Below are 72089 nucleotides of genomic sequence, written 5' to 3' on the forward strand. Positions count from 1 at the left end.
GTCCAGAGTCTCACACAAAACTCAACTAATTAAGAATTAATTTTGTGGAAAGAATTATTAATGCCCAGACAGGCCTTTCTGCCAAGTAACATCGCTTTCCTTTCAGGTCGGCTGATCGATATCAGACCTCTGGCAACTCGGTCCGCAGGGACTGTGTCAGCAGAACTGCTGCACTGCTGCTGAGCCCTGGACCGGCGTGAGCAAAGGCACATACACAACACCCACCAGTTCATTCAGCTCTCAATTTCTCCCTGCTAGATAATGCCAAAGAGCATTTTACTTTAAAAACATCCATATAAGCTTTATCGATGTAGTCAAATATGCTAGAATATAGAACATTACTCAGATGAACTTCAGTTTTTATACAGATTATCTGCATCTATCATGTAGAAACAGATGACAAATGGCATCAAGGAAGGTCTATTTTTAAGCATAACCAGTCTTACTTTAAGCTTAAATAGAATTCCTATATATTCGTATAGTTCAGACCTTTTCTTAGCTCTCTATTCAGTTTCATCTCCTTTCTGTTTATATTCCTTTAGTGAAATAGTTTTTAGAAAATCTGAAGCACATCTAAGTAAACTAAATCCATTAATGGTATTTATTCAAAAGCTAAAATTATTTATTTTAAGTAGTTCCAGGTTATTCATAAACAGCAAATGATTCTGCTGGGTAATACAAGCTCATCTCTATATCCTTGAGTCAATCAATCATATAACCAAAAGCTGTTCATGTGCCAAAACCTACCACATATTTTGAGTGGCGCTTCAAGTTCTAGTAGGATAGGCTGACTGAGAAAGATCTCTCGGGACTTTAAGCACAGTCCTCGGATTTCATTCTCCTGTAGCTGGACATTCTTACCAGGCTTGGACCCTCTCACTGCAGAGAAGAAAAACTCCAGTTAGTCAAATGAAGTCAAAATCCAATTTACCAGAAAAATTACAATGATCTGAAAAGGCACAAGTTTTAATGAGGAGTCAAAAACACAGTTTAACTGGCTTTCTGACTTGACTCTATTTTCTCAACACTTATAACGAACATGGTTTTAATGACTAATTACAACTATAAAATCTTAGACAGGATTTCATCATTTAGTTACATCTTCTATACCAAGTTAAGACTTCTTATGCTGTCCTGAACAAGGAGCCACGCTCTGTATGAATACTGTTAGAAAAGGTCTTCCTTGCAGAAATCAGACTCCCTGTGGCACAGCTCGAGGCCTCTGTTTGCATCCAAGCCACACAATTGGCTTGTTCACCTGCAGCCTGCCCACCAGGCCATTGCTTTTTGCCTCCGATCTTGTCTTCTCTTCTCCAGCCTTATAAATGAATCAGTATGTGTACAGCAGGGGGTTTCAGAGATTGTCATGTTACTGAGTTGGTTCTAAGAATTTCTTGTTTTAAAATGTGAGATTGGTAATGCTCAGAAGCCTGCCCCTATCAGTGCTTTTCAAAGGGTGATAGGTAATCTATTTTCTTAAGAGTTCTACGAAAAAATGTAGGTGTTGTTTGCATTTCACTGAAACACACTTTAATGTTCATTGTACATATTTTGCCGTGCAACCTCGGAGCCTGCATCTGTGAATACAATCATGACCTTACAGGGCAAAGGATGTCCATGAATGATGTAAGGAAGGTTTCCTAGTAATCTGAACAAATAAAAAGAAAAGGGAGAAAAGAAAACATGGTATAGTACTAGGTGTTGCCCACATCCAGGCATTCTTGTTGGAGTTCTGTTCACTATCAAAGTTGAGCACTCCAGCTCCATAACAGTTAATTTATCAGCAAGTGGGCAGGAAATGAAATTTTGTTTTGATTTCAGTTGTAACAGATTAGACAGTCACTAACTACAGATTAAAGAATTGCTAATTTTACCTTAACTTTACAGTTATCCAGTGGCCTGGTTAAATACAGGGATTGATTATCCTCAACTTGCAATCAGTCCTAATACTCGTTTTGCATAAAAGACTAATGAAAGCAGGCATTCTATGAACTACAAGCGAAGCAAAAACAAAGAACCAGACTAAATATAGAATGTTACGTCACATCCCTCCACCATTAAACCCAGTATAAAATGATTTAGTTTTAGCAAAACCACAAAACCCATCAGATTACATTATTGTTGCTAATTTAGGGGTGCCTGGGTGGCTCAGTCAGTTAAGTGTCTGACTTCGGATCAGGTCATGATCTCACAGTTTATGTGAGAGATCGAGCCCCATGTCGGGCTTCCCACTGTTGGCTGGAGCCTGCTTCGGAGCCCCTATTTCTGTCTCTCTCTGCCACTGACACCCCCCCTCCGCTTTCTCTCTTAAAATAAACAATTATAAATAAATAAATAAAGGTTGCTAGTTTAAATTTCATCAGTTTTGGAGGCTTTATATTCCAATTACAAAATCATTCAGTCTAATAGCTGAATAAAAACAGTAAGTTTAACTGCTTTGTTCTGTAAATATCTGATGTTACAGAGTGATAAAAATTACAAGTAAAAAACCCGATTGTCTGTTGAGAACTTTTTTCCATTAAAAATGTCTGTGTTAATTGGGTGCTCAGTCGGTTGCATCCAACTTTGGCTCAGGTCATGATCTCATGGTTGGTGAGTTTGAGCCCCGCAATGGGCTCCGCACTGCCAGTGCAGAGCCCACTAGGGATTCTCTCTCTCCCTCTATCAAAAATAAATAAATACACTTAAAAAAACGACTATGTCCAAGTTTGAGAAATACTGTCCTAGGCAAAGCCATTCTTCAAACTGAATAGCCACTGAAACCCTGAGTTCTCTGAAGAAACAAGTTTGAGCAGAAATGGAACACTGTGTGGAGGGGGTTTTATTTTTTTCAATGAACGACAGTAAACAAGAAAAGATGACAAGAGGGAAGGGCCAAGCTCTTGAAGCACACAATGAAGAGAAAATGTTAAGGGTGAGCAATGGACTGGGAGCCGGCCCCAAGTTTCTGTATTAGTTCTAGAGCCTGAGCAAATCACTACTTTGAACCCCAAAATATGTAACTGAAGTAAACAACTGCCAGTCTCCTTCTGATAAAAATATTACGAAATGAGAAGCAACGAAGAGGAAAGCTCAGTAATGATAACGTTTGAGGGAAGATATGGAATAGACACACATATAATACTACAGCAACTGAGCAACAAAAAATGGTTTTTCCAGGACCACAGTAATTTTCTCTCTAGATACACACAGTGAAGAACTCAAGAAACGCTCCTGATGGAAAGACGGTGGGATTCCTGTTTCACTGGCCAGAAAACCCCAATCATTAGCAATTATACCACAAGTCAGCCAGAAGTTTGGGCAGACAGCCCAGCAGGAAACTTTATTTTTGGCTAGGAGGGGACTCCTAGAAGCTTCTGGTTTTCAACCTCAATCTTTTCAGCAGAGCCCTTTAAGTCCTCCAGAAGAGTATGCAATAATAACTTACACCTATATGGAACAAAAGCTATACTTTTTATAGGAGAATGCTATCATAATAAATCAGTGCCATCAGATTAAATCAATCTTGCTAATATAAATTTTACTGGTTTTGAAGGCTTCCCACTACAACCTTCAGACATAGTTTAAGTTTTCTTGTTCTGTTTTCCTGTTTGTCCTATGAGTGGAGTATATAGATAAGTAAAAAGCAATATTGCCAACATTTAAAAATTATCCTCTACGTGAATAAGGATTAACTGCAGTTTTTCCAGAACAGATCAAGAATTTATATCTGAAGGACAGTGCTCATTAAAAATAACATGGCCCTGTGGTGCCTGGGTGGCTCAGCTGGCTAAGCCAACTGAACTCATGGTTGGTGAGTTTGAGCCCCGCATCAGGCTCTGTGCTGACAGCTCAGAGCCTGGAGCCTGCTTCAGATGGTGTCTCCCTCTCTCTCTGCCACCCCCCCCCCCGGCCCCCAACACACTCTGTCTCTCTCAAAAATAAATAAACATTTAAAAAAGATAACCTGGTCCCAAGGCTTCTTGAATTCCCTACAATTAGCTCAAGGAATAACATTATAAAAACGGAAACTCTGCCAAAACCACCATCTACCAATTGGCAAATACCTGTTCATCCTTCAAGGACCGCCCTGGAGAGCCTCTTCTGTCTACCTCCTCTCCCTTCATAAGCCTACTTGCTTTCTGAAATGCTCTCACGACACCTGGACACCACTCAGCACACGTCATACTTAGTACTTTGTACTGTGATTGCCATTTCGCTTTCACCTATTCATCTGAGCCTCCCGGCAGACTAGAAGCCCCAAGACCACACCACTTGCTCAGCAGTGTACATGCCACGGCCAGTATGTGGCAGGTGCTCAAAATTTGTTGTGTGAATGAAACCTGGATAAATCTCTAAGCGCTGATGACTTGTGGTATCAGAATTAAACACGCGTACCAGACTACATACTTTTGATTAGTTAAAAAAAAAAAACCAACAACCCGTGTCTGTTCTTTAAGTTAAAAATCAATAGAGTCATTTTCCTACCAGCCTTTAATAGAGCATTTTTCTAGTTGTAAAAATCCAGGATTACTCTTAAATTTCAAGTTGAAAATGATAACAATTAGAAGATAAAGATTTCAAAATGTGTTTTAGCAAACCAAACGCACACTGGATATTTCTTAAAAATGGCCATATGGCAGGGGGTGGGGGGCGCCCAGGGGGCTTAGTCAGTTGAGCTTCGACTTTGACTCAGGTCATGGTCTCGCATTTTGAGGACTGGTTTTTGAGTTTGAGCCCCGTGTCAGGCTTGCTGCTGTAAGCGCAGAGCCCACTTTGGAGTTTCCCTCTCTCTCTGTCCCCTGCTCTCTCTCGCTCTCTCAAAAATAAAAGATTTTTTTTCAAAAATAAAAAAAAAGATGGCCATATCGACCAATAGCACATAAATCTACTTCATTATTTTCGACGTCCATCAAATAGAATTACTTACTAGTTGTAGATAACATTTACTAAGCACTCACCATGTGCTGGGCACTGCACTAAAGGGCTTTACGCTGCCATTTAATCCTCACAGCAATCCTATGAAGTTAGGCTCTCACTTCTGTTATAGCCTGGGAGAGGTTTAGTGACTTGGTCCAAGGTCACAAGAGCTTTTAAGCACAGCGGGCCCCAAAGAACTCTAGGTCTAGTGGTGCTTCTACCATACTACTTTCCTCCCAACTGAGGATTTGTTCTTCTTTAACTTCCAAACCAAAGGAGCTTTTATAGGACAAACTATCAAAACCCTAATATATGGTCACTGCTCCCTAAGAAAGTTCCAAGATGGGATATAAAATCATAAGGCATCCTTACAAATGAGAAGCATTAAATCAGAACTAAATTAGGCAATCTGTTAAAACTGTCAATACTTATTAACTATGCTTCAAACATTCAAGAGAATAGGTGTAGAGTATCTACTATGTGCCAGACCCTCTGGCGGATGCTGGGGATACCCTGGCAACAGGATGGACAGGAACCTTAGCCTTTCTCTTGTGGAGGACATGAAAAGTAAGACCAACTAGGTAACTGCATCTTGTTATAAATGCTACAATGAGAACTCCCCCCCCCCCCATAAAGATTATAAAACTAAAAGGTTTACCTTAAGGGTGTCTTCAATATCATTAGAAACACAAAGGCTTTTTAAATAAAAATATCTCTATTTTATCACTAGTAGCTACAAAGAGAATTACAATGCAGCTCTACTCAATAAACATCAGTCGATACTTACCTTGAGGTTTAAAGCCCTCACTGTACTCTGTGCATAGTGGGAGAAAGGTTCATAAAAAAAGAGACCCTAGGTGGAAAATTCAAGACTTGTCACCCCATGTCACCTTCTTAAGTAGTAGCCAAGGTAAGCTCAAGTAGTAAATATCAAATTATTTCAACAACTGCCAAAGGAATCCAAAATATTCCAACAAATAAGAATTCCACTTTCCAGATGGAGTGTTTCTCATAAAGACAGATGCTAGGTATTGCATGGAAATCAGTAGGTATTGTGAACATGTATAGGTTAGTGACCAAATACATTAATTTAGACCTTAAACATACAACTTTGTAAACACTTTTCCCTTTACCTGGCTAGAAAAAAAGAATTCTGAAAAATGCATCATGGCTGTTAACAGCAAAGGCTGTTCTGTAAAAACTTATCTATTTATCTGGCAAATCACTAACATGAGCATATGATAAAAACTTCCATGCAATTTTATCAAACTGACAAAAACTTGAAATAATAAAAAGAATGTTTTCGGTGATTATTTGCAACACCAGCTTTTTCTTACAAGTAACACTAACTTTTCTCACAGCTTGCCAACAAGCAAAGTAGAGATGAAAACTATGCAAGGAAATTTAAGACTACTTTGGGATTATTTATGAATAATAAAAAGTATTCTTCTTGCTCTTTAATTAGAAGTCCCTTAATTGTTGAGGGGTGCCTGGGTGGCTCAGTCGGTTAAGCATCCGACTTAGCTCAGGTCATGATCTCACAGTCCGTGAGTTAGAACCCTGCGTCGGGCTCTGTGCTGACAGCTCAGAGCCTGGAGCCTGCTTCAGATTCTGTGTCTCGCTCTCTCTCTCTGCCCCTCCCCTGCTCATGCTCTGTCTCTCTCTGCCTCAAAAATAAATAAAAACATTAAAAAGAAAAGAAGTCCCTTAATTCAAAGTCTTACTGAAGGAATGGCATACACAAAAAAAGCCCCAGATGAATTACAATGAAGTTTTAGAATCTATGAATGACACAACCAGCAGAAAAATAAGCCAACACAGATTTTGCTGTTTTAAGATAATCTTATTAAAGCAGGTGGTAATCATATTCACTGCAGTGCAGAATCAATAACTTCACTAAATAGAAGACAGATTTAGGAAAGGAAGACTTCAAACCAAGACAAACAGGGAATATTTGCAACATTAAAACTTTCCCACAAACAACTGAATTCTTTTCTGCAAAAAATAGAAAAGACAAAAATGTTATCAAGAATCCTTTGGTTTTATTGCAAAGTCACCAGGAGGAAGACTTCCCACTTTCGGGCCATCTTAAAACTGTTTCCTCACTATACCCTCCCCTCATTGACTTTCCTAACTGCTGCCCTTATACTTTGGCCATTTTTAAAAAAAATTATTTTATTGAAGTATAGGTGACACACAATGTTACATTAGTATATACTTTGGGCATTTAGCAGTGATACCAATTTTCTCAAAATAATCAGGATATAGTTGCAAAACACTTATCTACTTGCTCTCAAAATATTTTGAGTTTTCTACACCTAGAGTGAGCCCAGTTTATTGAAAAGCATTTATCTTTTCAGTCTAACAACCCATCTTGATAAAACACTACTAACTGGACTCGAGGTCTGACCCTACATTTTATGAGTGGTTTTCATTTTCATATCAGTGACACCCATTCCACTCTACACAAGGGATGCCTGCAAATCTTAGAGCAGTGGAGAATTTGGGAGATTTCAGGTAAATCAAGACCACTAAGTAAATCATCTGTTCCTACATGCTTTGGATACAGGGGTCTGATCCTAAAACTTAATAATTCATCCCAGAGTTCCATAAAGTCCAAAATTATGAAATCTTTCCTTATTCATCATGAATAAGATTTTTCCACAGTTTTGAAGCAATTCACATCAGAATATGGTCTCCTTCACATATCAATCTTTAAGGTCTCCTAATAGCCCTGATTTGTAAATGAAGTGAATGAAATGGTCAAGTTGGTATAAAATCAGTACCAACCACTGCCTTGCTTCAGGATCGGTAATCCTCACCTACCTCAAGTAAACTGGCATTGGCACACATTTTTGCAGAACAGGTCAAAGATTATTATAGGACTGCAGCGTCAAAGACATAAAACAATCTCACCAACTAAACTCTACTTCGGCAACAGATTACTAATGCGTGGCCCAGCACTGTTTCCACCTCACCAGCTTGGGAGAAGGAAAGCCTGGCCTTTGCTCCCGTGGCTAACATTCCCTCAAACACAACATCATGACGCACACCATCCTGTTAAGATTTCACTGATGCCTCCTGCTACTGACAAACAAGGGGACACTTCAGGCATAAGGAGAGCAATCCTTTCCATGCTGTGGGTTAGGACTGGTGCAAGCTTCAGTTCGTGTCTCCAAGAGATCTTTCCTCTCCTGCCTCACAGGAGAGGGTGAGAGGCTTACTGCAGACACGCAGTAGCGGGGACAGCAGGGAAGAGCAGAGGTCTCACAACACAGACTTCTTGTAAATTAGGGAGTTAGTGACACAAACTTGGGTATCACTGTCTTTATCAACAAAACGCCCTATGGTAACTGCTTCCAAGAAAAACCTGTATCGTTAAAAGCATGACCTATTAAAAAATAATAAATGCAGAGGTCTCATTAGAAAAGATTACTTTTGTTTTCTTTGATCAGAATTTTACTAACTGTATAAACATGTTTCATATTACACCAAAGAGCTAAACACATGGGTCACTGAATTTTAGAGAGTATCTGAACACTCATTATTTTCAGATGAACTCTTACACATCAGAGGATTAAAGTAGTAGGCGCTTTCTGAGGGCTGGGGCAGAAGTCATTATTTAAACACTAAAGTAAGTAGGACAATTATGCAAAGCCTGACAAAGTCTTGCAGTCTGACAATGGCCATCTTCAGAGCCAAGATGCTTTTTGCAAATCAAGATGTGAAATGTTACACTGCCTGCTATGTAAGAAAAGTACCAGCCATCACTGCTCCCTGAACCAGCTCACTTACAAAGTTAAAACTCTGCCCTCTCACTTTTCTCTAACATGGTAGGAATATCAGACCAAATCAACACCTGACTTATTTTCTCTCTAAATCTCCCAAGTTTTAAGGTACAGGCAATTAAATAATTGAACATTAGTTAAACTACGAGTTTCAAGTTTTATCACCAGCAAGGCAAACAGCCTGGATAAAGCTTCCGAGATGGATCACATAAATGATGCCTCAGCTAAGTAAAAACAACTTAAGAGTTTAGAGTAGAAAACAACTGCCAAGCTGTACTCTAAATCAACCTGCTGTTTTTCTTAAATAAGACCTCGCTTTGAGTTGCCTTGTCAGTACTATTACTGAGCCACTTCTCAACTAAGCTTGCACAGTCTTTGACCTTTTTATTTTTTAAGTTTATTTATTTTGAGAAAGAGAGAGAGAACACGCAGGGGAGGGGCAGAGAGAGAAAGAGAGAATCCCACACAGACTCCACACTGCCAGTGCAGAGCCCGACCTGTGGCTCCATCTCAGGAACAGTGACATGAATGCTAGAGTCTAGAGTCGGAGGCCTAACTGAGCCACCCAAGCGCCCCCAATCTTCCACCTTATATGAACATACAAAAAGAGATCACAAAACTCCTATTCCATTGTCAGATATACTTACACCTTAATTAAAATTCTTAGGGGAAAATGTTTTGGGGGCATTACCCCCCAAAATCACAAAATTTATTATCAACTTCTAACATACATACATATATATATATATATATGTATATATATATATATATATATTCACACACATATAATCTCCTCCCTCAATGGATCATCTTCAACCATTTCTCTGCCAAATTAACACTGATGAGAAAAAAGGGAATTTAAGCATATAGTACTGTGCAGGTAGCCCATTCCGAAGGCATTAAGATACAATGTTTTATATTAATTTCAATGAAAAATGAAATAGTAAAAAAAATCCAGTTTTCAAGTGCAACATAACATGTAAAGAGGAACTATTAAGAAATGACTGATCTCATTTTAGATGATCTAAGTTCATCAAGGTAAATTTCTTAGCATGATTTTAAAAATAAGATTGAAATGAGCAAATCTCTTATGTGAATAGAATTACAGGCAACATAGATCTTAAGTTAACAAGACTTAAATGGTTTTAAAGTTCTGATGATTCTAATCAACACAGATTCCAATTTTTGTTTCCTCAGTGAAATAAAGCCCATCTAATCTAGAGACACATAACCCTGCACAGACAGAAGTTAGATTTAAAATGAAAATATTTAATAAAAAGTTCCTTTCTTACTGCAAACAGTTTTAATTGGTTTCTGTGGCCTTATATAAATCAAAGGACTATATTAACTAGCATGAAAATACAGTTCTTATAATAAATGTCAAGTACTTAACGAGTGACAAGTTTTTCACACAATGCACTGACATTTCAGGGATCCTTATACACATTCAGTGAGGTTTTCCTTTAAGAAGGTATAAAAGTAAAAAAACAAAACAAAAAAAAACAAAAAACAAACAAAAAACCCCAGCACGGATTAAGATATTCCCAGGGGTTTCATTTTAAATGACTTATTTAAAAGACCTGCAAATCCCAGAACCAGAGTTACCCCAATTGTTCTTAGTCTGGACTCCATCCCTCAAGCATTTACAGTGCACTATTTTAAGAGGACAGTATAAAGGCAAAAAAGCAGTGAAAACTCAGCCAAACCTACATTATCCAGCGCCCAAATCAAGAAAGAGATTTGAATTCTCCCAAAGCCTCAGAAAAAGACATTAGCATTAGACCTGGAGGAGGTGGGGTGGGGGGATTCACTTCCACGACCCTCTTTGAAATCCAAACTTCATGGGTCTCCCAGGTCAGTATCAATCGACTGTCAGGCACCTCAGGAGTCTCAGGTCAACCAAAATCCAAGCTTTCTTTTAACCTCTGCCTAACCGCTGAGCAGCTCCTTCCTTCAGACACAAGGTGGGTTGAATGTAGCAAGTTCTAACTCCTGGCTGCCTGGGTTTGAAACCCGACTGTCACTAATGTGTGACCTTGGTCAAGTGACTTAATGTCTCTTGTGTTTTAGTTTCTTCTGGAAAACAGGAAAAAAGACCAGCACCCACCTCTCAAGGTTGTTGGGAGAATGAAACTGCTCTATGTCTGACACATAGTAAGCGCTTTAGAAACGCTGACTATTGCCATGAACGTAATTATGAGATGAATGCAAAGCCTCATTAATACAGAGCCTGGCACAACCGGAAAGATAACGAAACTGTCACCATCGCTGGTTTCAGGTTCAGTGGCACGTTCAGAAAAGAGCGCGGAGACCTCTTCAAGATAAGGATAACTTAAGAAGAGTATTTGGGAGGGCAGGAGGGGATGGGTTCCAAGATCCTCCGGAGATATGAACATTCGTCACCAAGTAATAAGAAATGGGCCGCCCGACACCAGCCCCACACAAAAATAAGCAAGACAGGAAAGAAGCCCCCATAGCCGTTGGAACCCACAGCCCCATCAAATTCCCTTCCGAGAGGACGAGTACCAGAAAGTAAGGAACACGCCGTCCTGCAGGTCGGACCGGGTCCCCCAGCCCTCTCGCCTCCAAAGACTGGTCCCGTTTGCGGGGCGCAAGGGGGTACGGACCGGAAACGTGGGGGTGGGGAGCGGAGTTTTCAAATCTCTGGGAAGAAGGCTGCACCTCTGAGCAATGAATGAACGGGGCCGGAAGGGTCTGCGGGGTGGGCCGAGTGCCGGACCCCGGCCGGCCTCCCTCGGGCTGCAAACGCTTGGCGCCACGAGCCAACTCGCGGGGCTCACTCCCCTCGGCGCTGCAAGCCCAACCGGCCTCCCAACTCCCCCTCCCCCGCGAGCCCCCGGGGCGCCCGCCTCCCCTCAGCCCGTCTGCCGACCCCTTCACCTTCCAGCAGCCGTTGGATGATGCTGTCGATGTTGAGTTTATCTATATCCGCCATCGCCTTCCCACCGCCGACCCTCCCGCAGCGGCGCCGCCGCCGGCTCGCGCCCGGGACTCACACCTCCTTTCCCACGCCACGAGCACAGAGGCGGCGGTGGCGGCGGTGGCAGCAGCCGCGGCGGGTCCCCCCCCCAGCCGCCCCGCTCCCTGCTTCCTCCTTCTCTCCCCACTGGAACCACGAGAAGAACAAGATGGCCGCCGACTCCTTAGCCAGTCTCGGTCGGCGCACGGATGCGCGCGGCGGAGTGCAGCGGCCCGGCCGGGACTTCTTTATGGGCCATAGGGCGCGCGGGAGGGGGCGGGACCAGAGCGCGGGAAGGGGGCGGGGCCAGAACGCGGGAATCGGAGAGGACGGTTGAGCGTAACCGCGCTCCCGCGCGGGATCCCTCCGCCAAACGGGCCGAGCAAATAGGCCCCCTGGCGGGAGCGGGAGCTGCAAAGTTGCACGCGGGAGTTGGAGATGAGGCGGTAGACGCAGGTGTGTGCTCCTAGGTTTGCAGTCTCCGCCAGATACTGTTCATTAAGCTAGATGTTTGCAGACTTGGCCATGTGGAAGCCCACCGGGAGAAATCGGGGGTCCTGGGATTTACCTCCTAAGATAAATCTGGGGTGGAGGTGAAGACCGCATTAAAGAGAAGTAGGTTGATTTATTTTGGATTCAAATTTGATGGGATTTGGGGGCAAGGACAGGTTCATTTGGCCACTAATTTAAAAAGTCGTCTCCCAGATAAATCAAGAGGTTAACAGTTTTTCATTCTGAGCGGTGGGATTATGGGTATTTGTATATTTTTGTGTATGTGTGCGCTCTGTAACTTTTACGTTTGGGAGAAAATGTTTTTTATCCACTCAAAAATTTTTCATCTTTCCTATCTTTGGATTATCTTTCTTGAACTCGGGAACTTATATAATCACCGGAACGATTACCCTGATGTAAACCAGAATGAAGGTGAACAAGCGTGTGCGAGCAGATAAAGGGAGAAGTTGCAGAATTCCCGCGTCGGAGCTCGAGGCCGGAAGAGAGGAGGGAGTTTGCAGAGGCCGGCAGTGCAGTCAGTCCTGTCCTCTGCAGACATCCTAGGAAACTTTGGCCCGTTCCCCTCGGCTTCCCAATCTTTCCAAGTGCACCCCTCTCCAGGAAGCCCCCAAAATGTGCCTCCTCCGAGGGCTCCGTGTCGCCTTTAGCTAGCTTTGGAAGTGCAGCCCACACTTAGCAAAACATACGCTCTTTCCTGGCCTTTACATTTGCCTGTTTCCTCCCGCAGCATTTTACAGTTTGCAAAGCTCTTTCCCAACCCCTGAGAAATTAATTTTGTTTCCCAAGGCATTCGGGATGCACATCCCATCCCCAAATGCCACTGAGGTTATTGCACCACCTGGGCATCAATCCTTGCGGGTATGGGTGTCCTCCCTGGGCCGCCTTCTTGCACGTGGACTTGTGGTCCCATTGCTGCTGGCGGGGTGGGGGTGTGGGGGTGGAGTGTTGAAGTTCAGGGTTCCCCCTGCTTGACTCAGCTACCAACTCCACTTTCCCCAGTCTTAAGCTCATTCCCTCGTGCTGTAGCTCTGTCCACCAGAAGATACACAAGTGTCATTTTTCAGCCTAGGGCACAGGGCCCAGTTGGTGACATTCAGAGTCGATGCCCAGCACTGTTGTGAACAGCTGGCTGTTGAGGTCAGGGTGGCTCTTGCTGGATTCTAGGAGACTTTGGGCTCCTCCGGGGCAGGGTGCATCATGGCAATGGCAATTAGCACAAGAATATGAAAGACAGCGATTCATTCATCAGACAAATATTTATGGAGCACCTACTCTGTGCCAGGCATTGTTCTAGGCTGGGAAGCAGGGGTGAGTAAGATAGACAAGGCCCTTCTCATGGAGAGTCATCTAGTAAGCCAGACAGACAATAAACAAAGATGCAAATAATAATGTCAGCTTCTGATAAGTGCAGTAGAGAAAAAAAACTAAACACTGCACTCATCTTCTTAGTATGTGCCAAAAATGATCTCATCAAATCCCCAGGACAATCATCCCCATTTTACAGATGAAGAAAGTGAGACACAGAGAGGCTAGGTTGTCTTCTGAAGGTCACACAGCTAGTAAGTTACAGAGCCAGGGCTGGGACTCAGGACAGCTAAAAACCAAAGCCCTTGTTCATATGGAAAAAATCACCATTGTGAATGCACCACACCAAGCACAATCCTGACACGTCAATGGGGAACCCAGTGAAATGATCTAAACATGTCTCTACCACAACAAGAGTGCCATGATTTTCCACTCACAAAATGGCAGGTATGTTAATATCTGTTGACATCATCAGGGCTGCAGGAGGAGGACTTCAGACTGGACTGGGACATAGGGAGGGCCTCTATCCACGTGCCATTCTTCACTGGGCAACCCCCCTGGAGCCCAGTTTTGCTGGCATGTGTCTATGCAAATTAGCTGGCTTAGAGCCCAAGAGTGGCATCAGCTCACAAAATAGGTCTGAATGACTCCCAGAAACCAGCTCTTGGAGGAAAGAGCTGATGGGCCTTTTTCTGCCATTATCGATACTAATGGTCTCCCAAAGGACTAGCAGACAAGTATTTGCCTGAAAGGCTACTGTCTCATAGGTGGAGTCTCCTCTCTATGCCTCATTTTGCCTATCTAGAAAATGAAGACAGTGGATTAAAATGTGCTTTTCGTGTGTTCTTCCTTGGGTCCACAGAGCTTTTTTTATGGAGCTGCTGGAAATGATGGGGAACTGATGGGGTTCTGGTCCCTCATCCTTTGCATCAGCCAGAGCAGAACCACACTACACGCTAAACGATCAATGTTAAATATCACTACTATTATCTTTTATACATTGAGTTTCCCATGTAAGAGGGGCTGTGGCCAAAATGTTTGAAAACTCCAAGGTATTTCTAGGGATACTTTAGCTTCGAGGAGAATTCAGGCACCATGAAATAATTAAGCCAAGTGGATGGGGACCATGGTGAACTGGAGAGCCCATACCCCATCCACCTAAGGAGCAGCCACTTTGACTTTCAGTCTGTTGAGGCCATGTGGGAAGCATGCCCAGTGTGGCCAGATCCTCTGAGTTTTCAGGAGAATTTAGGCATATGGGTTTTTATGTGAGATGTTCCAATTTTTAAATTGGTTGGTCATAAACTCAAATCCTAAAACACTATATGAGACTGAAAAAACCTATCTGGACTACATTTGGCCCTTGGCCAATAATTTGGAACTCTGTTCTAGGATGTTGGGGGTGAACTCTTTTCCCTCCCTTATCCCAATTTAATGAGCATTAGGATTCTTGTTAAATGATACAAAGAAACAGTGTTGATGAGGTTTGCCAGTACATCTGGACCCCCCGCCTGGATATTCTGGAGGTTTTGTGCAAAGTCAAGAACCATAGGAAAAAATATGGGTGAAAACCTTTGACAAAGTCCACAGTTTTGTCTCAATATCCTGTGGTATTACCAATAGACACTGGTATTCTTTTTGGCAAATGTTCACTGGGGCCTTACTCTGTGTCAGGCACCGTGTGAGAAGCAGGGGGACACAGCAGTAAGCAATCCAACATAGTCTCTGCCCTCATGGAATTCTCAGTCTAATGGAGAAGATAGACGGGAACAGAGAAACCAATCAAAGAAGGTAATTTCAGAGAGTGGTGAATTTTGTGAAATAATTAGAAGAAGTCATGTGACTACATAAGAGAGGGACTCTTGGGATTTGACATTTGAATCAAGATCCGAAGGATAAGAGAGAGAGAGAGTCATGGAAAGAGCTACACAGGGAAAGAGAGCTTTCTCAACAGAGGGAACAGCAAGTACAAAGGTCCTGAGGCAGGAACAATCTTCCAGCTTTGGAAGATTGAAAGATGGTCAAAGGGTCTGGAGGATAGTGTGAGGGGCGAATGTTGGGAGGGAGGTTGAAGAAATGGGCAAAGGCCAGACCACTCAGGGCTTAGAAAGCCATGGAAAGAAACTCAGATTTTATTCCAAGCCTAGTGAGAAATCACTGTAGAGTTTTAGTGAGAGCAGTAACATGATCTAATTCATTTTTAAAAATAAGCTTTTTATTTTGAAATAATTTGGAATTTACTGAGAGTTGCCAAGATGGTACAGAGTTCGTGTATACCTTTCACTCAGTTTCCCCTTAATGTTAACATCTAACCCAACCATGGCATTGCTCTTAATTTTTTAAGACACCTATATCATAAAGACATGTTGGATCAGAAAATACATAACAGGGGTGCCTGGCTGGCTCAGTCGGTAGAGCATGTGACTCTTGATCTTGGGGTTGTAAGTTCAAGCCCCACGTTGGGATGTAGAGATTACTTAAAAATAAAATCCGTAAAAAAAATATTGCATACATTATTACCCAGAGAGCATTTTCTCCTAAATATGATCTGACTTCGTTTGAAAAAGACCCCTGTGGTGTCTGGGAGGATAATGGACTAGCGGGGTAAGGGTGGGCGCTGCAAATCAGGGAGGGGGCTGATGAAAAATATGGAATCACTGCTCTGAGCCTCCTTTTCCTCACCTGCAAGATGGGGACAATATCACACATCTCAGAAGGTTGTTGTGAGAATGTACCTTCAAATGTACTTGGGGAGACAATAGTTACAAGATGGCAATGAAGATGCTGATAATAATAGCATATTTTTTGAGTACTTTGTGCTAGTCCCTGTGCTCGGGGCCTTTCACGCATGATTCGGGAGAGCAGATTCTTTGGGATATTCCCACAAGCCTCCGGTGAGGGGGATTTACATGGGTCTTTCAAAATCTCTCGAACCATCCTTGGCCCTCATGGAGTTTATGCGGACGTTGGGTGATGTACTTCCGTCTGGACTTACTCCACAGGGAAGTTAGGATGATGGGAAATGAGGATGATCATCACCTGGTTAAACATTCCTTAGCTTCACAAAATAGCAACCTATTCCGGTATCTGGAGAGTGGACTGCACCGTCATCTGGAACTAAGTCTGGCAAAAGAAGGCTCACTTGAGAGTAGGGTCTTGCAACCTGGGCACTATTGACATTTTGGGCCAGATCATTCTCTGCTGCGGGGGCTGCCCTGTGCAGCATCCCTGACCTCTACCTGTTAGATGCCAGAAACATGCCCCCCTCCCCAATAGTGACATTCGAGAATGTCTCCGGGTACCACCGTGTGTCCCCTGCAAAGTCAAAATCACTCCCTCTCCCATCCCCCTCATAGGGGACCACTGCTTTCAAGCATTTCGAAGCCTGTGACAAAGTGGCTTTGAAATTGTTTTGTTATTCTGTAACTTTTAACCCTATGTGTCACGTGCCTTGCCAGACGAGCTTCTTTGACTACTAACGGCCATCAGCTATTCAGAATTTACTACGTATTAGGCATTGACCTAACTTTTGCGTTATACGTATCTTCTGGTTTCATTCCCACTTAATCCATAGAATAAGTCATTATTTCCATTTGATACATGGAGAAATCAAGGATCAGAGAGGTTAGATGGCTCACCCAAAGACACGCAGCTAAGAAATGACAGAGCCTGGATTTGAACCCAGACTTGTCCAACTTGAAGGGCCACAATCTCTAACCACTCTGTCACGCTGGGCCTCTGAAGACAGGGTGTTCGAAAATCACGTGGAGAAAAATATTTTTTAAACAATAAAATGTCATGCTAGTATCAAGGCGGAGAAGCAGAATGGAGAGAACTTGTTGGACTCAGGGATTGGAAAAGCCAAGTTCTAGGGCAAAGTGCACATGTGTGCGGCTTTGGGCAAGTCACTAGCTTGACTTCCTTGGTGAGACATGCTCCGTCAGCCCAGTCCCACCTTCCCCCACGTGGCGAGATGGCCCTTTGAGGACCAGGCAGTGCCGGGCCCTTGCATACAAGTTCATGTTTACTTCCAGCCTCGATAATGCTGGGAGCCACAGCCCTCCCTCCTTTTTCAATTGAGATGAAGTTCACATAAAATGAACCATCTTAAAGTGTACAATTCAGTGACCTTTTGTACATTCATTGGGTTGTACAAACATCACATCACCTCTATCTGGTTCCAAAACGTTTCCATCACCCCAAAGAGAAAGCCCGTACCTGTTAGCAGTCATTCCCCATTTCTCCTTCCTCCCAACTCCTGGCCACCATGAGTCTGCTTCCTGTCTCTCTGTTTTTGCCCATCATGGACATTGCATCTAAGTGGAATCCAGTGCTATGTAACCTTTTGTGTCTGGCTTCTTTCACTGAGCATCGTGTTGTTGAGGCTCATTGACATTGTAGCAGATGTCAGTACTGAATAATGTTCCCTTGTACGGATATGCCAACTTTTGTTTATCCACTCCTCCATTGACAGACTTTTGGGTTGTCACAGCCCTCTTTTTTCAGATGAGGGACATGAGGCCCAGGAAAGTTAAATGACTTCACCAAGATCACAGAGTAAACAGAGAAGCTGGCAGGTCTGGATTTTATTTTATATTTTTAAAGTTTTTAATGTTTATTTCTGAGAGAGAGAGAGAGAGAGCACGAGAAGGGGAGGGGCAGTGAGAGATGGAGACACAGAATCTGAAGCAGGCTCCAGGCTCTGAGCTGTCAGCACAGAGCCAGATGCAGGGTTTGAACTCACGAACCACGAGAACATGACCTAACCGACTGAGCCACCCAGGTGCCCCTGACAGGTCTGGATTTTAAACCATGGAGACCAAACTGTCTTTTACCTGTTTTACCTGTATTGTACATTTTCTAACTCTGGTTGATGATGAAATATTTTTAAAGAACTATTTAAAGCTTAGAGAAAGTACAATTTGGTGATAAACTTTTTTTTGTTTTGTTTTGGTTTTTTTTGGTGGGTTTTTTGTTTTTGTTTTCTTTTTGTTTTCGTTTTAGTGAACTATTTAAAGCCTAGAGCAAAGGTTGGGTGACTCTGTTCACACTCTGTAGTTCATGAAAGTTAACATTTGGCCATTTTTGATTTGGACTTGTTTTTAGGTAACAAAAGAAACGAAGCATTACAGTTGAGACTCCTTTGGAACCCCTTCTCCATTCTTCTCAATCCTTCTTCCTCTCCCCAGAAGTAGCTAGCCCAAGATGGTTGTGCATGTAGGTGACTATGTTTTTACCAGTTTACAATGTGCAAACTAACAGTCAACAAGGAAGAAAAACAATAATCTTGACTCCAGGGCAAATGGAATGTATTTTCATAAAGCCAGATTCATTCCATTTAAAAGATTGCCTTTGATTCGGAGTATAGGGCTTTCCAACTTTATTTATATTAGAATGTCCTTCCCAGTATGAAATGTCCTTCCCAGTATGAAATGGTGACGGTGACAGATAGCTATTTTTTAAATGTCCCATTTGGCAAAAGAAAGAAAATCCAATACTGGGAGGGGGGAGAAATAACTTGGGCATGTTTATGCAGTGGTGGAAATGAATGAAAGCAAGCTACATGGATCAACATGGATCTATTTGGAAAGCAATGTCAAGAGAGCAAAAGCCAGTTGGGGTAGGATTAGGCTACTATTTACGCAAAAGTTTAAAATGACAAAACTGGGGCGCCTGGGTGGCCCAGTCGGTTGAGCGTCCTACTTCAGCTCAGGTCATGATCAGACGGTTCGTAAGTTCAAGCCCCGCGTCGGGCTCTGTGCTGACAGCTCACAGCCTGGAGTCTGCTTCGGATTCTGTGTCTCCCCTTCTCTCTGCCCCTCCCCGGCTCGCACTCCGTCTCTCTGTCTCTCCCCCACCCCCACCCCCTTCTCTGCTCAAAAATAAACATTAAAAAAAAAAATGACAAAACGATATTGTACATTTAGGACAGTGTTTTTCAAACTTTTGGGGGGGGGCACATTGTGCTATAAGAAAGGTATTTTATGACCCAATCCAGTACACATACACACAGATGTAAAACTGGAAGAAAAGTTTCACAAGACAATAATACTCGCCTTAGTACATATGATACACTCTTATTATTTTTAATCCTGTCTTATCCTAGCCTATCCTAATTTTTAAAATGCTGAATTGATTTTACAATCTACTAAAGGGTTGCAACCTGCAGTTTGAAAACAGTGGTTTAGGAATTTACAACACGATGTGGTAAAGATACATGAGAAGGATACATATATTCATGAAAGTGTTACCATGTAGTAAAACCATAAAGACCCATTCATGAAACGCATCATATTTAGGAGGAAAGGAGAAAGGAAGGAATTGGGGATGGGCCCACATTGGGTGCAATTTTCTCTCTAATGTTTTCTTTCCTAAATGGGAAGATGGTACATGGGGGCTTGTTATATTACTGTGTTTATTTTATTTTTTTATATATTACTGTTTACAATCAACTTCATTTAGGGACAACTTATGTACAGTAAAATGCACCCATTTTTAAGTGTATAGTTCCATGAATTTTGACCGGTGAATACACCCATGTAACCACCACCCAGTAAGATATAAAATATTTCCATTGCCCCTGAAATTTTCTCCGTGTCCTTTTGTAGTCAATCTGCCTCCACCCCTGAACTCCGGTTCCTGGCAAGGACTGATTTGCTTTCTACCATATAGATTAGATTTATCTTTTCTAGCATTTCAGCTGAATGGGATCACACAGAGTGAGCTCTTTTTGTGGCTGGTTTCTTTCACTCGGCATAATGGTTTTAAGAGTCATACTTGTTGTGTGTGTCAATAGTCCATTTCTTTTTAGTTCTGAGTGGTATCCCTAGTATGAATAGATAAGAATATGTTTATCCATTCACCTGTTGGGAGGCACCTGGGTTGTTTCCAGTCTGGGGACTTAATATCATTTTTTAAATGCCTGAGATGGTTCATTAAAAAATTTATTTATTTATTTATGTATTTATTTATTTATTTATTTATTTATTTATAAGTAGGCTTCATGCCCAGCACGGAGCCCCCCATTAGACTTGGATTCACGACCCTGAGATTAAGACCTGAGCTGAGATCAAGAGTCGGACGCTTTACCAACTAACTCACTCAGGCACCCCAAAAATAAATATACAATTTGAGATACTTTAAAAAAAATTTTTTTTGTAACATTTACTTATTTTTGAGAGACAGAGAGAGATAGAGCACAAGTGGGGGAGGGGCGGAGAGGGAGGGAGACACAGAATCCGAAGCAGGCTCCAGGCTCCAGCTGTCAGCACAGAGCCTGTCGCGGGCCTTGAACCCACAAACCGTGAGATCATGACCTGAGCCGAAGTCAGACACCCAACCGACTGAACTGCAGTTACTTCATAATTCCCTGATCACTAAATCTTTTTTATTTTTTATTTTATTTTTATTTATTTATTTTTTTTCAACGTTTATTTATTTTTGGGACAGAGAGAGACAGAGCACGAACGGGGGAGGGGCAGAGAGAGAGGGAGACACAGAATCGGAAACAGGCTCCAGGCTCCGAGCCATCAGCCCAGAGCCCGACGCGGGGCTCGAACTCACGGACCGCGAGATTGTGACCTGGCTGAAGTCGGACGCTCAACCGACTGCGCTACCCAGGCGCCCCACTAAATCTTTTTTAAAACAAACAAACAAACAAACAAACAAACAAACGAAAACAAACAGCGTTGCCTGCCTGGGTGGCTCAGTCGGTTGGGTGTCTGACTTCGGCTCCTGAGAAAGCTTTTAAGAGAGAAAAAGAGGGGCATCTGGGTGGCTCAGATGCGTCCGACTTCAGCTCGGGTCATAATCTTGCAGTTCATGGACTCGAGCCCCACATCAGGCTCTGTGCTGACAGCTCGGAGCCCGGAGCCTGCTTCGGAGACTGTGTCTCCCTCTCTCTCTGCCCCTCCCTCGCTCATGTTCTGTCTGTCTCTGTCTAGAAAATAAACACTAAAAAAAAAATTTTTTTTTAAGGAAAAAGGAAATGCAAAGAACAAAAAATCATGATAAACTCTGTGACATCCCCTCCCCCTCATATTATTCTGGCAATTTTTCTGGTGTCCAACCCCAGGTCCAGCAGCAAGCCAATGCCTCCCTGCCAGCATGCTGGAAAACCACTGGACGCAGCCCATTGTGGGAGTTGAAGATGGGGCCCTGGGCAAAGAAACCAGTGCTCCCGAGAGACCGTGTTGGTTTCAGCCCCAACCTGGCTTCTTCTCCTAAAAAATATCGACTGCAGTTAAGGGGCTGCTGGCTTAGCTTAGAGAGCCTTCTGTGGATCTCGAATTTGTGTGGCCTGGTATGCCTGGCCCTCTAGCTCCCTTGATGAGAAGCTGAGCCACACATTGATGGTTTCTGGAATAAGTGCTTTCCGCTAGCCTTTCCATCTGCCCACACGTTGGCCTCCACCCAGCCTGGCCAGGAAGCTCTGTCCAGATTTTGGGGCCCTCCAGAGCCAAGCCAGAGCAGGCTCCCAGGGCCTGCCCCAGAGCAAATTGTCTTTTCTGCCTTTGTGTGTTCCAAGCTTATCTCCTCTCACACCACAGCCCTGTAATTAGAGGAACACTGTGGCCTCAGAGCCATTTGGGAAACAGAGGCCAACCTTGGGGAGGCCAGAGGGGCTGTAAGGAGGTGCAACACAGCCAGTTCCCCAACGTTGGCCACACTGTCCCTGAGTTCCCCTCCAAAGGCTCTTCCCTGCCACTCCGAAGTCGGCTTGGCTGGTGCTTGCCTATTACCTAGAGTCAAACCCCAGTCTGTCCCCTTAGTAGCTGGGTGACCTCGGGCAAGTGACATCTCTGAGCCTCAGTTGTGTCATCTGTGAAGTGAGAATAGTGCCAGATTGGATGAAATTATGTATGTGGGCTGCATCTCATGGCACCTGAAACACAACATGATGGGCTGTATTTTCCAAAATTGGCCATGACAATATTTCCAGTCCACTTGCTCTTCTAGAACCTTACCACTCCCCTACCAAGAGATGGAATCCAGGTTCCGGCCCCTTGAGTCTGGGTGTGACCATGACCACATCAGAAGTCGCTACGCGGCTCCCCAGGCCGTGTCTCAGAAGGTAGGATAGTCCATCTCGTTGTCTCCTGGCCTGAAATAAGTCAGACGGAGAAGGACAAAGACTGTATGTTCTCATTTACATGCTGAATCTAAAAAAGTGGAACACAGAGGGAGTAGAATGGTGATTGCCTGGGGCTGGGGGGAGTGGGGGAAGTGGGAGATGTTGGTCAAAGAGCACGAACACCCAGCTCTGAGATAAATCAGATCCGGACATTGAACGCACAGCATGGTGAGTACGGTTAACAATGCTGTATTGTATCCTTGAAAGTTGCTAAGAGAGTAGGTCTTTAATATTATCACTATACACACACACACGCAATTATGTGAGGGGATAGAGGTGGTAACTAACCTAATTATGGTCATCATGTTGCAATATATACACGTATCTAATCACTTCTCCACCTTAAACTTTTGTATGTTATATCTCAATAATATCTCAGTCAAGCTGGGGAGAAAAAGGTAGTAGGGCTTCCCATGACTCTCTCTTTCTCTTGGGACACCTGTTTTGGGAACACTGCCACTGTGCTGTGAGGAAGCCAGGCCACATGCGGAGGGCCCGAGTAGGTGTTCTGGCCACAGCCCCAGGTGAGGTCCCAGTGAACGGCCAGCACCAACCATCACGCATGTGGGTGAAGGGTTTTCAGATGATTCTAGCATCCAAGTGGCCCTCTGAGCTCTCCCCTCCCCCCGGTTGATGCCAAGTAGAGCAGAGAGGAGCTGTCCTCATGGAACGCTGCCCAAATTGAGGATTTGTGAGCTGAATAAATGATCGCGTGATTGTTTTAAGCCACTATGTTTCAGGGTGTTTTGTTATACAGCAATAAACAACCAGAATACAACAGCCACGATAAACCTCATTATTGACGTCTCTCTTTTGCTCACACTTCCCACTCCTCATTCATCAGCAAATGCAAACACATCCCAGATTCAAGCCCAAGCCACCATCATCTCTTGCCTCCGTGCTCTCCATCACATCTCCAGCCTAGGTCCCCGCCACCTTCCCCCTTGCCATCGGCAGACCTTCTGGCCTCCTTGCGATGCCTCAGACATCTCAAGCATGTTCCCGTCTTAGAGCTGTTCCTTAGACAGAAATGCTTTCCCCCCAGATGATTGTTCCCTCGCTCCATTCAAGTCTCTGCTCAGCTGTCACCCTGTCAGAGAGACCTTTTCTAATCACCCTGCCCCAAATTGCCCTCCTTTGCCAGCCCTTCCATCTTGTTTCTCCCCTTACCTAGCTCTATTTTTCTCCATGTCACTCTTCATCATCTGTCATTGTATTGTGTCTTTGTCTGCTTATTTTTTGTCGCTGTTTCTGTCTGCAGGGGTTTTTGTCTGCTTGGTTCACTGCTGATTTCCCAGTGCCTGGCATACACCAGGTGCTCACTAAAAATCTGTTGAATACACAAATGAATGGAAACTACTAACATTATAGTTGCAAAATGGGGATAATAATAGTTGGGGGCAGGAATCAGTGAAATGATACAGGTGAGTGCTTAACACTGCACTTGGCTCTGAGTGGGTGTGCATTGGAAGGTTGCTATTTACCACTTGTCACAGGTGGGGGTGAGGCCTAGGGGACAGCATGTGGGGACAGTGAGGAGCAGCGGCCATCTGTGGTGCATCCCATGGAGTGAAGCAGGCCTCTGCCTTGCCCTGAAGTGTCCATCACTGCAGGATAAGAAAGCGATCCCTGGGGTCTGGGGTACTCTGGCCTTGCTGCTTTACAGGCTAAGGAAAGGAGAGCACCGAAGGGCTATTCGGGGCCTGTAAACCTTGTTTATTTTGATGGTAGGAATGGGACTAGGGGACAAATGGCTCTTTACTGATTTTATTTTCCAAAGCCCCAAATCAGCATTACAATATCAGCAACAAAATTACAAATTAAAACCACCACCCATATTCTTTCTCTGGTTTTTGTTTGTTTAGTAGTGATGTTCAAAAATAAAATCGGAGCACCTGGGTGGCTCAGGTGGCTAAGCGTCCAACTCTTGATTTCAGCTCCGGTCGTGATCTCACGGTTTGTGGTTTCAAGCCTCGCGACGGGCTCTTTGCTGACAGCTGGGAGCCTGGAGCCTTCTTCAGATTCTGTGTCTCCCTCTCTCTCTGCCCCTCCCCCGCCTGCACTCTTTCCCTCTCTCTCTCAAAAATAAACAAACAAAAAAAAAAAAAAGAGGAGGAGGAGGAGGAGATTTGGACACAGATGGGTGCAGAGGGAAGACTTGGAGAAGACACAGAGAGAAGACAGCCATCTATAAGCCAAAGGGAGAGACCTCAGAAGAAACCAACCCCACAGACACCTTGAGCTTGATCTTCTGGGCCTCAGAACTGTGAGAAAAATGAACGTCTGTTGTTTAAGCCACGCAGTCGCTGGTACTTTGCTATGGCAGCCTGAGGAAACTAACACAACATGGTAAATATTTGGAAAATACAGAAAAGTGGAAAGAATAAACTCACACATAATTCTACCACCCAGCAAGCCCCCAGGAAACAAGGGGCACTGACCACTCTTCCTACCTCCTCACTCGGGATGGGGGAGACATTTCTGGCCTGTTGCCTTCAGAAAGCTGGGAGGGATTTTGTATTTGACGCAAACCGGCTGGCATTTGATGTTTTCAGATTGCTTTGTGCTTTTTGTTAAAAGGAGATGCTTGTTCTAAAAGGTGATAAAATTCCACACCGCAGAATTTGAATGTGACCTGATTTAGAGTAAGGGTTGGCAAACTTTCTCTATAAAAGGCTAGATAGTACATATTTTTGACTTTCTGGGCCAGTCTCTGTCACAACTACGCAACTCTGCCATGGTAACAAAAGCAGTCACAGACAATATATATGAATGGGTGTTGCCAATAAAACTTTATTTGCAAAAGCATGTGCCAGAACCATGGCCTTTGCTGACAACCCCTGGTTTAGAGGAATGAGTTTTAATTTCAAATTTTAATTAGAAACAATTATCTTAAGGAGAAGGTCTCCATTGGTGCTTATAAGTCTTTAACAGTGTCCTAACCCTGATAATCTTTTTTTTTTTTTAATGTTTATTTTTGAAAGAGAGAGAGAGAGAGGATGAGGAGAGGCAGCGAGAGAGGGAGACAGAATCTGAAGCAGGCTCCAGGCTCTGAGCTGTCAGCACAGAGTGCGATGCGGGGCTGGAACTCACGGACCTCGAGATTATAACCTAAGCTGAAGTCCGACACTTAACTGATTAAGCCACCCAGGTGCCCCGATAATCTCTTTTTAATAACGACAAATTAGACCTCAGGTCCAGTCCTTATGAGTGAAAATATTCTATTAGAACTTAAGGAAATTGTTTTGTCTTCGGCCTATATGTACAGTTATCTTCTGTTTATGGCGAGTGACACTGGATTTCCATTTATGAAATCTTTCTTTTTTTTAAATATTTATTTATTTTGAGAGAGAGAGAGAGAGAGAGAGAGGAGAAGCATGAACAGTGGAGGGGCAGAAAGAGAGAGGAGTGGGGAGAGAATCCCAAGCAGACTCCGAGCTGTCAGCCCAGAGACTGACACGGGGCTTGATTTCACAAACTGTGAAATCATGACCTGAGCCAGACACTTAACCAATTGAGCCACCCAGGCGCCCCTCCCCTTTCTCTCTCTCTCTCAAACAAACAAGCAAACAAACAAAAAGCTTTAAAATAGATTTTCAATACAAAACTTGCAAGTTGATTAAATATGCTCGATATGTAATAGTCCAGAGGGCATAAAGATATGGCAAACATTGTGAAGAAATTCGGAAAACACTGGCCTTTGACATACCCGATACTTTTATTGTATTTGCTCTGCCTAAATTTCGGTCTTTTGATCTACTATTCTGACTAGGTAAACAAGTATCTTAGTCCAGTTGGGCTACTAGAACAAAAATATCATGGACTGACTGACATATAGACAACAAATACATATTTCTCATCAATCTGGAGGCCAGGAAGTTCAAGATCAAGGTGTCAGCAGGCTGGGTGTCTGGTGAGAGCCTGCTTCCTGGTTCACAGGTGGCTGTTTCCTTGCTGTGTCCTCACATAGCATAAGGGTTGACGGAGCTCTGTGGGATGTCTTATTAGAGCACTAATCTCATTTAAGAACCTCCGTTTCTTTATCTGTAAACTGGGATAATACTGGCACATGCTTTGGTGGAGAGTGGAGAGTTAGATTCAGTAAGGCAATTCATGCAGAGGGTTCAGAGTTTGCCTGGAAGCAGCAAGAGTTCAGTAAAGGGTAGCTGTCACGATAACTATGTTGTTTCAGAAAGATAAAAGGAAGTTCAGTGCAATAATGTAAGAGTAGTGGACTTTGAGCCAGAAAGATTTGGTGTAAATATTAGATTGTCCATTAATTAGGCCAGTCACTCTGGACACATTAAACTTCTCAGCCTCAGTTTTCCTTATCTGAAAAATGGGAACAAGGTCCAAATGAGGTTATATATATGATATCTCCTATTTAGGACTATTCAGGACTCTTCATTCTCTATTCAAAAATAAATATTTAAGGGGCACCCGGGTGGCCCAGTCGGTCGAGTGTCTGACTTCAGCTAAGGTCATGATTTTGCAGTTTGTAAGTTTGAGCCCCACATCGGGCTCACTGCTGTTAGCCTGTCAGGGTAGAGTCCGATTCAGACCCTCTGTCCCCCTCTCTCTCTGCCCCTTCCCCCCTCAAAAAAGAAATAACGCATTAGAAAAAAATCTCTTTAGAGACACCTGGGTGGCTGAGTTGGTTAAGCATCTAACCCTTGGTTTCGCTCAGGTCATGATCTCACAGTTGGTGAGTTTGAGCCCCACATCAGGCTCTGTGCTAACAGCTTGGAGCCTGCTTGAGATTCTCTCCCTCCCTCTCTCTCTGCCCCTCCCCTGCTCCCTTTCTCTCTTAAAATAAATAAGTAAATTTTTTAAAAAGTTAGAAAATATTTATTGGGGCACCTGGGTGGCTGAGTTGGTTAAGCATCTGACCCTTGACTTTGGCTCAGGTCTTGATCTCACAGTCTGTGAGTTCAGGCCCCACATTGGGCTCTGTACTGACAGTGCAGAGACTGCTTGGAACTCTCTCTCTCTCTTTCTCTCTCTCTCTGTGCCTCTCCTGCTCGTCCTCTCTCTCTCTCTCTCTCAATCTCAAAATAAATAAATAAATAAATAAATAATAAAACTTCAAAAAAATATTTATTGGGCATCAGCTATGTCTGCTGTTTTGGATTCTAGGGCCATGGCAGTAAGCAAAACAGAACCCCTTCCCCATTCCAAAAAGATATAAATTATTACCTTTAGGCAGCACTTGGGGGAAGGTTGGGGACAATAGACAAGGTAAGTAAACTATATAGAATGTTATAGAGTGATGTAATGAGGGAAGGGGGATAGACAATTGGGACTTTTATTTGAAGAATTCAAAAACCCAAGTCAAGTGGCTTAAGCAAAAAAGTTAAATGCTTACATGAATGAAGAGTGCACGCATAATTAAAAACCATTCAGGAGAGGCCTGGGTGGCTCAGTCGGTTGAGCGACCGACTTCAGATCAGGTCATGATCTCACATTAGTGGGCTCAAGCCCCACGTCAGGCTCTGTGCTGACAGCTCAGAGCCTGAAGCCTGCTTTGGATTCTGTGTCTCCCTCTGTCTCTGCCCCTTTCCTGCTCACGCTGTCTCAAAAGATAAAATAAATAAAACGTTAAAAAAAAAAGAAAAAGAAAACATGCAGATGTGGCTTGATCCAGGAGCTCAAATGATGCTAACAGGGCTGGTCTCCCTACGCACTCCATCTCATCTACGCACTCTCATCTATGCACTCAGTTTAGCTTCTTTTCGTGCTAACTCCACTCCCTTCATCAGATGCTGCCCAGTGGGTGGAAAGATGGCTGCTACCAGCTCCCACTCTCACAAGTCCAAGACCAGTGGAGAAGGGAGCCAACTCTCAGTCAACAGATGGAACCAAAGTCTTCCTCTGACTTTTCAGTGATCCAAACTGGGTTGGCAATCACTGTGGCCAGTGGTATGTGAGGCTGTGATTGGCCAGGGTTGGGTCACATGACCAGCCTGGGCCCTGGAAGTGCAGTTGCCAGCATGTAGAAAAAATGGACCACTGGTAGGAGGAGGGGGATGTCCTGCAGAAAATCGAGGTGTCCTTCCCTAAAGAAGGGTGAAAAGATGGGAGGGGGTGGGTGAGGTGATCAGTAAATGGTGGTCGAATTTGAAGATAGTGGTTGGCCTCCTTTCTCCCAAGTTCTAACCCGGTTGTCCTTGGCTGAGTCAGAAAATTATTTCTGAAAATTGTCCAGCAGTTTCTGACGTCTCCTGCCAAAAAAATGCAACAGTCGGAATATAAAGGCCCAGCTGCTCAATTAATGGGCCTGGCAGGAAGATGGACAGGTGTGTGTGCTGGTGAGCACAGGGAAGAGAAGAGAGGGAAGAAGGCCGAGTTGGTGGGGGGGGGGGCGGGCAGTTCCAACCCCTGTTCATCTTCGGCAGCCTCAGGGGTGATCTGACATTGACGGATGTATCCGCTGCTTGTTTTTAGAGAAGGCAGGAGGCACCCGGGTTAGAGCAGAACAGGGGTGGAGGCCTCTGACAGGTGACAGAGATAAGAGGAGGGCTGGACTCCAGGAGCCCAGCAGGACAGCCAAACTCATCAGGAGTCAGCCTGGTAACTGTCTCCTCCTTGCAAGGCTTGAGAACTTTCTCCGGTGACCTCCAGGTAACACAGTTTCCCCCCTCTCCCCCATGTGCCCAGAGCATAAAAAATAAAAGACAAAGAAAGATGGGTACCATAGAATTCATTGTGGCTGCATAGAACAGAAACTCAAGCATATACTACTTTGTCTCTCATATAAAACCAGGTTCACGGGTGGGCAGCTCAGGGCTTGTGGGGGAGATCCGCAAAGTCATCAGAGACCAAGCTTTTCTGGCTTTTCCTTCTGTCCTCTTCTGAATTGGCTTAAGATCTCAAGGCTGCTGGAAAGTTTACTCTGCCCGTTCAAGGAAGGAACAAAGCAAAGGGCATGAATGTGTGATTCTATTAAAGTAGGAGCACAGATACTCCAGTGCACCAAAAGGGCCAAGATGGAGTGTTAACACTTCTTTCTACTAGCCTCACTTCCCATCTTAGTGTCTTGCAACTGGCAGGTGTGCAGTAAATATTGCTGAGTGAAGTGTGTCTTCCACAGCAGCAACTTCCTGCTTGTATGGAAAACTGAACATGCAACAACCACACCTGAGATTTATCGCACCCTTGACTTCAAATCAGGCACAATGCTTACGGAAGCACCTTGCATGCATCTTTTTATTTATTAGAATTGTTTTTTAGTTGTGGTAAAGTGTGCTATTTTTCAGTAATGATTTTAATGTTTATTTATTTTTGAGAGAGAGGGAGACAGAGCGTGAGCCAGGGAGGGGCAGAGAGAGAGGGAGACACAGAATCGGAAGTAGGCTCCAGACTCTGCGCTGTCAGCACAGAGCCCAACACGGGGATCGGACCCACGAATTGCGAGATCGTGACCTGGGCCGAAGTCGGATGCTTAACCAACTGCGCCCCCCAGGTGCCCCATTAGTAATGATTTTAAACATCTGGGCTCTGAGGCCCAGAGAGGTTAAGTGACTTGCCTGAAGTCACACAGGAAGTGGTGGACCATGGACTTGAACCCTCGTTTGCTTGACTCAAAAGGTCCTTTTCTTAACTATTAGGTGATCTTGCTTCCTTGATTCTGAAGAAGCTATGTCAGGAACTGTGTGCTGGAATATTCATTGCAACGTTATCAGATATCACGCTTACGAGAGGCTTATTTTGTGCCCAACTCTGTTCTACGCGTTTTATGTGCATTATCCTGTGTAATCCTCCCAAACAGTCCTACGAGGTAAGTACTGTAATTATCCCAGTTTACAGATGTGGAAGCTGACTCACAGGGAAGTTAAGTACGTAGCCCTTGAGTGGCTGAGCTGGGATTCAAACCCAGGCAGTCTGGCTGCTGAGCCCGTAGGACACGCTGTCCGTGCGTCCCCGATATCCTTTCAGCAGCCACCTTTCTGTGCAAGCCCATCTGATTCTTCAAACCTCCCGTGCCACACTTGCACAACCCCAAGAGTGAGGACATTTTGCAACCTTGTCACCTCACCCGCCTCCCTGGAGTCCCGGACCTCCTAACCGCCCATACTTGGACTTGGCTCTGTCCACCAGGGCTGGCTCGGCAAGTGTGGGGGCGAACCAGAAGTGCCAGGGGGTTCACGTTTTCTGGGAGCATCCCTCAACGGATGACTGACGGGAGTTCTTGCTCTGGAAGATAAATACCTAGCTCCCTTGCCTCCAGGACAACTCGGAGGTATGTTCTATGGTTCCCAGTCCTCCCCAGCAGGAGTGAGCTCCAGCTGCCCACGGTGGTAATTTGCTTGGTAAAGTGTCCCTTTGTATTAACTTCCCTCCTCTCCCTGTCTCCCTTTCCTACTCCCTTCCTCATATGTCCTGAAATCACCTCTCAAATAAGTAATTTGCAGTAGAGCCCTTGTCTCTGAGTCTCTTTACAGGAAACTCAAACCAAGTAGTATCTAAAGTCCTAACCATTACACCCTGCCTGGACATATCGATGTTGTTTGTACGTGCAAACAAAACCAGCAACTTAGAAAAAAACCCGGAAGTCGCCTAAACAGGGAACTGGCTAAATCAAAATCAATCCTATCCCACTTTGTATTTGATTTTATTATTATTTTTTAAACGGTTCTTTATTTTGAGACACTGGGAGAGCAGGGGAGGGGCAGAGAGAGAGGGAGAGACAGAACCCCAAGCAGGCTTTGCCCCGTCAGCACGTAGCCTCACACAGAGCTCGGTATCTCACAAACCATGAGATCATAACCGGAGCTGGAATCAAGAGTTGGACGCATAACCGACGGAGCCACCCAGGAGCCCCTTACTTTGTTACTTTTGACGCTCTGGGCGTGGTGTGGGGAGAGAATGGTGTTAACTGGGAGTTGCCAAGGGAAGCTCTCAAGTGCAAGTGTGTATGTTGTCGTGTATGCATGTGCGAATGTCTGCCTGAGTGCGATGTTACATGGGCACAGACCTCTTAGATGAGCTGCTACCACACCATAAAAACTCGCCTGAAACTTCACGGCCATACAGTCCAGCCAAGAGCAGGCAAACGTTGACTAGTGGACCAATTCCTCTTTCCAGACAGCCTAACAGGAAGGGCATCTATTGATAAGATCAGCACAAACGAATTTGCCATTTGATGTGAATTTGCAGAGTTCAAGCCAGAGTACCTCCGGCTCTGGGTTTTCTGTTTTTGTGGGTTTTGAGGGGGAGGGTTTCTTTCAAAAGGCCGGAGGCTGGAAGAGGAGTGTGTGGAGGAAGGAAACGGAGGCAGCTTAAACTAGAGACTGTTGTGGGGTTCTTGTCAACGAAAATTTTGCATATGTTTTTAAAAAATGTTTCTTTTTTATTTTTGAGAGAGAGAGAGGGAGGGCACGTGTGAGCTGGGGAGGAGGAGAGAGGCGGGCAGAGGGTTTGAAGCAGGCTCTGTGCTGACAGCAGCGAGCGCCATGTGGGGCTCGAACTCACGAACCGTGAGATCATGATCTGAGTAGAAGTTGGATACTTAACCAACTGAGCCACCCAAGTGCCCCTAAATTTTACATGGTTTTTTTGCCAAGTTATTTAGGGGTACTTTGCCAGAGCCTGACTCAGAGAGGTTACTATCCCAGTCTGAGGTCCAGGATCAGGCATTGGTCAGGCCTGGGATCTGAAATGTCAGCCGAGCTCAGGCAGTTAGGCATCAGACTCTTGATCTCAGCTCAGGTCTTGATCCCAGTGTTTTTATTTATTATCTTAAAAATAAATAAATAAGTGAAAGTTCAGCTGAACTGGTCCTTCCACCTGAGATAAAAGACCACGCCTCAGACCTTTCTCTCTCCTCTGAACAGAGCCCTTTCTCAACACCAAGTCCTTAGTGTACCTCATGTCATCTTATCCTCACCACAACCCTATGAAGTATAAGCACTCTTATTATTTTCCTATTACGGATGAGGAAAATGGGGCCCTAAGAAGCCAAGTGACTTATTTGTTCAACGACACCCAGCCTTAGATATTTGGCAGAGCTGGGATTTGAGGCAAGGTCTACCTTCCTCCCAAGCTCTCGACACTTCTTAGCAGCTGAGGGAGAATGTGTGAGTCAGCACTGCTGCATAACAAATAGCCCCAAGATTTCGGCGGCTTGCAACACACACACATTTCTTGTTCTCATTAATGTTTGTGCTTCTGCTGGGCTCTGCCCCATGGGCCTTCTTGTTCTGTGCCCTAAAGGACATGTCCATTCCTGGGGCGGAAGGGAAGTACAAGAAAGAAGGAGAAAACTCTAGCAATGCCCTTTAAAACTCTCTCTTGGAGGTGATGTGCAGCAGTCTCCCTCAAATCCAATTGGCCAAGTCAGTGGGGGCAGTGACGGGCAATCCTTTTATAGGGAAAGTGGGAAGGGGTGAAAAGTGGAGAACAATAATACAATCTCCTGCCTTTTTGGTCACCAATATTAACTTCTCTCCCATCACTTAAAATACCATCCAACCCCCTCAAGAAAGACACCTCAAAAAGTCACATACAGCCATGATGGAAGGCTTGGAGCATAGGACGTGATGGTCTCTGCTTCATGTGTTAAGAGAATGTTGTCTTTGAAAACCTCTTCTGCAGGGCCTTGTACCACCTGGGAGGGATGAATAGGCTGTCACTGTTTCAACCTCCTGTCGGACAAGCTGGGGAAAGGCATTTCAGCAGCGGGAGAGCTAGAAGACCAGCCAGGCCGGTCATAGCAAGAAATAACAACAGCAACAAACATATATTGTGCACTTCCTATGGGCCGGGCAGCATGTTAAGGACTGTGTTTCATTATATCCCCACAGCAATACCTTTTTATGATTTGATCCCATTCATTCGCATTATCAACTCATTTTACAGATAAGAAGGCCAAGGCTTGGAGAGCTTGACCCCAGTTTATAGAACCACTTGCTTAACCATTGAGATAACTCCTCTCATTGCTTAGTCTACATGGTGGCTTACGGTCCTGAGATATTAACCCTTCAATTTCTATAGGTGCCATCTCACTTGTAACGCCTTTAGTGGCATCTGAGGCAGTCGAACACTCCCACCAAGCTCTCCCAACAGTCCCACTGGTCTACAAGTTTAGTTGCTTTCATAATGAGATACCAACTAGCAGTTACTGAAATAATATAGAAATGTATTTCTCTTTTATATAAATGTACAAATAGGCAGCCTTGGGCTAAGTGGCAGCTCTATAATCATTAGGTACCCAGGCTCCTTCCATCTTGTTTTTCTTCTGTTTCCAGCACGTACCTCCCTTTTCGTGATACAGTATGGCTGCTATAGCACCTGCCATAACATCTGCATTCTAACCATGGAGACCTTATAAAGGGGAAGTGAAAGGTATGTCTCATACTTTTAAGCATACTTCCTAGAACTTATACACACAACTTCTATTTGCATCCTATTGGCTGGAAGGTAATCATATGGTTATATCTTGCTGCAATGAGGCTATGATGAAGTATAATCTCTATTCTGGTTGGCCTTATGCGGTCTTATTACTAAAGGAAGAAGGGAGCACAACATCGGGGAAAACTTTTTTCTTTAAGTTTATTTATTTATTTTGAGAGACAGAGAGAGAGAGAGAGCACACGCAAGCAGGGGAAAGACAGAGAGAGAAGGAGAGAGAAAATCCCAAGCAGGCCCCACACTGTCAGTCCAGAGCCCAATGCGAGGCTCGAGCTCACGGACTGTGAGATCATGACCTGAGTGGAAATCAAGAGTCAGATGCTTAACTGACTGAGCCACCCAAGTGCCCCTTGGGGAAAACTTTCTAAAGAGGGGCTCACCAAGTCTGTTGGTGAGGTGCCCCAAACTGGTTAATAAATCAAACCACTACTCTTCCAATATATGCCCCAGATTAATTTAAAGCTGGGGCTGGGCCTTGCGATGGGTAGAGCAGAGAAAGGGGTGTGGTCTGGTCGGTTTCTCCTCTGGCTCCCAAATTCATTACACAAAATCCCTCTTTAAAAGGCTGTTTATGAGACGGGCTTGCATTTCTCTTGGGGCATTTGCCCTTTACCCGATGCCAGCAAACTTTTCAAAGTCTCCTCTGACCACACTTGACAATGAGGTGAGTCCCCATGAATGGCTTTTTGATCTGTCGCTGTACAGGGTTAATCCCGTAAGTGATGGGTTCAGATGGCTGCTTTGCTGCTTGCTTGCTGCCCATGTGACCTTGGGCGAATGACTTCACCTCTCTGAGCCTCAGTTTTTCCCTCTGTAAAATGAAAGTCACAGTAGTGCTTGCTGTATACAGCTATGTCAGGGGATGGATGAGATGACGACGGGAAGTGTTTAGCCTGCTGCTTGGCCCTGAGCACTCAATACAATTGAATGATTATTACTTTTCTCAGCGAATTTTTAAAAAATAGAGTGTCTCCTTGAGCAACTGTTTAGAACAGTACCACCCATTAGAAATAGAATGTGAGCCACATGTGGAATTTGTGTTTTTCCAGTAGCTACACTAAAAACGTGAAAAGAACAAGTAAAACGAATTTTAAAAATTTTTTTTAAAGTTTTTATTTATTTATTCATTTAAGTAAGCTCTACACCCAATGTGGGGCTCAAACTCATGACCCTGAGATCAAAAGTCACATGGTCTTCCTCCCAAGCCAGCCGGGAGTCCCAAGAACAAGTGAAATTAATTTTAATTTAGCCCAATATATCCAAAGTGTCATTTCAGCATGTAATCAATATAAAGAAAAATATTCATGAAATATTTTTTACCCCCCCCCCCATTTTTTAATGCATTAGGCTTCAAAATCCATTGTGTATTTTATACTGACAGCACACCTCGGTTTGGACCAGCCACATTCAAGGGCTCAGAACCACATGTGGAGAGTGGCCTCGGTATGAACAAGATAAACTTATCCTTCCCTGGTTTTGTCTCTGTGCATAGCCAAAGAAACATTATTGTACATCCAAATTGCTGGGACCTTGGCTGAGTCTATCTGCTGGAAGCTTTCAGCATATTCTTAGGTCACCGATCTCTAGAAAACAGAAAGTGAGGACATCTCCAGCCCCCACCAGCTTCCTCCAATCTCAGGTTTGCTGCCTCAACTACTGTCTTCTAGAGGCCCAGCAGAAAGGGTCTGATGCAGCAGCAAGTGCATATGTAAATGTACAGGAAAACGTCTGTAAGATTCTTACCAAATTGTTGAGAGGAACGTCAAAGCAGACTTTGTAGTAATGCCCCTGAATTTTTCCATTGAGAATGCATTCATGTGTTACTTATTTAAGCAAAACATGAGAGAGAAAGAAAGGTAAAGGAGTGTAACCATGATTTGGAGTAAGTCTCCAAGAACTTGAACAGAAAACAGGGCAAGCGTGGAGACGACAAGATGGACCTTGGTACCAGCTGCCTGCATTTGCAGCCAGCCCTGCCATCTACCCGCTGGGTGACCTGGGGCAAGTTTCTTTCTTTTCTTTTCTTTTCTTTTCTTTTCTTTTCTTTTCTTTTCTTTCTTCTTTCTTTCTTTCTTTCTTGCTTTTAATATTTATTTGGGGGGGGGAGGGGCAGAGAGAGAGGGAGACACAGAATCCGAAGCAGGCTCCAGGCTCTGAGCTGTCAGCACAGAGCCCGATATGGGGCTCGAACCCATGAGCCATGAGATCGTGACCGGAGCCGAAGTTGGAGGCCCAACTGACTGAGCCACCCAGGCACCCCTGGGGCACGTTTCTTATGCTCTCTGGACCTCAGTTTCTTAATAAAATGGGGAAAATCAAGGGACATATGCCCCTGGGTCGTTTTGAGGATTAAATGCGTGAACACGGTAGGGTGTTGTGATCATGCCTGACAGAGAAAGTACTCAAAAAATGTTTTTGTGGTTTTTGGTTGGGAGAAGGTAGCAGGAAACTCTCTCAGTGAAGACACACTGAAGGGGGATCCGGATGAGGAGTCTGGATCTGCCGTTACCTAGTTTGTGTGAACTTGGGTCTCAGTTTTATGCTAATACTAATTCTAATATTAACAACAGCAACGTACGTGTTTGCGTACTTACTATCACCCAGGAACCTCACGTGTTTTATTTCGTTGGCTATTCACAACATCTCTCTGAGGCAGATGCTATTATTATTTCCCTTCTCCAAATGAGGAAACAGAGGCTAAGAGGTGTGAAGCAGCTCCCCCGAGGCCACACGGCTACTAAGGCCCAGAGGAGGGATTTGAATTCAGGGCTGTCTGCCAGATAGAAGAGCCTGAGGCGATGCCCACTGCACCACCCTGCCCCATCTGTAAGGTCTTTCCCAGTTTTGCTGGTCTGTGATGCTGGGAGGTGAGTTGCATGCTGGGAGCTAAGAGTTCTGGTTTCAAGTGCTAGTTCTGTTGAGTTTCTGGACCCCAGAGTGGGCCTGTCAGTTTTGTCATCTGTAAACTGGGGCCAAGAAAATGAAGCACCCTGCATTTGAAGGTTGTCTTGCCAGCTTCCTTTAGACCTTTGCTACCTCTTTTTATCTTCCCAAACACCTCACTCATGAGGTCACGATGAAGATCACAGGATGTAGGTGGAAGGTCTTTGAGATGCTTAAATAGCACCAGGCTTCTAGGCCAGACTACCCAAGAGGAGTGGGAAGGAGGAAGTTGTAGGGAGAGAAATCCGAACCTGATTACATTAAAGGATGCATGTGGGGTTTTGAGAGAACAGTGACTTTTGCACAGAATCTCAGGAGGGAACGCACGGGCGCACACACGCATATGTCCTCACGTAGGCACACGTCTGAGACACCCTGGAAGCTGACATTTGGGGGATGGGGAACAAGGAAGTTGTTAAATTATCCAGCTGTTCTGTCTAAATATGTTGTACATCTGGCGGCCTGGAAACCTCTGGGTGACTTTTCACTTTACAGTCACCGTCTTGCTGTTTGGACTCAACCTTAGGGCTCTAGAGGAGGAAATAGGAAAGATGAAAAGAGAAACATGGGTAGGTTGGAGGCAAGGGGGGGGGGAAGCACAGAGAGAGAGAGAGAGAGAGAGAGAGAGAGAGAGAGAGACTGAGAGATTTAGACACAAACATACAGAGACAGACAGAAAGACAACAGGAGAGAAGCAGACAGGGGGAAGTGGGGGGAAAGAGAGTGAGGGAGAGGAGACCCAAGCAGAGAGACGGAGAGAAATAAACACAGAGACAGAGAAATTCACACAGAGGCAGAGACACAAACACAGGAAGAGATAGAAAGATAGATGAGATAGAGAGACTCACTCAGAGAAAGTCAGACCCGGACGTACAGGGTAAGAGAGAGAAAGAGACAAAGATTGGGAGCAGAGAGACCCACACGCAGAGATGGAAGCAACACGGACACAGACACTCAGACATACTCCAAATGACAGATTCGCGTGAAGAGATGGGCTGCCTGTCCAAGGAGGAAGTAGGGACAGAGCTGGAGAGGGACAAAGAGATTGAGATGGCGAGAGACAAACGCACAAATGGAGCAGAGAATAGAAAGAGACAGAGAATAAGAGAAACGCTGAGAAAAAGGCAAAGAAACAGAGATCCACAAAGAGAAGAAAATAAACCATTCGAACAAAAAGAGCCGTCAGGATTTTCTGTTCTGCCAAAAAATCTTGGGAGTCAGAATGTGTTGTGTTAGGGCCTTAATGCAAAACATTAATCTCTTCAGAGGAAAGAGTGGGCTTTAAAATATGGTTTTGATGCAAGTAATTGCTCCCCAAACAGGAAATTATTTTATTCATTTTTTCCTTTTCTTCTTAGAACACCAGGACCTTCTGAGGAGCAACCAAAGACAGCATTTGAGTGTTTATCTACTTTCCGCAAACATCTCACGTCAGCGGTTTCTTTTTAACAGGAGGAAAAAGTTTCTGGACAAGAATGAGGCCTCTTGATGAATGCTGTGGGGGCACAGAGTAGACTGCCATGTAGAAAGTGCTAGAACAGGGAAAGAAATCCTCCTGCACTTCTCAGGCTGATGGGTGATGAGTAGTGGCTTCTTAAAGTGCTCTCTGTGAAAAGGAGTTCTGAGGCCACATCTCAGGAAGGAGGATTGCTGTGATCCACAACTGATGTCTGTCACGCTCAGGGTGGCCATATCTCGGGAACATGGTCCAAGATATTGACTGGGTGAATTGAGATGGCCACCTTTAAACTGAAGCAGCCACTTTATCCTCAATGCTGCCTTCATGTCTAATGCATGGTTTTCTCAGTAACTGTTTTTTTTTTTTTAACGAATTCTTTAATTTATACTTCTTTGGATGTGAGTTCATTTGAGTCTGTCAGGTCCTACAGCTCAGTGATCCCTCCCAGAAGTGAGTGGCCAGGGAGTGCTGTGAGGAAGGCGGTGCTGTTTCTGTTTCATACACGCAGTCAGCAAAGAACTCACTGGCAGGGTGACATTTGAGCCAAGACTGAGGCAAGTGAGGGAGCAAACCATGAGGATATCTGGGGGACGATGTTCCAGGCAGTGGAAACAGCCAGTTCAAAAGCCCTGAGGCAGGACTGTGCTTGACATGTTTGGAGAACAGTGAAGAAGCTGGGATGGCTGGAATGAAGGGAGTGAGAGCCAGAGCAGTGGATGTTGTGGTGAGAGGTGCCTGAGACTAATTCCTATAGGGCTGCACGGTCGTATTACAGGCTTTGGCTTTGACCCTGAGCAAGATATGGGCCATCAAAGGATTTAGAGCCTAGAATTGACTTACGTTTTAAGAGGATCCCTCTGGCTGCTGGGCTAAGAACAGACCAGGTAGAAGGAGTGAGGAGGTCACAGCGTTTCCAGATGAGAGGTGATGGTGGCTGGGTCAAGGGAGAAGGAAGGGTCCGAGAGGGACCCTTCTCCCGATAGGGAGAAGTGGTCCGATTCTGGATATGTGTTGGAGGCAAGAGATGGCAGAATTTGCTAACGGATTGGATTAGGTGTGGGATGTGAGAGAATAAGAGAGTCAAGGGTGATCCAAGAGGACAAGAGAGTCAGGATGATCCCAAGTTTTGGCCTGAGCAATTTAAAGGATGGAGCTGCTACCACTCCCTGAGTCTGGGAGGGGCTAGTATAAGGCAACAGATCAGGAGCTCAAGGTCAGACATGGATTCTGGGGTGAGATCATGGAATTCAACTGAAGGCGTACTGGCTGCATCAGGAGATTGCCCTTTCTTTTTTGCTCCTTCTATGGCCTCTTGGCATGTCTATATTTTGATTCTTCCTCTTCTCTTTTCAAACAAGTTTTCTCTGATTATTTTTTCAACATCCCTCAGCATGAAAACATCTGACTCTACCCTGATCTGACTGGCTACTGCCTCTCTTAGTGTATGGTTTAGAGCAGCAATTTTCAAATTGTGTGCCAAGGCACCTGGGGGTTCTGCAGCAAACTCATAGGGGCACCATGTAATATTTTACATTTTCAAGGCAAATACAGTGATAGTTGACATCTCCCCGATGCCTCTTGAACTACTAGCTCAAGGTAGCTCAATGCAGTTTCAGCATCAGATTGCACGACATTCCTTTCCATGCCGCCATATCTTTGTAAGGTGGGTTTTCCGTGGTTGTTGTAATAAAAAGCAATTGTTACTTGAAAGTCAACCTGGAACGGGAAAGAAGGTGTTGCCCAATCTGCTGCCAAGGTTTGAGAATTCACGCAGTGCCCCAACATCCCATTGACAGCAATTGTGATTAAGAATGAAATAAAAAAATTTTCTTTCAATTTATCAGAGTCTAAGTTCTTAGGCCATAAATTCTTATGAAATTGTTTGGATCTAGCTACTTAATACATGGAACTGTTACCCATTTCTTTCCACTTAGCGCTTCCCCGAAAAAATGATGGAGAAAATAGATGCTTGCAGGGGAAGTTTGGGAGCGCCTGCTCGGGACAGAGTCTCTAATCGGTTACTGGCCAGCCAATGGGTTGTCTAGCTTTGGATCAGGTGACCATGATTGATCCAATCAGGTGTCCAGTTGGTCTAGGGCCCGCGTCCCGAGGAGGGGAGTGTGGGCGGGCAGGTGGGTAAATCACTTCCCTTAACCACATCCCTGACGCCAACTCGCGCGTAAACTGCAGAAACCTTACTCTAAGTCTCAGCCTGAGCCCTGCTGGTGTGGGGGAATTGTAAGATCCCAGAACTTGGTCACCTTTAAGACTCTTTCGATCCTTGAGGATCCATTTTGGCGCCCATCCCTCATCTCTGACACGCCTGGCACACATTGTGGTAATTTCTATTTTTCAGCTGCTGAGCCTTCCTGAATTTGGGACTTGCCCCGATAATGGCTCTCACGGGGGCAGGCGGCGCCCACTCCCAAGGAAGCAGAGGTTGGCGAGTCCTATCTGAGCCTCGCCTGCAGCTGGCTCGACCCGTCAGATGCCCGCACTGAGGGTTTTGACCGTGGAGTCGGCAAAGCGGCAGGGACAGGGAGAAATTGAGGGGGGCTGTGTGGGTGGTGTCGAAGCGGCAACACCGTCTATGTTCCGGGGCCAGCAGCGAGGTTGGCAGGAGCGTCGGTCCCTTGGCCAGCCTGGCCGGGTGGGCAGCACCAGCCGCAGTGGGAGGAGCTGTGTGTCCTCAGCGGCCTGGTCCGGGCAAGTTTCTGGCCGTGGGCCCTGCTGTGTGCCTGCCTTCTGTTTGTGCCTATTTTCTGACCTCGTTCTCCAGCCTTCCTGGCAATTGTGTGAGCTCAGCGCTCTCCCTGTCATAAATTCCCTTTCTGCTGAATTTAGTCAAGAGTCTGCTTCTGTATCTGGAGTTGCTACTAAAAACTGAACTGATTCTGGAACCCACTTTATTCATTTGTTGGTTGAAAGAAAAAAATGATTCTGGCATATATATAATATATTTGTCCCGTCTAAAGGCACTAATAAAACAAATTCCCATGTCTGCACCCACCAGCCATGAAAGAATAGCTTATGTGTCTCAGAAGTAGGGTGATCTTTGTTTTTTGAGTTTATTTATTTATTTTGAGAGAGAACGTGCATGAACGCGTGTGTGCATGTGTGCGCAAGTGGGGAAGGGGCAGAAAGAGAGGGAGAGAGAGAATCCTAAGTAGGCTTGGGGCTGTCGACACAGGATCCAAGGTGGGGCTGGATCCCACCAACCGATCTCAGATCATGACCTGAAATCAAGAGTCCAATGCTTAACCAACTGAGACACCAGGCACCCCAGAAATAGGGTGATCTTATGTTCTGGTTTGTTTGGGACAGTTTTGGTTTGTACCTGTGATATGCCATAATTATAACTAGCATCCTCCCTTTCATCCCCAAAGTATGCCAGTTAGGCAACAGAATACGTGGTCACCTTACCCAGATGCCTCCTGTGTGTCTCCAGGATAGTCCCCATCCTAGACTCTTCCTTCCCTCAAATAACCACCATCTGGAGGTTTGCTTTAATTATTCTCCCCTTTTCTTTACAGGTTAAGCACCAAAGCAAGAGCGCCTGGGGTGGCTCAGTCGGTTAAGCGTCTGAATTCGGCTCAGGTCATGATCTCATGGCTGGTAAGTTCAAGACCCGTGTTGGGCTTTGTAATGTCAGCTCAGAGCCTGGAGCCTGCTTCAGATTCTGTGTGTGTGTGTGTGTGTCTCTCTCTGTCCCCCACCCCCACTCGTGCTCTCTCTGTCTCTCAAAAATAAATACACATTAAAAAAAAAACACCAGGGGCGCCTGGGTGGCGCAGTCGGTTAAGCCTCCGACTTTAGCCAGGTCACGATCTCGCGTTCCGTGAGTTCGAGCCCCGCGTCGGGCTCTGGGCTGATGGCTCAGAGCCTGGAGCCTGTTTCCGATTCTGTGTCTCCCTCTCTCTCTGTCCCTCGCCCGTTCATGCTCTGTCTCTCTCTCTGTCCCAAAAATAAATAAACGTTGAAAAAAAAAAAATTAAAAAAAAAAAAAAAACAAAAAACAAACAAACAAAAAAAAAAAACACCAGGGGCGCCTGGGTGGCGCAGTCGGTTAAGCGTCCGACTTCAGCCAGGTCACGATCTCGCGGTCCGTGAGTTCGAGCCCCGCGTCAGGCTCTGGGCTGATGGCTCAGAGCCTGGAGCCTGTTTCCGATTCTGTGTCTCCCTCTCTCTCTGCCCCTCCCCTGTTCATGCTCTGTCTCTCTCTGTCCCAAAAATAAATAAACGTTGAAAAAAAAAATTTTAAAAAAAAAACACCAAAACAATGCACTGTTTAGTTTTACCTGTTTTTGAGCTTTATATAAACAGAATCATACTGCTCATTTTTTGTGTGTGACTTGCTTCTTCCACTTAGCGTTAGGCATGTGAGATTTATGCTTGTTGCAAATTGCTGTCGTTTATTTTCCTGCTGCATAATATTCCATTACGTGAATATGCCACAGTTTATCCTTTTTCCTGTGGAAGAGCATGTAACCTGTTTCCAGGCTTTGTCATTATAAACAACGCTGTGAGGAATGTTCTTGCATGTGTCTTTTGGTGGACACCAGCAAGGGTTTCTTCAGGGCTTACCCCAAGGGAAGTTGCTGGCTCATTATTGTGTACATAACCAACTTTATAATTTGTTTTTGCCAAGCTGTTTTCTAGAAAGGAGGTTATCAATTATGTTAGTTTCCTAAAGCTGTTGTAACAAATTTCCGCAACTTTGGTGGCTTAAAACAACAGAAATGTATTCTCTTACTTCTGGAAGCCAGAAGTCTGAAATCTGTGTTATCAGGCTGAAATCGAAGCATGAGAGGGACCCTACTCCCTCTGGAGTCTCTAGGGCAGGATCCTTCCTTGCCTTCTCCAGCTTTTGGTGGCTCCAGATGTTCCGTGGCTTGTGACCCCATCACTCCAATCTCTGCCTCCAGGAGTTCACGGTTGGATGGTGAGATGGACATTAGTCAAATGTTGTGACAGAGGCAACTCTTAGGTGTTTCTAGAGCATTTGACCCAGCAGGGGGAGGTCAAGGGAGGCTTCCTGGAGGAGGTGACATTTCAGCTGAGACTTAAATGACTAGAAGAAGTGAGGTAGGTGGGAGGAGTCAAGGAAGTGGGAGAGGGTGTCTCAGGAAGAGAGAGCAGCATAGGTAAAGGCTTGGAGTAAGAAACAGCATGACATATTGAGAAGGTGAATAGTTTAATGTGGTCAGAATGAAGACGAAGGCAGCGGAAGAAGTGGGAGGCTTTGCAGTCTAAGTTAAGGAATCTGAAATGAAATATGAATTAAAAGGTATATATTTCAAAGGATTCATAGTTATGTGCTTGAGGTAAAATGTTCAGCCCTACATTGGAAATCAAAAGCCCCCTGACCATCCCAACTGTCCCAGGAGATGGTATCTAATAATGTTTGGGGGTACATCTTTTTTTTCCTTTTATTTTTTTAATGTTTCTTTATTTTATTTACTTATTTATTTATTTATTTATTTATTTATTTATTTTAATGTTTCTTTCTTAGAGAGAGATCGAGTGTCAGAGTGTGAGTGGGGGAGGGGCAGAGAGAGAGGGAAACACAGAATCAGAAGCAGGCTTCAGGCTCTGAGCTGTCAGCGTGGAGCCCTATGTGGGGCTCGAATTCACAAACCACGAGATCATAACCTGAGCGGAAGTCGGACGCTCAACCGACTGAGCCACCCAGGCGCCACGATTTTTTCCTCTTAAAAATTGAGCTATAGCTATATATAGGAAAATGTCTAAGTGTTAAATACAGATGGGTGAATTTTTACCCACATTTTTATTCACATAATTATACTAAGATCAAGATAACAAACCAGCAAATTTGGGGTCTTTCTAGATTTTTTCTTTTTATGAACCAATAATCATGTACATGTACATGAATACACTAATAGGTATGAATTTATACTGAGTATACTAATACGCAATATAATTTTATGAATATGCAATTATCTTATTTTTCAAGAATGGGATCATCCTTAACTTAATATTCTGCAGTATTCTTTTTTCACTTAACATGGACTTCCCCCTATCAATATGTAAAAATTAAGAGACAAAAGGCGATTGGTTCATTTATTTACCCGTTCACTCAACAAATACTTTTTTTGAGGTTGTACAGTATGTTCAGCTGTCTGTCATTGAAGGGCTTTAAACAGAGGAGTAACATAAAGAGGAACAATAGAATCAGTTTTACTTTGTAGATGGATCATTCTGGAAGTATGCTCTCCCTCAGTCCCTTGGGTGAAAGAGGAGGGGTAAAGCAATTCCCCACCGTGAGTGGCAGCTGCATTTTTCTTTTCATATTTTAAGTAGTTTTGAATAAGTACTACATTCAAGGGCTTCAACATTCAAAAGAGGCGAAGGGGCATTTAGTGCAGTCTTCCCTCTATCCCATCCCCCAACCACTCATTTCGGTGCCCAGAGACAGCTGCCGTCACTAACTTTCTTATGCATTTTTCCAGAGGTAGTGAAGGCGCACATGAGCAAACATGGCATATGTTATTGTTTTCTTTTAGTCTTTTTAAAATTTGACTCTTCCTACTCGACAACAGCTCTCAAGATCGCTCCTATCAGTGCATACAGAGCATCCCCCAGGGTGCCAAGCCGGCTCAGTTGGTAGAGCATCTGACTCTTAAGCTCAGGATCATGAGTTTGAGCCCCATATTGGGTGTAGAGATTACTTTAAAAAAAAAATAATAAAGCTTTTTTTTTTTTTTTTTAAAGCATCCTCATGCTTTTGGTGGCTGCATAGTTGTTTTCTACTCAGTGGAAGGACAACTCCTATTGTCAAACCTTGCCCAGAAGCCTGGTATCTTTTATCCCCTGCCAGACGTCTCTGTGCCCCCAGCTGGCGGACACCTAGGTGGGCTGGGCTCTGAGAACTGGGAATATTCCTTGGCCTGACTGGGGAGTAAGGGGTGCTAGTGCCAGGGGGCCCCCGGGAGACTTTCAGTGTCCCACTCTCTCTGTTACGTTGAGAAGCCACCCTGGCTCGTGTATAGTCTTTGCCCCTCATTCCTGTGTCCAGGTGCATCACCAGTTGACCTGCGTGTTATCTTGCCCACGTGATGTCCCTCCCACGCGAGCAGCTGTTCCGTGGCAGTCTTAGAGCCCCAGGCCTGTGCCCACATATTCTGCCAGATAAGATCACCCTTGGTCGTGGATGAAATACTTATTTAATGAGTGCCTATGTGCCAGGCTGCCTGGTAGCCTTTTACAAGCTAATTCTCGTAACAGTCATGCCTAATAGGTACTGTTGTTCCCATTTTATGGATGAGGAAACAGAGTCCTCTTCCATATGGACAGGGAAAGCCAGAGCTGGGTAATGGTGAAGACTGAATTCGAACTCACTGATGCCAGACGTGTTGGTTATCCTTGGTTATCCATCAAGCAGTAAGTACTCAATATGTATGTGCTGACTGAATGAGTGAATTTGAGAAATGTTTCCTGAGCAGGTCCTTTGTGTCAAACATTGGTCTAAGCTCCAGGGACTGAGCAGTGAAGTAGACAGCTTTCTCAGAGCTGAAATTCTAGTGGGGAAGACAATCTAAACAAGTAAGCAAATGAAAATAAGATAATTAGATAGCAATAAGAATTGTGGAGGAAATATAGTATGAGATACTAGGCAGTGGCTGGGGGAGTGAGGGCAGGTGGGTCATCTTTAGATAGGGACACAGTCTGTAAGGAAGTGAACTTTGGACTTAATCTGAGTGGCGAGAAGGAGTGAGGTGCACAAATACGTGGTGGAGAGGGGAGGATTCCAGGCGGAGGGAACAACACGTGCAAAGGGCCTGAGGTTGGCTCAAGCTTGGTGTGTTTAGGGAACAGAAAGAATACCAGTGTGGCCAGAGCAGGATATAAGGGACAGTGGTCGGAGTTGAAGTTCAAGATGCAGACAGGGGCCAGATCATGCAGGGGCTTGTCAGCCACATAAAGTCTTGGATGGCTTTAGTAGAGGGATGATATGTCCTCAGGTTGCTGTGTGGCGAATAGGCTGCGGGGCGGCAAGAGAGGAAGCAGGGGGCATGTTGAGGAGGTTGCTGCCGTCCCCTGGCCTGGGAGGGTGGTGACCTGGACCAATGCGGGAGCCATGGAAACCAACAGAATGGGGGTGCATTTTGAAAGGAGAGCTGACAAAGTCTGCTAACGAATTATAGTTGGATGATGGGAGAAAAAGAAGAACCAAGGATAACTCCTTGGTTTCTGGCTCCAGCAGCCGGGTGGATGGTGATGGAGCCGTTTATTGAGATGGGAGGGCGGGGATTAGTAGGTTGCGGTGGGGGCAGTTGGGGAGAGGGGAGGAGGAAATGGAACTCCGCTTCAGACCCAGGAAGTGCGCCCTGCCCATTAGACATCCCAGTGGACGTATGGGTTAGCAGCTGCGGGTAATGAGTCTGGGACTCAGGGGAGGAGGCAGGGCAGGAGGCTGATGAGTCATCACATTGATGGTGTGAAAAGCCACAAGACTGGATGAGATTGTGTGGGAGTGAGTGAAGACAGATCCCTCCTCAAGAGACAGGAGGGTGATGAGGATGCACATTACCCAGGGTGGGGGACTAGCTTCTGGAATGGTGATGGAACGCCCAGCAAGCAGCTCAGCCTCAGACCCAGGGGGGCCCTGAGGGGCTCTGGCTGGGGTGTTCTGGAGGTAGATCTTAGCTGCCATCCACAGGGTCTTTGACCCTGTGTCCCAACGCCCTCATTCTGAAGGCCCTCAGACAGCATTACCCAGATTTGCTGTTTACCTAACGCTTCTTCCAAGGGCTTCAAAAGCTGGAGTCCCCGGGGAGACGCCGTTCTTCCCTTAGGGCCTTTGGTAGAATGCAGGCCAGGAAACTGGGACAGCAAGTACCTCATTCAAGGTCTCAAGGGTGGAGCTGTCTGCAGAACCATGAGGCAAACCCCTTATCCACCCACATCCATATTGGTTTGGTTTCTCGTGAGGCTTCTGTTTTGCCAAGAGGGACATGAAAATAAAATAGAGCTTCCCAGAATAATTAAGATGTTTAGCAGTGGTGGAGTGGGAGAAGACTTCCCGAACAATAGAGCATGAGGAGAGAGAAGTGTAGTAGAGAAGTTTGGTAACGTTTGGCCTGTAATATGTAATATAACACTGTCCTTGGTCTCTACTTGGAACTTCAGCAAAATCTCTTGTACATAATGCCTTGGGGTTGAATTTGCCTTTTGGGGGTGGAACAATGTGCTTAAATGGGTTTCTGGAAAGTCCTGGGGTCTGAACCACATAAGAGTTATATTGGGAGTAATCTTAATGGGGCTGAGGAATACAATGGAATGGTTCCTGCTCCAGACTGGAGCTCCTGCAAGTCAGGGAACACACAAGACTCACTTCTGCATCCCCCTCAACCAGTACTGGGTGTGAACACAGCAGGGTCCCCATCAACCAGGACTGTGTGTGAACACAGCAGGGGATCAGGAATTGTTTGCAGAATGAATGAATCAACAGAGGAGTAGGTGAGTGAATGAGTGAAGTGTAAAGAAGGTTGTGCATAGGAAAGAGAGAGAAGAAAAGTGGGTGGTCACCGACAAGACAGGCAAAAGTTAAAAGGTCTGACAATATCGAGTTTTGGTAGTCAGTCCCCAGGATGGCCCCCAATAGTTCTTGCCTCCTGATATTCACAGTGGTATGAGTTTCCTACGGCTGTGTGACAAATTGCCATGAATCGAGCAGCTCGAAACAACACTGGTTTGGGGTGCCTGGGTGGCGCAGTCGGTTAAGCGTCCGACTTCAGCCAGGTCACGATCTCGCGGTCCGTGAGTTCGAGCCCCGCGTCAGGCTCTGGGCTGATGGCTCAGAGCCTGGAGCCTGTTTCCGATTCTGTGTCTCCCTCTCTCTCTGCCCCTCCCCTGTTCATGCTTTGTCTCTCTCTGTCCCCCAAAAAAATAAATAAATGTTGAAAAAAAAAAAAAAAAAGAAACAACACTGGTTTATTCTCAGGTTTTGTAGGCAAGAAGTTCTTTGTGCAGGGTCTCCCAAGGCTGAAATCAAGGTGTCAGTGGGGATTATGATTCCCCTGAGGGTCAGAGATCTCTTCAAAGCATGGGGGCTGTTGGGAGCACCCCTTCCCTTCTGGCTGTATGTGTGGAGGCCCCAGTTCTCTCCCTAGTTATTGGCAGGGCAGCACTCTCAGCTCCTAGAGGCTGTTCTCACGTCCTGGCTACACAGCCTCCTTGACAGGCAGTTCATACATAGCTATTGGCTTCTTCAAGAGTCTCTTGGGTCTCTTTGAAGGCCTCACCTGATTAGTTCAGCCCCTCCCAGGGCATTCCCCCTTTGATTAAGTCAAAATCAACTGATTAGGGACCTTAATTACATCTGCAAAATCTCCTCTGCCCTATGACCCAACATAATCATGAGTGACATCCACTGTATTCACAAGTCCTACCCACATTCAAGGAGAGGAGATTCTATGGCACATGCACACCAGTGGGGAGGAAGCTTGGGGGCTGTTTTCATTTTTTTTATGTTTGTTTGTTTACTTATTTAATGTTTATTTATTTTTGAGAGAGAGACAGAGTGCATGTGGGGGAGATAGAGGGAGACATAGAATCTAAAGCAGGTTCCAGGCTCTGAGCTGACAGCACAGAGCCTGACGTGCGGCTCGAACTCACAAACTACGAGATCATGACCTGGACCAAAGTTAGGCACTTAACCGACTGAGCCACCCAGGCGCCCCGCTTGGGGTCTGTGTTAGAACTCTGCTACTATAGTACCTTTGTGTAAGATGCTCCCACACTGAATAGGGCTGACCTGTGTAATAACTAGAATGATATCTCAGAAATAATGGTGTGTGAACTCCACATCCAGGTCATAAAAGACACACATGGTGACTTCCACTTTTCTCTCTCTCTTTGATTCCTCATTGTGGGGGGAGGGATGGGGTTGGAATATAGCTGCCATGTTGTGAGGATGCTCAAGCAGCCCTGAATATTACAAACATACACACATGAAGGATGAATTTATTAAAAACACATGGGGCTTCTGTCACTCAGACTCTGGCACCCAAGGCTGTCACAGAACAACTTGTAATCCTAAACTTCTCTCTCCTGATTCACATCATTCAGGCCCCAGGGAGAAGCTTCTCCGTATCTCTTAGGTCACGACCTCAAAATAACAGTCGTGTCCAAATGTAGTGTCATGGGTCGTACTGCTGCCTAATTGGAGATGGCCACTCCAGTTCTGGTTCTAGTGGAGGGATAATTGAGAGTTGCAAGCACTTAGATAAGAGCAAAGAGAAATGGATGAACTTGCAGATTCCTTCCTCTCTGATAGCATAAATGCATAAGGAATTCAGGCTGCTTTTTATGTTCCATTTTGTCCTTCTGGAGGTGCTCACGCATTAGTGCAATTTTTTTAACAACTACACATGGCAATTGTAGGGAATAGATGCTAAAATGTCCCACAATGATTCTCACCCTCTGGCATTCATACTCCTGTGTAATCTCCCTTTAAGTGTGGATGGGACCCGTGACTCAATTTTAACGAATAGAATACAGCAACAGGGATAGGACTTCACATCTGTAATGACCTTGCATAGGATGTAACTACTGCTTGCTTGCAGATTCTCCCTATTGATGCTCTCCTTTGCTAGCTTTGTTGAAGTAAGCCACAATATGGAGAGGCCCCCACGGTACAAAACAAAACAAAACAAAACAAAAAGACTGGTGGGCAACCTCCAGCCAATAGCCAGAGAGGAGCTGAGACTGAGTCTGCCAGCCCATAAAGAATTGAATCCTGGACCACTACCTAGAAGCAGGTCCTTCCCCAGCTGAATCTCCGATGGGATCCCAGGCTTGGCCCACATCTTTTTTTTTTTTTAATGTTTATTTATTTGTGAGAGAGACAGAGCATAAGCAGGAGAGAAAGAGGGAACAGAGGGCTGTAGCAGGCTCTGTACTGACAGCAGAGATCTGTGCTGACAGCTGAACTGTGAGATCCTGACCCGAGCTGAAATCGGATGGTTAACTGACTGAGCCACCCTCCCCTTGCCTTTTGATTTTAAAAGGTAATTTTAATTTAATAGAGAATTTAATTTTCACAGAAGAAGTTAATAAAATATTCTAGGAGAAAAATAACTTAAAAAAATTTTTTTAACGTTTATTTATTTTTGAGACAGACAGAGACAGAGCATGAACAGGGGAGGGGCAGAGAGAGAGGGAGACACAGAATCTGAAGCAGGCTCCAGGCTCTGTGCCGTCAGCCCAGAGCCCGACACGGGGCTCGAACTCACGGACCGCGAGATCGTGACCTGAGCTGAAGTGGGACGCTTAACCGACTGAGCCACCCAGGCACCCCAAAAAATAACTTTTAAAAACATAAAATATTTGGGGTGCCTGGGTGACTCAGTTGGTTAAGAATCCGACTTCGGCTCAGGTCACGATCTCATGGTTCGTGAGTTCGAGCCCTGCATCGGGCTGTCTGCTGTCAGTGCAGAGCCTGCTTTGGATCCTGTCTTCCTCCCTCTGCCCTTCCTCCCCTGGCTCTCAAAAATAAATAAAAATTAAAAATAAATAAAAGTAAAATATTTTAGTTTGTTAATTTTTTACATTTACTTTAATAATTCACATTTCTGGGGGCGCCTGGGTGGCTCAGTTGGTTAAGTGGCCGACTTCGGCTCAGGTCATGATCTCACAGTCCGTGAGTTCAAGCCCCACATCGGGCTCTGTGCTGACAGCTCGGAGCCTGGAGCCTGGAGCCTGTTTCAGATTCTGTGTCTCCCTCTCTCTCTGACCCTCCCCCGTTCATGCTCTGTCTCTCTGTCTCAAAAATAAATAAACGTTAAAAAAAATTCACATGCTGATGAAAATATATTCAAGCTTTTATACTTCCATAGAATTTCATTTTATTTTTTATTCCTTTAGATCATCACGGTCTTCAGCCAGGTCACGATCTCGCGGTCCGTGAGTTCGAGCCCCGCGTCGGGCTCTGGGCTGATGGCTCAGAGCCTGGAGCCTGCTTCCGATTCTGTGTCTCCCTCTCTCTCTGCCCCTCCCCCGTTCATGCTCTGTCTCTCTCTGTCCCAAAAATAAATAAAAAAAAAACGTTGAAAAAAAAAATTAAAAAAAAAATAGATCATCACGGTCAATAGCACAAACATTATGTAAAAACTTTTACTATAACAACATAATGAGCAATTTTGCTAAAATGAAGGCAAGAAGCCGTGCCTGGGTGGCTCAGTCAATAAAGTGACCGATTCTGGTTTCAGTTCAGGTCATGAGCTCTCAGTTATTGGGTTCTGCACTGACAGTGTGGAGCCTGCTTGGGATTCTCTCCCCTCTCTCTCTGCCTCTACCCTGCACGTTCTCTCTCTCAAAATAAGTAAACTTAAAAAAATAAAACAAAGGCAAGAAAAATTTTATGGAGTAAATGTATAATCCTTTATTAATTATGTATTTTTAAATTATTCATTTAGAGGAGTTCCTGGGTGTCTCAGTTGGTCAAGCATCTACCTGATTTTGGCTCTGATCATGGTCACCCTGTCCTGAGATGTTGTGCCCCTCCCCCACTTACGTGCACATGTGTATGTAGGCGCATGTGCAGGCACTCTCTCTCAACACTGGCACATCAATACAATATCCAGGCACGTACAATCATCATTTAATTCACTCATCATTGATATTTTGCCAATTTTAGGACATATAAAAACCATAGCTTTACACATATTCCTTCACTTTGTTATAATGAACAAACTTCGTTTGTTAAAATAGGAGGTTAAAACGTATTTTATTTGACAATTTGTAAACTTGTTTATACCATGAAGACTTTTATTATTTTTTTTTAATTTTTTTTTTCAACGTTTATTTATTTTTGGGACAGAGAGAGACAGAGCATGAACGGGGGAGGGGCAGAGAGAGAGGGAGACACAGAATCGGAAACAGGCTCCAGGCTCTGAGCCATCAGCCCAGAGCCTGACGCGGGGCTCGAACTCACGGAGCGCGAGATCGTGACCTGGCTGAAGTCGGACGCTTAACCGACTGCGCCACCCAGGCGCCCCCATGAAGACTTTTAGACACACGGCCTGCAGGCCTCCGTTTGTACGCTTGTCCTGGGCCCTGTGGATGTCGGGGCAGGTCAGCCCAAGGTCACTCAGCTGGTAAACGGAGCCAAGATGCACACTCCCATCTGCTTGGACTCCCAGGTCCAAGCTGTGTAAGATGTGACCTTCTCTGATTCAGCTCCCGGTGGAAGAGCTGTCACCTTGGGAAGCCCACAGAAGCTGGTACATTCAGTGGTCCTGGGCAAGGGTGACTACAGAATTCACAGGGCCTGGTGCAAAATGAAAATACGTTGTAGTTCTAATTAACGAGTTACTGAGAGTTTCCAAATGCTTACAGTAGATTGCTAACGTAAGCAAGAGGTCCTTGTGAGTGCAGGGTCCCGTGTAACTGCATGGGTTGTGTGCCTTTGGTCCGGGAGCTTCCTGGAGCTGGCGACTGGATACTCCACCCTCACGTGGAATGGGTAGGATTGGGTGTGGCCAGAAGAAGAGGCAAGAGCAAATGGGAAATGAGGACCATCTATTTGTAGCACTTTCCTTTAAAAACAAATTTATTTAAATAAAAATGTTAAGTCATTTAAAGAAAAAATTAAGGAAATAAAAGCATATGTTACATGCAGATATGGAAAAATTGTGACGACTCATTTGAATAACTGGAGCTTGGGAAGCTGCTATCTGTGTGTGAGTGTACAAGCATGTAATTGTCAGTGTGTGCACATAAGTCTTGTATGTGAATCTTTGCATCGGTGAAGACGAGCGTGTCTTTGAGTGTTGGTGTATTTGTGTAAAGTGAAAGTGTCTGAGCTTATGTGTACTGTCGTGTCAATGTGTGTAGGGAGATCTGGGTGGATGTGTGCATGTAAAGTTTTCTTACTCTGAACTACAAGGAGAATGTAAAACTGTCAACCTCTTGGGGTGCCTGGCTGACTCAGTCAGTAGAGCGTGTGAGTCTTGATCTCTGGGTCATGTGTTCAAGCCCCATTTTGGGCATAGGGATTACTTAAAAATATTTTTAAAAATATGTTTTAATGTTTATTTATTTTTGAGAAAGAGAGAGACGGAGTGTGAGTAGAGGAGGGGCAGAGAGAGAGGGAGACACAGAATCCGAAGTGGGATCCAGGCTCTGAGCTGTCAGCACAGAGCTGGACGCAGGGCTCCAACTCACGAACCGGGAGATCATGACCTGAGCCGAAGTCAGATGCTTAATAGACTGAGCCACCCAGGCACCCCCCCCACAAATTTTTTTAATTAAAAAAATTGTGGACTTGTTTACACTAGATCCATTTCTGATACCTGTGTGGCAGCTATTGCCCCAGTAACACTGTGCACAACCACAAACAGGGCAATGGGGGAACACTGCTAAATGCGACGGGTATGAGTTTTCCTTTTAGGAGAATGAAAATGTTCTAAAACTGATTGTAGTGATGGTTGCACAACTGTGAACTTGCTAGAGAAAACATTGAATTGTACTATTTAAAAGGCTGAATTTTATCATAGTGGATTATGTCTTAATTAGGTGGTTAAACAACCACCACAAACATTAATTTTCTTTTTTCTTTTTTTTAATGTTTATTTTTGAGAAAGACAGAATGTGAGTGGGGGAGGGACAGAGAGAGAGGGAGACACAGAATCCAAAGCAGGCTCCAGGCTCTGAGCTGTCAGACAGAGCCTGACACGGGGCTCGAACTCACCAACCACGAGATCATGACCTGAACCAAAGTCGGACGCTTAACCGACTGAGTGACCCAGGCACCCCAAACATTGATTTTCTTGCTCATTGGTCTACAGGTGCAGGACAGCTCTTCTGAAACCGCTGGGCTTGGCTCCTGGCTGCAGATGAGTTCAGGTGTATGTTCCACATGTTTTATCTACGTGTCATCCTGTTCGGATGAACAACTGCTCAGGCATGTTCCTTTCATGGTGAATAGCAGAAGTGCAAGGGAGCGAGTAGACACAAGTAAAGTTTCCTAACACCTTGGCTCAGAACTAGCACTAGAACTAGTCACTCCTGCCCACGTTGCATTGGCTGGAAAAAAAGTCACATGTCCAAGTCCATCATCAACAGGACAGGGAAATATATTTCTCTCTCTCTCTCTCTCTCTCGTACTTCAAGGCCATACAGGGGAAGAGAATAAAGAATCGAGAGTGGAAATCCAATGTGCCTCGTGTGTGTAGCATGTTGATCTTTCTCCTTTAGAGATTCGGTTAAAACAGACCGGACCACCCAGCTTCCGGGTCGGGCAGCCTAAGGTCTCCCCACAATTTCTGCCTGTTCCTGTATTTGGTTTCTTCTTGCTTCCCTCTCCCCCAAGCGTCAGCCGGTCTCAGAGCTCCTGTGCCTGAGTGAGCTACCTCGCCTCCCCCCTGAGCCAGACCGAGGTGAGAAGCCCAGCGTCGTCACTAATGTTGAGAAGAAATGCAGTCTCGCTCAGCACTTAGTGCATTTAGGAACTTAGCTGAAGATTTCAAGGCTCACGGAGAAGACTTGCACGGCACATTGCACAACCTTCTGCTGTGTGTACGGCTCTACCATTCTCCCGTCTCTGCCCGGAGACCGCAGGGAAGACTTCCTAGAGGAGGTGACATTTGACCAGATCTTGAAGGCTGAGGAGTTGGGTGCGAGACAAGGACGGGAAGGAACATTCCGGAGAGTGAGAACAGCAGAGATAAAGTAAGGAAACATCTGGAAGGGTTGAGAAGATGTAAATAGCTGGCATGGCAACGGTGGATGTTACGCTCGAGAGTGGAGAGAGTCGTGGAGGATGAGGCCAGAGCGTTCCGCAGGTCCACGACCAGTACCGCTTGCACTGTGTTCAACTAGGCTAGAAATCATTTTCCAGGATTGTCTTCCCTGTATGGTTCTGGGTTGGCACTGGCCACGAGAAAGATCTGAAAGATCTGTGTGAGAATATGGAAGGTGGAAGTGAAACTGAAGCCGTGTGTGTGTGTGTGTTTTAATATTTTATTTTTTTTAAGTTTTGAAAGAGGGAAAGAGCGTGCGTGAGTGGAGGAGGGGCAGAGAGAGGGGGACAGAGGATCCGAAGCAGGCTGCGCACGGTCAGCAGAGAGCCCGATGCAGGGCTCGAACTCATGAATTGTGAGATCACGACCTGAGCCGAAGTCGAACGCTTAATGGACTGAGCCACCCAGGTGCCCCCAAAGCCATTTAAAAAAAAAATTTTTTTTTAACGTTTATTTATTTTTTGGGGGACAGAGAGAGACAGAGCATGAACTGGGGAGGGGCAGAGAGAGAGGGAGACACAGAATCGGAAGCAGGCCCCAGGCTCTGAGCCATCAGCCCAGAGCCCTACGCGGGGCTCGAACTCCCGGACCATGAGATCGTGACCTGAGCTGAAGTCGGACGCTTAACCGACTGAGCCACCCAGGCGCCCCTCAAAGCCATTTTTTTTAATGCTCTGAAGGTCGAGGCAAGGTCCCAGGCACTGTGAACACAGGTTCCAGCTGTTCCTCTCCGTTGTCCTTGTGGCTCCAAGCTCATCCTTCCAGGTTCCAGTTTGGCCTTGCTCCAGTTCATGCCCAGCCCTCCCCCTTGACAGCTGATCCACACAAGATCATTGCCTAGGCTCCTCTCCCGGCTTCCACAACTGTGTACCAGCTAATCCCTGTAATTTTGTCTTCTTCTTTTTTTAAGTTTACTTATTTATTTCGAAAGAGAGAGAGAGAGCATGTGCAGGGGAGGTGGAGAGAGAGAGGGAGACAGAGAATCCCAAACAGGCTGCACACTGTCAGCACAGAGCCCGGCATGGGGCTTGAACCCACTAATCGTGAGATTCTGACATGAGCTGAAATCAAGAGTCGGACACCGAACCGACAGAGCCACCCAGGCGCCCCCATAATCCTGTCTTCTATGCTGTTCGTAGTGATTCTCTGGGGGCACCCTGACTAAAAAAGCCAGGATCACAGAGACTACTGTGTGCCACACCGAGGAGTTTGGGGTCATCTTTTAGCATTTTTTCGCCTCGACTTTCATCTGAGGGCCGCTGTGACAGAGGTAATGCTAACTGTCCGCCAAAACCCTTCTTCCTGAGCATGTGGTTACATCTCCAGCCTCCTTTGCGTCTAGATGAAGTTCTAGCTGATAGAATGTGGGCTGAAGTGAAGTGTGCACGTCCGGGCCTGGCACCCAGATCCTTCCATGTGACACTGTGGACTTGACCTCACTTCCCCAGTCTGCTGGCTGAATGACGAAGTCCAAGTGGACCCCAAGGCCTGGAGGGTTACAGGGCCATTAGCCGCAAAGAACCTGGGTCCTTGAATGCTTCCACAGAGCCAGAGAGCCCCCACTGCCCTGCCTCAGCTGTGACTTGAGAACTAGAATTTTACTGAGTAAAGCCAGTAAGATGTGCAATTGCTACAGTGGGTACCCCAACTTACTGAAAGCAACCACCTTCACAGTCCTCTCTGTAACTTTTACCACCGTACCTTTGTTGCTTTAATCACTTAAAAGAAACCCAATGCACTCTCTATATAACCTTGAATGTATTTAAAAAGAGAAACTTGTGGGGCGCCCTCGAGCCTCAGTTGGTTACGCATCTGACTCTTGATCTCAGTCTAGGTCTTGATCTCAGGGTTGTGAGTTCAAGCCCCGCGTTGGGCTCTGCCCTGAGCGTGAAGCCTACTTTAAAAAAATAAGATAAATGAATAACAAAGAAAGAGCACTTCGTGTTATTATCCATGAACAGAAAAGCAGCATCACTCATAGTAGAGAGACGGTAACAGTAAAAAATAAACACTGAGGGGCGCCTGGGTGGCTCAGTCGGTTGAGCGTCTGACTTCAGCTCAGGTCACGATCTCGTGGTCCGTGAGTTCGAGCCCCGCATCGGGCTCTGGGCTGATAGCTCGGAGCCTGGAGCCTGCTTCCGATTCTGTGTCTCCCTCTCTCTCTGCCCCTCCCCCGTTCATGTTCTGTCTCTGTCTCAAAAATAAATAAACGTTAAAAAAATTTTTTAAAAAACACACTGAAAAATCAAACAATGATGCGAAATTCTTGCTGTATCCTGGACCCAACGAGGGCTCTGGAACCTGAGACCTGCTCACACTTTGTCATGAAGGGAGATTAATGTGCATTTGATAAGTGTTAAGGACAGGCTAGAACCAAACTGAGACTTTCTCTTTAAATGTTCCTCAACCACCGGTGATGATCACACCACACTCTATGAAACTATCTGAGCGAAAGAAAGCTGAACAATTTTAAAACATGTTTTATTGCAGAAGATTGCAAAGGCATATACATAAATGTATGTCATACACGTGTATGATGCCCATGTGTACATTACCCAGTTTCAACAGCTGTCAACTTTTTGCCATTCTGATACTTCTACTATCCATACAGCCCCACCCACCCCTCACTTCTTTTTCTTTGCTGGATTTTTTTCTAATTTTTTTAAATGTTCATTTCTGAGAGAGACAGAGCATGAGAAGGGGAGGGGCAGAGCGAGAAGGGGACACAGAATCTGAAGCAGGCTCCAGGCTCCGAGCTGTCAGCACACAGCCCGATGTGGGGCTCAACCTCATGAACCACGAGATCGTGACCTGAGCCGAAGTCGGACGCTTAACCGACTGAACCACCCAGGTGCCCCTTTCCTGAATTATTTTAAAATAAAACCCAAACATCATATAATTTCACCTACAAATACTTCAGTACATAGCTCTACTAATAAGGACATTTAAAAAATAAATAAGGACAATTAAAAAGCAATGCCATATTTTACTGAATACTCAGTCTGTGTTCAATATCCCTAATTACCGCACAAATGAGATTTTATACCCGATTTGTTTAAATCTGGACACAGCACATATTGCATTTGGTTGGTAGGCACGTAGTCTCTTCGAACCCCCTGTTTGATTGGTTGCAGTAACTGGCCTCTCTCCACACCCAGCAATGTGACTTTGCAGCCTCTCCTACTGAGAGATGGGGATCTATTTCCCCACCTTGGAATCGGGGCTTGATCATGGGACTTGCTTTGGCCAACAGGATGCAGAAGTGATGCCGCATGATTTCTGGGTCCGGGCGGTGAGATGATCCCACATATTCTCTTGGGCCCCTGCCTCGGCCAGAGAACAAGCTCAGACAGCTTGCTGTGGGTAAGAGAATTTGTGGAGGAGGACTTTCCCGGCGAGGACATTCCAGATGAGCTGGTCCCCACCTGACCTGCCTGCTGACCGTAGATTCATGAACACACCCAGCCTAGATCAGCTCAACTTGGCCCAGACCGAAAGAACTGCCCACCTGACCACAGACTCATGAGAAATAATAAATTGTTATTTTAAATCACTACATTCTAGTGTGATATTTTAACTTATTGTGGCTAACAAAGAACTGATACAAATCTACAAAAGTAAACAAATTTGTACAAATATCATTAACTTAAGACAGTAGGTCATTGGTTCTTTAGTTCTTGACATTCTAAGACTTCTTCTAATTGCATTCTATGTGTCATTTAATGTTAGTCCTCTTATTTCTTGTACGCTGGTGGTTAATCTTGAGCATGGATTCAATTAAGATTGGTTTTTGGCAAGAATACTTTCTAGAGATACATCCTCTGCGCTACCCAGTAGGTACACAATGTCCGGTTATCCCACTTTGAATAATGTTAAGATCTATCAGTGGTTTCAATCGATAATTTCAGACAAGGTTGGAATATCCAGGGAGACTTCCTGGAGGAGTCAGGCTTGAGTCGGACCCCTCTGAAGGACAAGTGGGATTTAGACAGGCCAACAGAAGTTGGAAATACTCCAAATGAGGAGGGAAGGGTGGTTAGTATGAGTCAGTGTCCTGAAAACGTGGAACAAGTGAAAAAGCGGTTAATTCTCCCTCATATCATTTTCCACTGTTATCCTCTGGTCTAGAGTCCAGAGTAGGAACCAGATCTTATCTCATGTTTTAATTCTAATAAGTTGGTAATGGGTACATGGAGTACTTTGTTGGGACACATTGTGAAATTGCATTCCTACTTAGTGGCAAAGATTGCTGTGATTGACTGTTGTTGTCTCTCAAGGGCCTGGGATGCGGCATGGTGTTATGACTGCTGTGAATCTGCCCGAGATCAATGACTGTGTCCTCATTTCAGGGTCTTTGACATTGGATCCTAGAAAGAAATAAGGGCTAAGGAATACCTGGCATGACTTGTGGTAGACTTTCTGGTTGCTTACCAACCTTCATTCACCTTTTTGTCTTTCCTAACAGAACCTTAGGTATTAGATGGAAGAGACTAATTAAGACATAAACAGGGGCGCCCGGGTGGCTCAGCCAGTTAAGCATCTGACTTTGGCTCAGGTCATGATTTCACCGTTGGTGGGTTCGAGCCCCGCGTCGGGCTCTGTGCTGACAGCTCAGAGCCTGGAGCCTGCTTTGGATTCTGTGTCTCCCTCTCTCCCTGCCCCTCCCCCACTCTCTCTCTCTCCCCAAAACAAATAAACATGAAAAAAAAAAAGACATAAACAATGACCTAGTTCTGGCCAGTAAGAAACAAGGGGATGGCTCCTCATTGGGCTTCTTTAGAATATTTTTCTTCCTGAATTAAAAGAAATGTTTGAAGAGATGCTTCCCACCCTAACTTCCTTTGGGGGTGATTGCATGAGGACATGATGCCTAGAGCAGTGGCAGCCATTTTGTGACCATGGGGAGATATGGCCAACACATTAAGGATGGTGGGACAAAAAAAAAGAAAGAATCTGGGTCTTTGATGAAGTTGTTGAGTTATGAACAAACTCTGGAACCTATTGCCAAATCTGTTGTTATGTAAAAAGTAAACCTCTATTATTTAATCCATGTTACACAAGCATTCTTTTACTTGTAGCCGAAGAAAACTCAAAGGACACGCTGACCATCTCCATGCTTCATGGGTGTGGTTTGGGCTAGCCTTTGCAAACTGGGTGTAGTCCAGGCTAGCATTTTCATGGCTGAGTCATGAAATCAATTTAGTGGGTCATGACCAACATTTAAAAAATGAGACACAATATATAATACGAGAATGCACGGCACACAGAAAGGATAAATATTGTTTTCGCAGAACCCTTCTTTTAATTATGTGTGTTCCAGGTTAGGTTCTCCAAGGAAGTAGATCCTGAGACGGAATTTAGTGTTTGGGAGGTTTATTAGGTACTGTTGTTGAGATCAACGCCTGTGGAAGGGAGAGGAAGGAAGCAGGAGTGTGCAGTGGGGAGAGGTCAAGCTGGGAGGGAGGTCCTGCGATGACCTTGACTAACCCCACAGGGAACAACGTAGCAGTTAAAATGGCTCTTCAGAATTGTCCTGAGTCGGGCCAAGATAGCCAGGCCCATATCTCCCCACCCGCCCTATCAATCACCGGACCTGAGCGACCCCTGGAAAAGGGTATGACCTTGGCCAAGGTGGCTCCCTTCAGTTGAGGCAGGGACTCAGCCCAAGGGCTTGACAGCTAGAGACTTTCTGCAGACAGCACTCCCAAAAGTTAACAAAGTCCTCCTTGGAGGAGGATGGAGCGCTTCCCGTCCATCTGTGTGTGTGTGTGTGTGTGTGTGTGTGTAAGAGTGAACCAGGTTGTAATGCAAATGGATTGCTGACTGTGTGTCCCGGTCAGAGTAGTCTGCAGGCCTCCAGCTGGGCTGTGTTGCACTTTGACCTGAGTTGTTTTCCTTCTAATTATCTTTTGGGGTGTAGTCACTTTTCCCAAGGCTCCGTTTGCGAGAGTCAGCGCTGTCTTGGTGAGACAGCCCCCTGGCATATGTGAACATCAGGGCAAAGCCCAGCTGCTGGTGCCTCCCATGCATTAAGAAATGGCAGCTGCTGCCAATGTCCCCAAATGAAAAACGACTAAGGAAGATTAAAGCCAAGCAATGTCATTATCCCTGATGAAGCACACACGCAGGAGTCCTCCGCTCCTCCCTTGATCCTGTCTTGGCAGCCTCCTTTTCTACCCTCAGTTCATTTCTGTCTTCCTTCCCCAGCAGCTTGTCTTTAGCAAATTGTATTTTAAGTCATGTAATTATAAGTGGGTTAAAGCTCGGAGCAAGCTCTGCTCTTGGCAAAAATCCGGAGGAACCTCTCTTGCTGTTGGTTTGCGAAACCCTCCATTAGTGGCTCTGATTGTTGCCTGAATGGGGGCGGGCGGGAAGGAGGGTAAAAATCACGGGGGCTGTGCCTCTGCCCTCTGACCGGGAAAGGAGGCCCCAGCTTTCTGCGGAGGAGCCGGATTTACAGTCAGGTTTCCTGTGCGCCAGAATCCCTCGGGGGTGTGGAGGCTGCTAAAAATGCAGATTCCTGGGCCCTTCCCAAAGATCCAATGAGTTGGGCTGTCCGGGAGGATGTGACTCAGAAATCTGCATTTTAAAAACTTCTCACCCTGAAATGATTCCACTCTTACAGAAAAGTTACAAAACTAGTGCAAAGGATTCATCTATCCCTTTCACCCCGATTTTCATCATTTTCGTCTATCACTTCTCTTTCTGTATATAAATATGCACCTTATTGCCTTCCGCACTGTGTGAGAAGTGGCAAATGTGATGCCTCTTTACCTTTGCTTTTCTCCTAAGAACAATGACATTTTCTTACATGACTACAGCATACTTATCAAATTCAGGATATTTAGTATTGATGCTGAGGAGGGAGCGTGGGGCAAGCTGAGGGCCAAGTACAGGCTAACAGCAACCCCCCCCACCCCCCGAGGTGAGACACATGTGAACCTCCTTGGACACTCCTGGCTGCCTGAGAACAGGGAAAGGGAAGAAAGCAGGTGGTTGACAGATACAGATTACAGTCCTGCAGGACAGGAGTCTCCTTAGTGTATGGACAACTTCGTAAACTGCAAGAAAAGGGCAATCTTATCCATAGCCTGATCTCCAGAAACCTATAGACTCCGTTTCCTGGAGCCCTAATATCACCCCTCATCAGGAGGGAAGGGGGTTTAAGTGCTTGCCATCGTGATGTCAGAAACAAAGGCAAATGAAAAATTAAATGCCCTGACTGCCTACAGCCCAGTGACGAGTCCTTGAAACAGGCAGGGTGACCTTCCTCTAGGAGCCCAGCTGATTCTGTGATGACACTTGGCTTGGGGCAAAAGGAAATCTTGGCTTAACATTACCCTGACCCCCCAGGATCCTGTAAGTCTCCTTAAACACATAAAAATCCCTTTGCAAACCTCCTTTATCTTTAACCCCCAAGTGTGTGTTGGCAATTATACCCCAAGCGTATGACCCCTGACGCGCATCAGAAGGGTCTCACGTCAGGGGTTTTGCTAAACAGCACTAAATGGCGTTTTGCTAACAACAGCTAGCCCCTCAAGGCCCTGGAAACCTTGCTTCCAAAATTCCTTAGACTTACTCTATCCCTGCCCCCCTCCCAACCAGTGCAGCTCTTCCTGCCCACGGGTCCTGTCCCCGTGCTTTAAAAAAATCACCTTTTTGCACCAAAGATGTCTTCAAGAATTCTTTCTTGGTTGTTGGCTCTGATCCCCACCATCACCCCAAAAACCCATCAATACTATATTATCTAATCTACAGTACATAGCAAATGTCTTTAATTGTCCCCCCCCTTTTTAAGATAAGTTTTTTTAAAGTGTATATATTTATTTTGAGAGAGAGAGAGAGAGAGAGAGAGAGAGAGAGACAATCCCAAGCAGGCTCCTCGCTGTCAGCAGGGAGCCTGACACTGGGCTCAAACCTACGAACCGCAAGATCATGACCTCAGCGGAAATCAAGAGTCCAACGCTTAACTGACTGAGCTACCCAGGCACCCCTGTCCCCGACTCTAATAATCCAGAATCACAGAGTGCTTTTGGTTGCCATTTCTTTTTGTCTCTTTTAATCTGACATTTCCGCAGCCTTTCTTTTTTTGTTTTTAGGTGGGTTGGTTTTTATTTTATTTTATTTTATTTTATTTTATTTTATTTTATTTTAGTCATTCATGACCTTGACATTTTTGAAGCATCTAGACCAGTTGTTTGACTCGCATTTGTCTGGGGAACCTGTATTGTTAACATCTCCGTTGACCTTGAGCTCTTTGGAAAGATTGGGCAGCCCAGGCTAAGACACAGATGCTCCAGACTCTTACCTCTCAGTAATGCCGATGTCCAGAGGATTTGGAAACAGTAGCTTTGTGGGGCACCAGATTTAGCTCCTCAGTGAAGTTTTGAGTTTGGGGCCTTTTTTTTTTTTTAAGATCCGATTTGCTCAGAACTCAAATCCAAGAGATCTCTTTAACTGTCTGCATTACTAAGCTGGTGCAGTCCGAAGGGATCCCGCTGGGCTTTTAATTTCTCCGACTTTGATCCGCTGCAAGGCGGGAGGATTTTGGCAAGGTCAGCAAGCAGGCTACTGGTTCCGGGTGGGAGGGGGGGCTGGTGGGAAGCAGCGAGAGGGCAACTCTTCCTCCACACACAGGATGTGCGGGGACCTGCAGGTGCTTGGCTGGCTTTCCTCACGGTCCTCCCGACCCGCCCAGGGTGAGACTTCACTGCGTTTGCAGATGAGGGGCTGAGGCTCCGAAAAGTGCCACTTATCCTTCGGGGCTTACTTAGGGAGCACCTGAGCTGGGGTTTGAACCTAAGTCTGTCGGACTCCAGTAAGTAAGCCTCTGCGTACTTAGCCATTAAGTCCCCCTTCTCTCCAGGGAATAATACAAACAAGGTCGTAGGAAAGCTCCAGAAGAAACCCCAAGTCTGGCTCCGGGGAGCATGCGATTTGACCCAGCCACTGGCATAACTGAGGCTATGCGCTGTCTGTGCTGGGCGTCTGTCCCTGTCTGGCAGCTGGTCTTTAGACCTCGCCACCAGCAACTGTCTGGATGCATGCTGGAGCCAGACAGCCTCAGTTCCAGTTCTGACTCTGCCCTTAGTAGCGGTGCGCCCTTGGGCGGTGATGGTTGTTTCTTGGTTGCCTCTCTAGACCCAGGCCTTCTTCCCCCCACCTGCTTTCTGTACCCAGGAGGCAGGACACTTTCTTGCCCTCTCCTTCTGGTTGGTTTGGCCAATGGGAGCCTGGAGGGGGGTGGAGGTTGGGAGGGGAGGGAGGTCAGGGTATTTATCTTCCCATCTCCTGCTGGTGGGGACGCCCTGCGTTCTTCTACTGAAGGCCACAGTTTCAGCCAGGCCTCTCTCATGGCCAGGATAGCTGCATGTCTGGGTTCTGGTAGCCTCCCCTTTCCTCTTGCTCAGAGCCAGGGCGGAAGGGGCTCCTTGCTGTTGCTATCCCCAGGTTATCGCACTGGTCCTTACAGGTGTCCCATACCCTGCCCACACCTGTGCCGATGGACCCCTTATTAAACTCTTCCATTTAACTAATTTCTCTAGAAGGAAGAGGAGGGAGGCAGGAAAAGACTTCGCAGAGGAGGTGCTTCTGACCAGATCCTGGAAAGATGAGCAGGCTTAAGACAGCAAAGAGGGGGGAAAGGCATTCTAGGGAGAGGGAACAGCATGTGCAAAGCCACCGTCCTACCAAAAGCTACTTTCATTGAGGGTTTACTATTAGCTAAGGTTTGTGCTAAGCCCTTCGCAGGCATCAACTCATGATAATCTTATGAGGTTGGTATAATCACCTCCATCTTACAGATGAGGAAATTGAGGTGCAGAGAGCTCAAGCAACTTGCTTACATAGTTGGAGAGACAGTGAGACTCTGGGGCCCAGGCTGTAGCCACCATCCTTTCTCTGGGGCATGAAGACAAATTTGTAGTCTGAATGGGAATTCATGGAACAGGAGGGCAGGAGTGGGTCCGCTCACTCCTTATCTTGGGACCAGAAGCCTTAGGGGCACTTTGTTTGGCTGGGTGGCAGGACAATGCCCAGCATCACACGCTCCAATCCCTGCTCAACCGCTTCCAAGCCTTGTCACCTTGGCAGGTTGCCTAACCTCTCTGTGCCTTGACTTTCCCTTCTATAAAATGGGGATAACCACATCACCTATCTCATAGGATTATGGTAAAGATTAAATAAGTCAATGTCGGGGCGCCTGGGTGGCGCAGTCGGTTAAGCGTCCGACTTCAGCCAGGTCACGATCTTGCGGTCTGTGAGTTCGAGCCCCGCGTCGGGCTCTGGGCTGATGGCTCAGAGCCTGGAGCCTGTTTCCGGTTCTGTGTCTCCCTCTCTCTCTGCCCCTCCCCCGTTCATGCTCTGTCTCTCTCTGTCCCAGAAATAAATAAACGTTGAAAAAAAAAATTTAAATAAGTCAATGTCGTAAAAGCCCCCAGAACAGCATCTGGCGACTCCTGTGAGTTACATTATGTTTGCTGTCACCATCATCATCATTGTCACCATCTCATTATCTATTGAAGACCCGTGGGTGTGTGGAGCTGAAAGAATTGAGCTCCTTTGGTGAATTGAGCTCACCCCCCACTGCCGGGGTCTGAACTGGTCTCTGGCAGGTCATTTTAGCTCTTTGTCCTCCTCTGCCAAATGGATACCTTTCCTCCCAACTCTCTGGCCTTCAGACCCTCTCAGAAGGAGGATAACCCTGTCTGGCCTTGAGAATTCTGAGGCTTTATACTTCAGGATTGAAGTGAGAGCTCTTATGAGTCGCCATCACCTTCGGGAGGGCAGGCTGGATCCAGCTCACTGCCACAAGCTGTCCTAACGTCCCAACGTCTCATTCACTCCCACGCTCATTCAATGCCTTTATTGAGCACCTACTGTATGCCTGTCACTGTGAATGGTGCAGGGGCAGGACCGCAGCAAGGAAAATAGGAGATGGAGATGTTCCCGCTTTTATGAAGCTAACACGCTAGAGGGGGTGACAGACAGCAAGAAAGTAAACAGCAAACAAATATGTAGTAGCAGAGAAAAACAGATAATGGCAATGAAAATAGAAACAAAAGCAAAGCAGCGAAAGGCAACAGAGATTGACTGAGAGGAGGTGGGAGGGGTGGTGTATGAGTATTTTAGACTCAAGGAGGTGCCTCTTCCCAGGATGCCCTGGGATATTCTGGGATACCTGGGATGCCCCAGTAAAGTTCCCCTGGCAATTTGTTGCTGACACTGCCTTCATTCCTGAGGGGTCTTCTGTCCGTGTCTCTCGCCTGCTCCAATGCATTCTCCATACTGTGGCCGACATCTTTCCAAATTTGAGCATGTCACCCACGTGCTTCTCACTGTGGCTAGGAGGCCTCAAGTCCCCACTGCAGCCCATCAGACCTGCCTAGTCTAGTCTTTTCTACCTCCAGCCTCAACTTTGGTCATGCCGCCTCCCACGGCAGGGCCCAGCCATTTAGGCTGCCTCACTCCTATCTGCCGGAATACCCTGCCTGCTGTTTGCATCAGGAAGACCCACTCCTCCATCTCAAATGTCTCTTCCTCCAGGAAGTCTTCCATAACTACATCAGACCCTCCAGTTATAAATTGCCACCACCTCCTGGGACTTTCCTACATACAACTCACCACAGTTGGTTATTATACATCTGTATGCCATTTAATGAATGTCTGACTTCCCATCAGAATATAAACCCTCTGAAGGCAGGGAGCTGGTCCGTCTTGTTCACAGCTGTATCCCCAGCACCTAGAACAGTACCTAACATTTAGTAGTAGCCTTATAAATGTTTTTGAGTGAATGGCTGGAGCTACAAAGAGGAATTAAGGAACCATCAATCACCAGCAAAGAGATTCTTGTAAAATCTGATAAACATGATTATAAAGGTACAGTATGTCAGACACTGAGTAGAGATCCAGAAGAGGTAACGAGTAACACTGCGTGGCAGGGAAAAGCATTGGACATTTGATAGAAATCATGTGATTCATCCTGTTTCCCTTTTTGCCTTGGCTGCCTGGAGATGTCTGCCCATTCTTCTCGTGCCCGCTCATCTTTCCTGCATCTTTTTATTGGAAGTTCCCTCAGAGCCCTGATCAAAGATAGTAGGACCTCAACCAGACACGAAATGGAAACATTAATGAGGGCTTCTCCTGAGGGAAAATTGTACTCTCTACCACCTCCTCCAGAAACACTCGCACGAGTGCATAGAGATGTTCTCTGTGCTGGTAGAGTGGAGCCTGCTTGGGACTCTGTCTCTCCTTCTCTCTGCCCTTCACCCCTGTGTGCATTCTCTCTCTCTCTCTCTCCCTCTCTCTCTCTCTCTCTCAAAATAAATAAATAAACTTTAAAAAATCTTTAAAAAAGATGTTCAGTGCAGCATTGTGTATAAACAAGTGGAAACAATTGTCCATCAGTAGGACCTGGTTAATAAGGGTGTATCTGCCACCAAAGAGACTGAAGTAGATGTGTTCCTGTAGGTCTCAAATTTCAGTGTATAAAAGCAGGTACTTAGAAAATGCAGATTGCTTCTGCCCTCCCAGTTCTGATTCAGTGAAGCCTAGGAAGCTGCTTTTTATTTTATTATTTAAAAAAATTTTTTTAAGTTTATTTATTTTTGAGAGAGAGAGATAGAGAGAGTGAGCGGGGATGGGGCAGAGAGAGAGGGAGAGAGAATCCCAAGCAGGCTCCACACTGTCAGCCCAGAGCCCCATGCGGGGCTTGAACTCACAAACTGTGATATCATGACCTGAGCCAAAACCGAGAGTTGGACGCTTAACCAACTGAGCCACCTGGGCGCCCCTATTTATTTTATTTTTGAGAGAGAGAGAGAGAGAGAGAGAGAGAGCACGAGCGGAGGAGAGGGACAGAGGAAGAGAGAGAATCTTAAGCAGGCTCCCCACCCAGCACAGAGCCCGACACAGGACTGGATCCCACGACTCTGGGATCGTGACCTGAGCTGAAATCAAGAGTCGGACACTCAACCAACCACACCACCCAGGTGCCCCAGAGCCTGCATTTTAAAAGAGCATTCTAGAGGATGTGACGTGGAGAGACAGCAGCCCAATCCTGAGCTACTGCTGGTATTGACATGGGAAGTGGCTCAAGACATACCATCAAGTGGAAAATCAAGTGTCAGTCTGTTTATATGTGTGTTCATGGCAAATTTTGATTGAGCCTTACCCAGACCAGCCCTTTGCGAGGCGTTCTATGCAATATCTCGCCTAGGAAGTAGGAGCTATTATTATCCCCATTTTACAGATGAGAAATTGAGGCACAGAGCGGTGATGTCCCTAGCCCATGGTCCGTAGCTGGTTAGGGGCAAAACTGGGATTTGAACCCAGATGTATTTGATTCCAGATACATCTATCCATATTGCCTAGATATGTGTGAAACATATAAGCATATGTTTGACCCCACGTAGGGTTAAAAACGTATTCTTTAAGTGCTATTATCCCATTAAAACAAAAATCAGCGTATTTATTTTTTGAGTAGAAAATACACTCACATGATTCGGAAACAATAAAACTGTATGAAAAGGTGTTCTGGGAAGTTTCCCTCCATTCTCTGTCTCCCAGTTACCCACTCCCCATCCCAGGTAACCCTGTTGTGAACCTCCTCAATATCCTTAGGCAGATAAGGCAAATGTGAAAGCTAGGTAGTTTCCAGAGATCTGAAGAGAGCCAATCTGAAATGCCAACAGATGTGACTTCTAGAACAATAAGAAGCAGAGGAGGTAGGAGGTGGAGCCTGGTTTCCGAGCCTGGCTGCCAGGGGTGCAAATTACTTCACCTCTCTGTGCCTTGCTTTCCTCATCTGTAAAGTGGGAGTAATAATGATTCTCAAGGAAGAGATTCTGTCAGCTACTGTTTATTAAGCCCTTGCAGTAAGCCCAGCACATAATGAATCTCGCAGAAGCGTTTTCCCTCTGAATGTATCGAAACACGTGGGCACTTAAAGAAGTTTCTACGCTCAACTACCCATTCAGAATTCTTGGGTCTGGGTTCTGCCACCTGCATTTTTCACAAGTCCTAGAGCGTACTAAATTAAGAGAGCCCTCCAGGAGAGTTCTGGGTTGCTCCTGGGTCCTGTTGGATACGTGCTAGTTTGTTGGGATCTAAGACAATTGGCTCATTTTGAAATCAGAAAAGAATAGAAATTGTCCCCTCCAAGAAAAACTTGCCGTGCTCCCAAGAAGGGGTTTCCTACCCACATTCAGAGTCCAAGTGCTGAACTCCCTGTGAAAAGGCCCAGGAATCCAGTCCTGCCTCGGGTCTCCTCAGTTGGCGGTGCCCACTCACCCCCGCCCTTACTTACCACCTTCAGGCTCTTCCCAGTTTCACAGGAAGCCAAGTCCCGCCTCACCCAGGCTCCTGACAACAGGTTGGAGAAGTAATAAATTGTGCAAGTTAATTCAAGGGCCACCTTTGGCCTCTTTGGAGCACAAATTGTTCCTGAGGAGTTTGGCTTGCTTCCTGGAGACAAAAGGAGACACTAATTTACCTCTGACTGCTCTTTGGGCGTTAAAACAGGTCCCAGTGTTCTCTCGGGGCAAGTACCTGTCATTTACCTAATCAGCGAACCTGACCGAATCCGGGCACACCCCTCCCTGGCACAGAAAACACTGACTTCTTTTTCTTCCCTCTTATTTGCTACCAGGATGTTTTGCTCATTATCACAATCATTGCTAACATTTATTGCCAATTTACCAAGCTCTTTATACCCATTAATGTAATTTCTCCCAAGGACCTTCTAGGGCAGAACTGTCATTACCCCCATTTCACAGGAGAGCAAATTGAGGCCAGGAGAGCTGTGGCAAGCACTGCTATGTATCTCCCAATGTCCATTTCAAAGCAAAAGAAATCCAATTTTTAGCAGGGAACATGGCCACTTGGAATTTCCCAGCCTCCTTTGTGGGTAGGTGGTGACATGTGACTCAATTATGGCTAACAGAAGGAAGGGTTCTGGAGAACCCTGAGCCAAGGTGGATATGCTCCCTTTGCTGGTGCTTCTTTGTCCCTTCTTCTACTTGCAGTCTGGAACACAAATGCCGCCCTCTTGGACCACGAGGTGGGACCCTGGACGGAAGTGTGTCTGGCTGGGAGGATCCTGTGTCCCTGATGCTGCTCGACACTCTAACCAGGCCTGGCCTGGACTTTTCCATCAGAGAGAAATAAGCTCCGTTCTTCTTTAACAGGTGCCACCTAGCGTGGGAAAATCGGAAGCCAAGGGGCCATCTCTACCCAGCCCATTTGAAAGGGAATCTGGGTGAGGATTTGGGGCCACAGGCAATGGGGGCTGAGGGAATCCACTCCTTTATTCCACAGAAGTTTATGAGAGCACACCACGGGCCAGCCCTGTGTTAAATGCTGGAGCCTTCCAGGTAAGGGGCTTGGGGGTTTGCCATGTGGGCCCCAGTCCTTCCCATCCCTATACGCTTGGCATTGCTGTCCCTCCGGTCAAGAAGCAGAGTCCATTTCTCCAGCCCTCCAGTCTGGACTTGGCCGTGTGGCTTGCTTTGGCCTGGTAGGCATTAGCAAACATGATGCAAGCAGCGGCTTGTGCACTGGGGATCGTTCGTTGCTGCTGGGAATCCTGCAATCACCGCTGTGCGAATGAGCCCGGCTGGGGCTGGCCTGCTGGGTGAGGAGGGGTGCGCGGTCATTGAGCCCGCTGCCGAACACGTGAGTGAGGATCTCCTAGATCTCCCAGTCCCATTTAAGCCACTCCAGGCCGGAGCTACCCAGAGTAGTGAGAAATAATAAATGTTTGTTGTTTTAAGCCACTAAGTTTTGGGGTGTTTTGTTATTCAGCAAAAGCCAGCTTGCTTGGGGGCTATCGGTGCGCACGTTCTGGCTACAAGCTACAATAGGATTCATCATTTCACAGATCAAGAAGTTGGAAGTGGGTTGGGCAGTGCTGATATAGCAGCTCAGTGATGCGAGAAAGGACCTCGATTTTCTCTATCTGACCCGTCACCTTCAGTGCGTTGCCTCATTTCCTAACCTTGTCCCCTCATGTTGTCAAGATAGCTGCCATGTACCCCAGACCTCATGTCCTTAGAAGACAGCATCCCAAACGTGAAGTTGTGACTCAGCGGGTAAGAGCCTTTTTTTTGGTGCAGCTCTTTATCAGGTATAAAAATATTTCCCCAAAGTTTCCACCTTCAGTTCCATTGGCTAAGACTGGGTCATGTGTCCGCACCTACACCAATCACGGGCAGAGAGAAATAGGATTGGCATGTTTGGCTTTGAGTAACCATGATTTGTCCCTTGAGGCTGGATATATTGCTGCTTAAACAAAATCAAGTTTCCTCTAGGAAGCAAGTTGGAGAGAGTGGCTGTTTTGGGGGACAGTTCCTGCCACACTGGGGACATGATACGAGCAAGGTTTCTGTGGCTGAAACATGCAACGTGTATCCAAGAAAGTGGCAAGCAGACCAGTGTGGTCAGAGGGGAGGAGGCACCTGAGAAGTGGTTCCCAGAGTGACTGTCATGGGTGTTCCATGATGATTAAAACAGGGTTCTTTGGCCAGGTGAGTTCAAGAAAGGCTGAGTTGCACAACATTCCACAGTTTGTGTTCCTGTCACTGTTACAGGCCTTCTGGGAGCCTTGAAAAATGCTAATAGTTACCAGGAATTTCCAGGGACAGGAACGGAGGAGGCGGACTGTACGTCTTTCCCAAACTGGGTTGTCCACAGAAGGTTATTTTCCTCAGAGCATCTTCTGGCACTTTCGGTCAGGGAACTGGAAGCTTTGGGAACTGCTAAGAGACAGTGAGTACGGTGGTTCTCGACCAGGGTAGTGGTGTCCCCATGGGACATTGGGCAATGTCTGGAGACATTCTGGATTGTCTTTACTGCAGGAGGAGTTGAGGTGGGGGAGGCCAGAGATGATGCTGAACAT

At 45.6% G+C, this 72089-nt stretch overlaps 1 protein-coding gene and 1 long non-coding RNA gene across 2 annotated transcripts in view; one reads left to right on the top strand and one right to left on the bottom strand.

Annotated features, from left to right (window-relative positions):
• PPP1CC (protein phosphatase 1 catalytic subunit gamma) overlaps positions 1-11838 on the bottom strand; it is a 20802-nt gene extending 8964 nt beyond the window's left edge. Inside the window, exons 1-2 of the mRNA XM_047088126.1 lie at positions 11589-11838; positions 748-879 (exon numbers count right to left, since the gene is read on the bottom strand). Coding sequence (XP_046944082.1) covers positions 748-879; positions 11589-11643 — 187 coding nt within the window. The 5' untranslated portion in view covers positions 11644-11838. The remainder of the gene's footprint in view (positions 1-747; positions 880-11588) is intronic.
• An 18870-nt stretch (positions 11839-30708) lies between these two features.
• On the top strand, positions 30709-58751 carry LOC124518459 (uncharacterized). Its single transcript, XR_006963676.1, has 4 exons — positions 30709-30857; positions 33865-33961; positions 41963-42044; positions 58449-58751. It is a non-coding gene; the product is annotated as an uncharacterized LOC124518459 (long non-coding RNA).
• Positions 58752-72089: the final 13338 nt, after the last annotated feature.

Source organism: Lynx rufus, unplaced genomic scaffold (assembly GCF_022079265.1).
Source record: "Lynx rufus isolate CCGP_SWC_20201006 ecotype Redwood Valley unplaced genomic scaffold, mLynRuf1.p SCAF_24, whole genome shotgun sequence".
Lineage (NCBI taxonomy): Eukaryota > Metazoa > Chordata > Mammalia > Carnivora > Felidae > Lynx > Lynx rufus.